General features: G+C 37.0%; 5 protein-coding genes across 8 annotated transcripts in view; 1 reads left to right on the top strand and 4 right to left on the bottom strand.

The window, feature by feature from the left end:
• The window catches only part of LOC145912171 (uncharacterized), a 5,954-nt gene extending 5,903 nt beyond the window's left edge, over window positions 1-51 (bottom strand). The window contains exon 1 of the mRNA XM_082999578.1: window positions 1-51. This exon is cut by the window's left edge and continues 42 nt beyond it. Coding sequence (XP_082855704.1) covers window positions 1-4 — 4 coding nt within the window. The 5' untranslated portion in view covers window positions 5-51.
• A 542-nt stretch (window positions 52-593) lies between these two features.
• LOC145911511 (uncharacterized) lies at window positions 594-36,188 on the bottom strand. Of its 4 annotated transcripts, none has more exons than XM_082998891.1 (14): window positions 36,051-36,154; window positions 8,437-8,600; window positions 8,002-8,158; window positions 7,708-7,901; window positions 7,325-7,472; window positions 7,123-7,171; window positions 6,663-6,828; window positions 6,128-6,303; window positions 5,890-6,061; window positions 5,614-5,678; window positions 5,277-5,463; window positions 5,073-5,174; window positions 1,394-1,496; window positions 594-1,002 (listed from the first exon to the last, which is right to left on the bottom strand). In XM_082998891.1, exons 1-14 carry the CDS (start codon window positions 36,100-36,102, stop codon window positions 860-862), a joined length of 1,878 nt encoding a protein of 625 aa, XP_082855017.1. In that variant the 5' UTR covers window positions 36,103-36,154; the 3' UTR covers window positions 594-859. The 4 variants fall into 4 exon arrangements, with proteins under 4 accessions (XP_082855017.1, XP_082855014.1, XP_082855016.1 ...); XM_082998888.1 differs by lacking the exons at window positions 594-1,002; window positions 1,394-1,496 and adding exons at window positions 3,745-4,105; window positions 4,697-4,799; XM_082998890.1 differs by lacking the exons at window positions 594-1,002; window positions 1,394-1,496; window positions 36,051-36,154 and adding exons at window positions 3,745-4,105; window positions 4,697-4,799; window positions 8,961-9,077.
• On the top strand, window positions 26,496-27,963 carry LOC145912311 (uncharacterized). Its single transcript, XM_082999734.1, has 6 exons — window positions 26,496-26,575; window positions 26,644-26,805; window positions 27,029-27,229; window positions 27,294-27,455; window positions 27,507-27,671; window positions 27,732-27,963. Exons 1-6 carry the CDS (start codon window positions 26,501-26,503, stop codon window positions 27,795-27,797), a joined length of 831 nt encoding a protein of 276 aa, XP_082855860.1. The 5' UTR covers window positions 26,496-26,500; the 3' UTR covers window positions 27,798-27,963.
• A 4,635-nt stretch (window positions 36,189-40,823) lies between the features above and the next one.
• LOC145911510 (uncharacterized) lies at window positions 40,824-46,925 on the bottom strand. Its single transcript, XM_082998887.1, has 11 exons — window positions 46,795-46,925; window positions 46,685-46,736; window positions 45,798-45,965; window positions 45,398-45,457; window positions 45,034-45,096; window positions 42,615-44,305; window positions 42,397-42,546; window positions 41,990-42,178; window positions 41,751-41,912; window positions 41,527-41,691; window positions 40,824-41,466 (listed from the first exon to the last, which is right to left on the bottom strand). The coding sequence occupies exons 1-11, from the start codon at window positions 46,813-46,815 to the stop codon at window positions 41,401-41,403; spliced, it is 2,787 nt and encodes a 928-aa protein (XP_082855013.1). The 5' UTR covers window positions 46,816-46,925; the 3' UTR covers window positions 40,824-41,400.
• An 833-nt stretch (window positions 46,926-47,758) lies between these two features.
• Window positions 47,759-53,403, bottom strand: LOC145912239 (uncharacterized). Its single transcript, XM_082999655.1, has 14 exons — window positions 53,288-53,403; window positions 52,779-52,942; window positions 52,290-52,446; window positions 51,997-52,190; window positions 51,618-51,765; window positions 51,401-51,467; window positions 50,957-51,122; window positions 50,417-50,592; window positions 50,173-50,344; window positions 49,896-49,960; window positions 49,530-49,716; window positions 49,326-49,427; window positions 48,691-48,793; window positions 47,759-47,997 (listed from the first exon to the last, which is right to left on the bottom strand). Exons 1-14 carry the CDS (start codon window positions 53,334-53,336, stop codon window positions 47,855-47,857), a joined length of 1,893 nt encoding a protein of 630 aa, XP_082855781.1. The 5' UTR covers window positions 53,337-53,403; the 3' UTR covers window positions 47,759-47,854.
• Window positions 53,404-72,089: the final 18,686 nt, after the last annotated feature.

The following is a 72,089-nucleotide window of genomic DNA, read 5'->3' as shown; positions in this document are numbered from 1 at the left end:
TCATCTTCAACAGGAAATGCAAGCGGCACTAATATGTTTCACTTGGATGCTAAATAAGAAATAGATGATTTTTCTGTGGTTGAATTAATATGAACTGAATTTATATTCACTGTGATGACGATAGTATCCGCATTAAAACCGATGAAGCCAAAATTTCGCATTTAACACGAAAAATGTGGCATCCAGATACACAACATCAATGCAAGTTCATTATCAGAAATCCCACGCACCGTCCACGCATGCAAATAAACGTGGCGCATTTGCGTGAACTGCGAAAACATTCGACCAATTTATTCAACCACGAAACTTCGCATACGCGAACTTTACTTCAAAGTCAGGTCGTTCTTAATATTGATCGTTTCCTGTATTTGCTGCGATGCAAAACACATTGTTGCGTCACTCCAGGCGGGTACACAAAATTGAAATATCTGTAATGCAAGTTTTCTTTAAATAAACGAAACAGTAACAACCCTGTCAAGCTTAATGCCATGATGATATAGAATGTGAAAATGTGTTTACCTTGAACAGTCATGCTGAACGTTTGGATACAGACTTATTGTTTACAAATAAAGTTAACCACCAGAGTTATCCAAATCAACAGGGTTGTGAACGTGGTCGTGTACTGTTTCTATTTCACTTAAAGATAAGCATAGAGTTAACATTTATTGAGTTTTATTGATGGAACGTACTTTTATTTACACTTTTTTTTGTATGAAACGTAAATTTACAAGCAGAAATTCATTATTGACAAACACAAATGAATGGTTACATGGTTATTTTTTATGACAACTGAGACTTTTGATTGAATATACGGATCCAAAGCATGTAGTTAGTAATTTTTGTTGGTATAGTAAGCATATTACTCGTTCTTGTTAAAACGACGCTTCAAACATTTAACAATAAAGCCCAACACAGCAATAAGCAGAACTGCAATGAATCCAACTGCAATGTAAACACCTTCCAAAGTCTGGAAACCTTCGCTTTGCAACACTTCCGCTACATCTGCAAGTGACATAATATGCTGATTTAGCGTTAAAATTTATTTTGTGGTTTCTGAAATCCACAACCTGATCACAATTTCAAGTGAAGATGTCGAAGATTGAAATAGTTTTATCCGAATTTTAATTAACCATTCGCACTGGAATTCTCAAGCATAATAATTTTACACGCTTTGAGTGTTGCTGAACAATTCCGTCAGCAATTTTGTTCCGCACCTTGTTTCAAAATGCTCCGTTGCTTTATTTTAATTTATAGATATTGAAAAGCATTTTGATGACATTTACATCGCTTATATTGAAAATGCGTTTGGTTTGCCACGTTGCCAACATATTTATGTCCATTGGTAAAACCTCTAACAATTATGGAATCAATGACTTAAATATTTTTTTCTTACCAATGCAGGTTTTCTTGTTTTTGTCAAGGTACCGACCTTCGAAACAATAGCAATGAACTTTCCCATTCATGACGTTGCAAAAGTCCGAGCATCCACCATTGTTCTAGATTAAAGTTCTTGTTTACAATTTTTCAATAACATATGTTGGGACTCTTTTGCCATGATTTTTTCGCTGCAATGCAAGAAAATCCAAGGGATGTTATCGCCTTGATTTCCTTTGATTTTAATTAAAGAGAATATTAAGTGGATATTTAAGTAAAGGTGGCGAGCAAATGGTAAATAGTTCTTTGATTCGAAACAACTGAACGTGATTTCTTTTAATTATGATTACATTATTTTAATAAATTATCTAGATTTTAAACTCACCTTTTCACACAGATTCGGAACCGAAACATAGAAAGGTCCAACTGATATGACTTCCTTTAAACCCGGTTCCACAGATTTGCGTCCACGTGAGCAATCCTGTGGGAAGAAAGCAAATCTATGTATCTATGTCTATGCGAATAACACATAAACTTTTAGTCACTGCTTGGTTGTAGAACATCTATCATGCCACCACGACTGTTGCGACCTATATGCCAAATATGAGTCTCAATCCAGTACTTAACAATATTATTTATGATCGATGGGAAATCCTATTTGATTAACGCATTTGACATTAGATCGCACGTGAGTTCAAATTGTTGTGTTTTCCTAACCTGACTTTAATTGAAACTTGATGCAAACATTCCAACAATATTTATTTAAAATGAACAATTTTGGATACGAAATTAACATGCGCAATTATACCAACGCCCAACTGAGTGAATTTACGTATTGCATATTGCACGTCTTTCACCTGACAACGCACTTTTTTACTCGTCTTTTTGACATTTCTTGAACTTTCTTGACGACATTATTGAGTTTTTTGTTTGTATTTGCACACAACACTTGCATCTGTAACTATTAGCTTGTACGTGCAATAAATACCTCTGAATCGTCTTTCTGAAACATGAAACTTCTTCCTTTTAACTAGTACGGGTTAGTTTACCGATTAGTACAGATTGTATTTGAAAAAACATCATGGTATCACAGGTTATGGGCACAATTAAACCTGGTTTATCATGCGAAATATCCAAAAGTTGTGATTTAGCGACAATATAAAATATTTTAGGTATTTGCAATGTTCAGGTAACTCACGATTGACGTTGGTTTATAGTTTTGAAAAACCGTCTCACTAAGCAACCGATCAAAGGCAACACAGCTATGACGAGAAGCACAATGAATCCAATTAGGAGTCCATGACTTTCCGACTTCGACGAACTTTGGTTTTTCACTTTACTTTTGTATTACGTTTGCTTTCGCTACAGCGAATAAAAGTATTGGAAAACTGCTGTTACTTATCTATAATTGTTTTCAATAATATTCGTAATGTTTCAGAAACCATGCAAACATTCACTAGACAGTTTTACCTTTCAAAACCCTGCAACTACCTACGTTTTCGTCCTAATCTGTAACCAATCAGCATTTGAGTGTGAAAACAGGAATAAAACCAAAAAAGAAATTGTTTATCGAAACTTTTGGCACATGTGAACTTTTTACTTTACAAGACAATTGTCTGTTCGAAAAAATGTTAAACGCAGAAGTTCTCGCGTATAACACGAAAACCAAATTACGCACCTTCGGTGAGACCTGTAAACCAAACTAAAACTTTAAAAACTTTACCGAGCAAGTGTTGTTTCCGAGTGTGTAGCGGTACATGTGTATTGTAGTAACACCACCAGAGCCTGCAACGAATGCCCTCTGATAACTTGTGCATGAGAATGGGATATCTGAGCCTGTACTATTAAATAAAGGTGCAAATCTTGTTTGTCAATACGGGAATGGCAGCAAAATATTCAAAACGATTTCAATCAAGTTATGAATGATCTAAATCTTCCACTTATAACTAACAAAAATTGCCGTGTATGTTACGTAAGCTGTACAAACAAAAAAAATGCAACTATTCATCTATACTGTACTGGGATTATAATTAGGTACTGTGGTACTCAATCTCACATAGTATGGCAATCATATAATTCTGTTCCATGATTTTCTGGTCACTAAGTTAAACTGCAATAGTAACCGAAGCCTTCATTTGCAATACGCATAATATAACTGCTACCAACCTGCTTAGTTTAACATAAATCGTGTGTATAAAAGTTTGTTGCTGCATTTTTTTATTTGTTTTTGAAAGTGGCATGACATATATTATATACAAAACAAATACGATGGGTTCGTTTGTTAGAACGTAACATTGCTTAGTACGTTTTACACATTCTGTTGGATGGGATTATAACTATTGTTACAAATTACACAATTTAAATCGAAAAGGAGTGATTATTAATTCAACCTATTTTTTAACATAAATCCAAAATATGCAAAGTTTATTTTTTTACTTCCTTGAATATTCTTTCAAATCAATGAAAGCAAGCGATTGTTTAGTTGTATGCACAATTAGGTTTAACTCGGCATTCAATATAAACTGTTGTGAACGATTGCTGTGTGGTCTTGAAGGCAGCTACTTTCCACACACATGTGCGCCCTGGCTAAACACTCCATTCCAAGGACGTGGTTTCAAACGCATTAATATCAACCCCAAAACCACAATAAGCAAAAGAACGATGGCTCCAACAGCAATGTAAAGAATTTCCATTTTCTGGAATCCTTTGCTTTCAAATGCTTGCTCCACTCCTACAATAAATTAAGAGCAAGTAGCATTACGACTGGGTGCAAAATATGTGGAGTTAATTACTTTGAATAGGAAATCCAAAGCTAATATGCAATTATTAATCATATTAATCAAGTAAAGTAGAGACGTTTCGAACACGAACTGCGTTCATCATTAGTACTATAATTGAATGAGCAACATGCTGCAGAGCACCGAGGTGGACATGAAAGTGAACAGACAGAAAAAAAAAACAACAACTCAAAGCAACAAGCCTGAGTCACATAACGTGACAGCACCAACAACTCGGAAGCGACGTCATCAGCATATCTTAATATGCTGCAGTGAAGACCTAAATGATGAACAGGTAGGGAGGTTTGGAGCTGTCGTCTATGTTCAATGATTTTTTACCCGTTCAGTTGCATGTCTACCTCGGTGCTCTGTTGCATGTTGTTTATAATACTGATGATGAACGCAGTTAGTGTTCGAAACTTTACTTAAGATGATTAATAGCTTATAGTTTTGGCTTTCCTATTCATAGCATTATGATTTTCTGCAACCATTCTTTATCTAATAATTAACCAACACTTATTAACTTAGGTTTCCTCCACATTTACCTATGCACGTTTTCTTGTCCTTGTCGAGGACGTGACCTTCAAAACATGAACATTTTACGATTCCGTTTATGACGTTGCAAGAGTCAGAGCAACCTCCATTTTCCTAAACAAGCATTAAATGTAATCCATATTCTAAGTGCAAAGATTCGGAAATAGTCGATTTGTGTGTCCAAATATTTCTGTTCCCAATACTCAACAAATGGAAAAAGAGGTTCCTCGATGGGTTCATAGTTTTAGATAGTAAGGTACAATGATAAACATGCATGAATCGCACGACTCAAGACAACTTATTCAGTTTAAGTAAGTTTCGTCTCTCCAGGAAAGTTGCCGCACTGATAAAACTTTGCTTACAGAGACTTTCTTCGTCCTAACTCACCTTTTCACACAGATCCGGAACCGAAACATAGAAAGGTCCAACTGATATGACTTCCTTTAAACCCGGAACCACAGATCGACGATTTCGTCCACGTGAGCAATCCTGTGGGAAGAAAGCAAAACTTTGTGGATGACGGCAACACGATGTGTGTATTTGCATTTATGGAATCATTAATTGCGCTCTAAATAGAAAAATGTATCTTACCGGTTGTGCACAGACGGTGTTGGTGTTGTCACATAATTGCACGTAGCAGTGAGCGTACAGGGACTGTTGGTTTACAGACACGTTCATCCAAACGAATGAACGAAACTTGAAGGTGGCGTAGATCGGTTGATAATTTCTCGTCACCACAATGGTGTCTTCAGTTTCAGTCTCGTGTTCAACTTTGCAGCTAAAAGAGAAAAAAAATTACTCTTGACACTGCGTTTGTTTGTTTTTGCTTATTTGTAACCGTCGTAGGCTGTTTTACGGTAATAAATCTCCCCAAAAATCCAAAACAAACGAAAGAAGGATGGTTTAAATATTTGCTCGGGGTAATCACCTTTCTCTGATGAGTTCATATCTTTCATTTCCTCCAACATCTCTTGTGATCCAACAACTTTTCAACTAAATTGAAACGCGATTAACAAAAAAGCAGTGCACCGCGATATCAGCCAGCACGAATATAAATAGTTTTATCTGTTTTCATAAGATAAAAGATGTTTTAGCTAACGTCCTTTGTTTGTTTTATGAAACGTTACCTTTGACATATATGCAAGGTGTGACCTCATAAGAAATACTTTAATGAAAAACTGAGCCTTTTCGAAAGGTTACTCACCAATAAATCTATTTTTTTGTAGGCCGAAATATCCAGTTTTGCGTAGATGTAATCAGGAACACTGACGATCGAATTTGATGTCAACGGGGTTCGCATTTGCTCGTCACCAAACAACACAAAGCTGACCGTAATGTTGCCAACCATACTTTGTGAAGAGACAAAGTTTTCTTTTCTGTTTAAAGAGTTTGAGGTTAACTTGAACTTGTGGTTGTAAAAAGTTTAAAACCCACCCACTTACACTAATTTGGTTAAAACAGAACCAGCGTCCACTTTAATATTTCTGTTCAACATTTCCGACTCGTTGTAGTCACAAGATATCTCCCAGTAAGGTCGGTAGGACATTCTACTAATTACGTGGCTGTTGTACTTGAAGTTGCGAACTTTGTAAACCAATCTTAGCATGTCGCTTGTTTTCTAAGAGGAACAAAACATTAATCTGATTTTGTAGAGTTTTTAAACAAACACCTCTTTCCCTTTGAAGCAAGGAACCACATTAGCACACACACATGTACACTTAAAGGAAACAACCCAATAGCGTTTAAAACTTTGGTTTAAATTTAAGGACAATTGGTATGTGTTGCATCCTATTGTTTGGCTAACATTCAGTTTGTCAGAAGCAGGGTCCGTGTCAGCGGTTTGTTGAACTTGTGATGAATGGTATTAGCAACAATAACCTACCAACAACAATTTGTTTTTGTGTTGAGTGGAAGACTATAGTGACTAACAGAACGAATATTGACAACCAATTTTAAAACAACGAACGGAAGAGAAACCTGCTTAGTTGGAGAACATTTGTTGAGATCGAATTGAAAAACTGGATTATTTGCTGGAGCTTTGCAACTCTCCGGAAGAGAATTAAGGTTGGTGGTCGTTTGATTAGAAATATACAAAATATCTTCTCCGCTTGCTCGAAGTAAGTTTAGTCCATGATTACTGACGCTAAAAACGCAACAGAATTTATTTTTCAGATGTAAGTTTGCAACTATCAGTAGGTTGAAATTAATTTGAAACCTAATATTGCAGATATCGTTTTACTTGTTTATTTGACAATTCGGTTTGATTGTTGTGTCAGAATTTCTTGATGTTTTAAAGCATGTTAGGTGATTTGGTTTAATTCTTTGAGGATTGAAAACGACATAAGATTTTTACAGCAAATTTTATTTTATTTTTCAAGTTTTAAAATCGTATTGGAGTGTTGCCATCGGTAAATAAAATTTTAACTTCAACGCTCACTTCAACTTGACGGAGTCGGTACATTCCATCGCATCAAACAACTTGCAATCTGCATAAGCCATAGAAACTACATTTTTTTCAATTTTTAGTCAAAACTCTCTTCGGGTTTGATTTTTTTGCAACAACAAATTTTCAGTAGGTGTTTATGTGAAAGTTATTCATAATTTCAAAGCTTTTATTGAATCAAAATTTAAATACAAACCTGAGTCGATGTGGATGATAGGAACATTTGTAGCCCAACAAGTGAATATTTGAACGTTGACTCTTCGTGCTTGAACTGTGGTGACTACTTCGTTAGTTTGTGATTGGGTTATTTTTGTCCCGAGATGGGAAGGATCATCTGACAAAATCTGAAAGAAATTTTGTTTTAAAATGTCAACCAATGTTGAACATAATTTTGCTAAATAAAATAATTTTGAATAAACAAAAAAACATGCCAGCCCTCTTGTACTTGAATGAAAAAATGTAAACCGTCGCATTACTGAAGAAGTTAACTGGCATGTTTTTTCCAATCGAAATTACCAAAAACTTTTGTCACCGAAAGGATCACTTATATCATCTTGTGGTAAAAACTTGTTAACTTACGAATATGTTGTCTGCTGTGGAACGAGTTAGTCCTGACGACACAGTAACTGTATAGTTGCACCTCACTGGAGTTGACACCGTGTAATTACAAGCCAAGAATCGTGGTAACTTCCCATTGCTGGAAGTTGGCAGAACGAGAGTTGTTGGAAGATCTTCCACGTTCAACTCCAAGTTGCACGAGGCTTCCTCGTTGACTATGGTACAACATGGGGTTATAAACTATTGATTTGTACCATGTAAGTTTTATTTGTAAATAAACAAATATTGTTTGTTGGCAAAAGGCATATTCCAGACCTTTAACAAACGCGAAGCCAACAGTTGAAGTAATTCCCCGTAAAGATGGGCAACTCAAATACATGGAACCGGTATTTGATTTCACAATTCCTGTCGCACTTCCATCACCAGTAAACGTTCCCAGCAAGACTCCGTTTTTGTTGCTTCCTTCGTAAACCTGGCGGTAATGAATACTTAAAACAACTTGTAAAATAAGCTTTCGACTGATTTCTTTAAATTTTATGTTTATTCATTGTCGCACCAAATGTTTTGCTGCATAATACAGTTTATTAAAACTTTAGTTTATGAAAAGGCAACTGTTAGTTGAAAAACCGAAAGAAAGTAGTTGCTTTGCATTTGTACGGACAAACTAATTCTTTTTACTGACGCAAACAATAATATTTGTCGGAAAAATTTCGCAGGCAAACGTGAAATATTATTCGAAAATTTTTGTACCGAACAAATGTTGTTGCCGAGTGTGTTTCTATACAAATGTATTGCAGCAGTTCCACCAGTGCCTGTGGCCAATGCATGTTCGTAACTTGTGCATGAAGATGAGATTTCAGAACCAGTATTGTGCCCACTGTAAGCCGAAGGTCGACAAGATGACGATTTTCCACCTGAATAAACTTTTATCTATTATCGATTTTATTTCTCTAAACACAAAATACGATACTTTAAGCACTTTAAGCACAAGTTTATTTGGTTTACTTGTGATGGCAACATTTTTTTACTACAATAAAACGTACCCAACGTGCAAAACACTCCTTTGGAATTTTTGCGTATGTCACGGAATGAAAAAGATTAACAAACGTGGCTCTTATTATTTATTTTTCAACACTCTATTTAGTATCCGATCTTGGTATGGAACGCATGTTTTCACTTGTGTGGTTGTACATGTGTGGTTCTACATATGTGTTAACTCTTGGTTGTTCTAACGTTTATTTGCCAAAGTTTTCGTACTAAAATGTTTTGTTTACCTGCAATTAATGTTGACAACAGACTCAACACCAAAAAAATAAAGTTCATCTTCAATAAGACTTTACAATACGAGCAGCACTGAAATGTTTTAGTTAGAGGTCGATACAAGGTAATTACACCCTAAAAGTCAAACAGAGCGTTAAGTGCAGCAAAGGAAGTAATTTGTTCTGAAATGAATAATTAAAACATCGATTAAAAACACATGATAATATCCGCTTATATACCAATGATGCGACAACGTAATATCGGTTCACCATGAACATGTTTCATGGAGCGTCCATGCTGGAAGCTAAACGTCACGACTACAGACGATACATTAAATAAGCTCTTTCTTTATTACTAACTTACTGCGCGATAATAAAAGATCACAAATCATTTTGTTCAAAACAACGTTTAAAAGCTGGCCAAAACTGTGGACAAACACAGCTTTCTCTGCAAAGTAAGGTCATATCTCAATATTGATTGTTTCCTGTATTTGCCAGAGAGAAAATGGATTGTTACGTCGCGCCAGGCTGAGTAAACAGAAATAAGATTCCAACAATTAATATTTTTGGTTGTGTTTAGCCCTGTTTGTTCATTCTCTCCCAAGGACATTGGCAATTGTAATCAACGTTATAGCAATCAGACACAGCTTTAAGATGTTGAAAGGATAATATTACGGGAAATTCCACTGCGCAGTCTAAAAATATTCTGGAAGACGCAAAAAAAGCCCCCAAACAGCAGACAGCTGTCGCTTTTCTTTCACGCATGAGTGAGCCAACAGGTAAGCTACATTTGAGAATCGACGTGACAAAAGTTTGGTGCCTGCTCTTATTGTTAGACGGTAAATTATCTCTTATTCAGCCACATTTTATTAGACATTCAGTACTACCGAAATTCAAAAAAAATTTAACTTGTAGCGACATAATATACTAATATGATGTTGCGGCGCGTGTACGCGCGCGCTGTCTTTACTTCGTCTGCATTGAAACAGAAGTCAGAGCCTTCTTTAAACACCATTTGGATTTAAAAAGTGCGTCACGCATATTAAAGACTTGTGTAATCTGTGTGTCAATCAGTAAATTGCAATTTTGTTTACCTACAAGACATATTTGTCATTAAAGGTTCACCGCGCGCAGCACAGGCAACTATTACAAGGACTTGTAGGCAACGGTCTTGTTATCAAACACGTTTTTCAAAAAATCGCAAATTGATTTTCTGGGACATGAAATCAAATGCATCGATGCTTTGCAGCTTCCTGTTTCACCCATTCAAAGTTTTCCGCCCCTTATATCGATTAAGGGTATACATGAGTTTGTTGGTACGTTTAGGTTTTCGGACCATTAGTTATTCCTGCGGTGTTAAGACCATGAAACCAATTTATGAAATAACATCTGGTAAAAATTTACAGCTAAATTGCACACCTTAACTAAATAGCTTGTTTGACAGCCCAAAAAACTGCCTCTTAATTTTGTACCGTTTGCAAACAGCGAATTCCACGGCATTAACAATCGATATGTCGCATAAAGCTGTTGGCGTGGATTTGGACCAGCAAACTTATGAAATTTGGAAGCTTTTGGCTTTATTTAGCGCTGCTTGTTGCTTATTAAAACCAAAAGGTACACGCATGCCGCACAGTGGTCACAAGGATCAGTTCGAACCTGGTTAACGCTCTTATGTAACATCATGACCACCGCGCTGCGCTACCAATCATCCACAAGCATGGCAACGTCGTGTATTTGACGTTGTTCACGGGAAGGCGTTTCCACCAAATTGAACCACACAGAAGCTTGTATCAAGTAAGTTTGTCCGCTGTTTATTGAATAAGCAAGTTTTCGCCTTTAGAGGATCGCAATGAACATCGCATCTGTACGAAATTGGTATAAGGCGTAACAGTTTTCTGTCCTCAGTAAAGTGGACTTAAGAAACGTTTTCAACGACACCTAAAATGTTCCACACACTTGATGATATTGCACAAAGCAATGACGAAGTAAGTACTGGTGAACCGCAAATATCAAGTTCAACAACATTCGCTTTCAGAGGAAATTAGGTCTGTGTAATAGTATTGGAAAAGCGACTAGCAATATATTTTAAATATTCCTTTTGATTATGCACACCGTTTTACACATACATATGTATAAAACATCTGTTGTTAGCAGACACCACATGCCTAAGTGGGAAGTTGAATCAGCGGGTTTTTCTATTTTGAATGTTAATCGGGTTCGTTAAGTGAGGGAAACGGTACGTAGGCAACAATTTGGTTGCTCTATGTAGGCAGAACTGGAGAGCCAAACAAAAAAAGCCGGAAAACATGAACACATCACAGCACTGCGTAGGTTTCAAAATGATGCACAATCAGCAAAGCGATGACAAAGCTTGTTGTAAATATTTTTATCATTACCTGCATCGCTTGAACATTAGGAATGAGATATCCTAGCTGATGTCACTTGCTTGTATTTCAACCAACAAATAAGGGTTTCAATACAACGATTTAAAAAATTTAACTTGTAGCGAATTTCTAAATTTAACATGTTATACTGCGACGAACGTACTCGCTAGCTGCCTTTTTCTCGCGATTTTCTCATGGATGATATAGGTGGACCAGTGGCGGCATCAAAAACATCTATTTTGAATGTTAATCGGGTTCGTTAAGTTGGGGAAACGCTACGTAGGCAACAGTTTGGTTGCTCCGTGTAGGCAGAACTGGAGAGCCAAAAAAAAAACCGGAAGCTGAAAAATATGATCACATCACACCACTGCGTGGGTTTCCAAATGATGCACAATCAGCAAAGTGATGGCAAGGCTTGTTGTAAATATTTTTATCAGTTCCTGCATCCCTCAAACATTGATAATGATATTTTACAGGTGACATCACTTTCTCGTATTTAAACTAACAAATAAGGGTTTGATTAAAAATAACCATTTGGAAATGAAGGTTACTTGCAACAGATTGAAGTAAGAAGGAATGAAGCAGTGAGTGCAATATTTTTGACGAATTACTTTGAAATTAGTTTCAAAGGCTTAACAGATAATGTCTCAAATGAGTGAAATCAAATTAGCCCAAGACCTCAAAAATCAGTGTGAAGTAAATGGAGTCGAAATCAATCCTAAAGAATCAGCTAAGATTTTGCATAAACTGGGACTTGTGTACAAAGAGAAGAGTCCTGATAAGATTAGCCTCATACAGAGTGTTGCTTTGATGACATCAGCTATTATACGTGAACCTGATAATGTTGAAGAAATTAAAAAGGATCTCACTGATTTATGTTTGCACATTTTAACTTTGGCCAACGCATCGAACAAAGATACTTATGTAGTTCATCGTGCAATAAGAGTAGTCAAACATGTGATTGCCAAACTACGAAAAGCAACGAAACAAAATCTGGACAGTCTGCAGCCAATCAGTGATGATTTAAAAGGAAATCGTCTTTCACAACAAAGGAAGCAAAGAGTTGAAACGATTAGAGAACTGCAGAATTATGTGACGGAACAATACAAACGGGCAATGAAGCTTATCGCTGAATACACATTAAAATTAATGGGTGAAATGCCATGCAAATATGCATTGGTTGGGATGGGATCTCTTGCTAAGGGTGAAGTGACTCCTTTTTCTGACTTCGAGCACATTATAATATTGGAGGATGGAATTCAGCATAAGTCAAATTACCAAGATATTCTGGAGAGGTTTAGGTGGTTTGCAACAGTCTTTCAAATGATTCTAGTTGGTTTGGGTGAAACTATTCTGAGATTTTTGGCAATTCCATGTTTAAATGATCCATTTAACATAGAAAACAACTGGTTCTACGATCAGTATACACCATGTGGCGTATGCCCTGATGGTTTTGCCCCTCAAGCTAGCAAGAATCCATTAGGAAGACAAACAGAAACAGAGAAGAAGCCATGGATCACTGAACTGATCAAACCAGTTAGTGAGATGGTTAAGTATTTACATACTGAAGAAGATATAAAGGAGGGATATCACTTGGCAGATATGTTAGGAAAAACTTGCTTTGTTTGTGGCGATAAAAGTGTACACACATGTTTTACACTGCGAGCAAAACAAAAAGAAACGAAACACGATTCTAACGAAAGAACTAAAAACCAGGCAAAGGAAGACTTGAGAAGATTTAGTTTGATAAATCCGGAAAATGTTGCAAATTCTCCTAAAATTGACATAAAACGACTTGTTTTTCGAAGTTCTTCACTTTTTGTTCTTTATCTTGGTTATTTTAAAAAGTGTTCAATGTTTAACACTTTCTCTATTGTCGACGATTTGAGGAAAAGGGAACTTATAAATGAGTTCAACCATCTCGCGCTGCAATTTTCTTTGGCCGTTACCTGTGAAATAAGATTAAGGGTTTACAGCACAGCATTTGCACAGGAAGATATTCGGTATCACCTCTTTGCTACAGGTTCTCCTTCTGTAGTTCAGGATATTGCGAACGAGATTGGAGGCAGAACAATTGTGGACAGCTTAATGGCAACCGCTTCATTACAGAGATATATTTTCTCTGATTGTTTGTTTCCAGAAACGTTTTTTTCCCAGTCTGATATCGAAATGTTGTTTGGTAAAGCAACTGCTAAAGCTGCATTTTTCACCCTAGATCAACCAACTTCTCAAAAAGTTTGCGCTCACCATGTGATTATGTCGCCAATACTCCCTGTAGCTTTTGCAAGTTCGTTGAATTTGCCCAGATTATGCATTAAATTGATTAAGGAGTTCAATGCATCCGATTACAAATTATCTCCTGTTTACCAAAGCTTAATGATGATAATGTATGCGGAAAACTCAACTGGTATTGAGGAGGACAGAGAGTGTGCAACTTTCATGGAAATGAACCTTCCCCTCTTTGAGCAACAACCATATTACTGCACTTTGCTCATGAAGTACGGTGAATGTCTGACACGTACGGGCCAACTTGAAAAGGCACTGGAGTGTTTTAAGATGGCAAGTGAGTTACCGAAGTCGAAGTGTCTAGCGACAGAAAAAGCATGGGTCAATTTTTGGTTAGGTAAAGGATACAAAAAACTTGGAAGAAATGAGGAAGCTTTACCACATTTAAGGCGAGCATATCGTGAAGTCATTTCAAACACCACAAAAGACACATCAAACAGGGATATACAAATACGTACTCATTATGGAATTTGCCTCAACAACTTGTGCAAATACGAGGAGGCACAAGTAGTGTTTGAAGAAGCCATAGCCGCAAGACGAAAAGTTTATTTGAGTAAACTTCCCGACCATCAGTTATGTCAACTCCACGGACAACTTTCAAATAGTTTTTGTGGCCAAGGAAAGCCTGAAGAAGCTTTAGTTCATTGCAATTTGTCAATTGAAAATAAAGAACCGCTGGTAGCACAATTTCCAGCAAAAGGAGTTTTGTATGATATTCGATCTGGGTTGCAAGCAATTGTTTCAATCACTGACGAAAACCAGAAAGCAGAATTGGCGAAGGAATTGCGACAAATTTTTTAACAGCCTGATAACACAACCTTGGAAGATTATGACTAACTTTCGTGTTTGCCATAAACAACCTTCTGTGCTTGTTGTACATAATTTTGTATTTTCACGCCATAAACTGCAAAATATTAAATGGTTTCAGATCAATGCTAAGTATACCTTGAAGTGTATATCCCCACAACAAAATCTTTATTAAAGATAAAGTGTAGACATTCTTGTTACGTGTTGACTTGGACAATGATTGGGGATTACGGTTGAATACGCTTGATTTAAAGTTTGACTGTAATTAGGATTGGCAGTTCATTTTTGGAACGTTTTCTTCTCAAATTTCTTGTCATGTTTTAGTGTAATTATGCCTTCATACTGAAACAACGTTTTCGTACTCAGATACCGTGAAATATTAATTGTAAATGCGAATTTTTAATCAGATTAATTTACCAACATAATTGCTTTGGAAAAGGTCTTTGTTTTCTTTAATTTGTGTTTTGCATGACTAATTTTCTCGTAAAGTGGTTCCCGTTCGCCACACCACGCATCCTGTGTAAATTTATTACGTGTCGCTTATTTGCGAATCGCATGACATAATTCTTGTTGACTGTTTATAGCGTGATGACGTAATTACTTGGCCTTTATAAAACTGTCGCTGGCAATGCGACCACCTGGCAGATGCAAGACAGCAGTGAATTGAATGTGACAATGTTCGTACCGATTATGTGATATTTGTATCACTTTGTTTCATAAAGTTAATTCCACATTATTCTTTGTTAATTGATCTCGATGTCATTTTGAAACGTCATAACTTGTGTTTTTCGATGTAACTTGGTTTGGAGCACTGTAAATACAAATAGATGGTGTAGTGACAAAATAATGTTGTAACAAAATAGTTTGTAAAACAGTTTAGTGAGGTTAGTTTGTGTGAAAGGAAGTTTTAGAATTATTCTTAGTTGGCTAAAAGCAAGCGAATAAGGAACCCACGAAAAGCGTGTCATAAACGAGTAACAATTCTTATTTGTGAAAATGTTTTAGTGTCAGCAGGTTCGGGCATATGCGCACTTTACTCAGATGCAGTTTTAATGCAGATGGGATAAAATAATATCGTTTTAAGCAAAGTTAACAATAATAAATGTGTTTACTGATATTTACTTTAGGCACTATGTGAATAAAAAACAGATCACCACCCGAAACATCCAATTCTTGGCATTATTTCTCGTCAGTAAAATGCCAGTAAAGCATACATTGACAACTGCAGTGTTTTGTTGCGACTGAAATTCCTATGTTGTAAAAGCCGAAGGACATGCTGGGTTTCTGGCACTTGCAATATCATGCACTATCCAGCAAATAACAAATCGAGATTTGATTTGTGCGGTTCGATACATTGCGACAATCTCTGATCCGCGATTGACGTCGGCCAACAGCACTTTGCTCTTTGTTATTTTGATTTGGTTCGTGTCGAATATAATAAACATTACGCAACATGCCTTGCGAGAGGGAAAAAGGGGTTTGGTGTTTGTAAGTTGTTACCATGACCACCAGTCGTTAAAGTTCTATTGTTACAAGTGAGGCTTTCTTTCGTTTCTATCGCCAGTGTTTATGGTCTTGGTATTTGCACACGTGGACAAATTTAGCGAAGTTTTATTGCATCGTGCAAACAGGGTTGGAACCCGGATAATGCATGGGGGTTTGGACTACTAAACCTCTTTGGTCGTAACTAAATGAGGTCGCTTGTCATTTAGACTGGTTTGCAAATGAATCCTCTCCCGCATTTAAATAAATGTACATATTGACATTTCTAGAACTGTATTTAAATAAAAATTTGAAGAACAACAACAAATTGTTAGTGGTATTGCGTTCTCTAACACAATTTTTTTGGTCAAGTTTGGTGTGGTCTGAATATTCAGGCGAATGATATTGATATCAATAATGTATAAACTGGTATTAGTCGCGCTCGAACATTTGAGACCTGTGATCACCAAACAAATACATCGTCTGTATTAAATGGAGCCGGGTGTCAAAAAGTTCCGGCAGCAATTACATGGATAAAACCATAGTAGATTCCTTAAGCGCGATTAACGTCGGCAAATGACGTAACAAACCAAAGACGAGACCTTGCCACATCGTAACGTCGTCAGCCTTAAGAGTGTCTACAAAACCGAACTGGGAACAACAAATCGAGATTTGATTCGGGCGGTTCGATACATTGCGACAATCTCTGACCCGCGATCGACATCGGCCAACCACCTTGACACATTGTAACGTCGGCAGCCTTAAAACCGTCTAGGAAACCGAACTGGGAACGATGCATTTCGATTGTCCTTCCAGATACAACCACAAAACAAACAAACAACAGCACTTTGCTCTTTGTCGTTTCGATGTCGTTTGAGTCGAAAATAACAAACATTACGCAACATGCCTAACGAGAGGGTAAAAGGGGTTTGGTGTTTGTAAGTTGTTACCATGACTACTAGTCGTTAAAGTTCCATTGTTACCAGTGAGACTTTCTTTCGTTTCTACCGCCAGTGTTTATGGTCTTGGTATTTACACACGAGGACAGATTTAGCGAAGGTTTATTGCATCAGGCATGGTTGGCGGATTCAAACATAGTTTTCTTGGAGTTAAATTGCTTATGACGCCTGCAGTAAAGTGCACAAAAACGGAAAAAAACGTCTGGGTCGTCTTGCCCATTAACTTCCATTCCAAAGGATTGGAAAAGTCGACTTTTTGATAATACTTTATTTCTAAGGGTTATTTATAGTCGGATTTTGTGCAACGACCAACATGTTTAGCTAAGCATAGTAAAGTAATATATTCTGGAACAAATAAACATCCATTAAAAACACATAATAATATCCGCTTATATACCAATGATGCTAAAACGTAATACCGGTTCAATATAAACATATTTCATGGAGCATCCATGCTGGAAGCTAAACGTGACGACTACAGACGATACATTAAATAAGCTCTTTCTTTATTATTAACTTACTGCGCGATAATAAAAGATCACAAATCATTTTGTTCAAAACAACGTTTAATAGCTGCCCAAAACTGTGGACAAACACAGCTTTCTCTGCAAAGTAAGGTCATATCTCAATATTGATTGTTTCCTGTATTTGCCAGAGAGAAAATGGATTGTTATGTCGCGCCAGGCTGAGAACACAGAAATAATATTCCAATAATTAATATTTTTGGTTTTGTTTAGCCCTGTTTTTTTCATTCTCTCCCAAGGACACTGGCAATTGTAATCAACGTTATAGCAATCAGACACAGCTTTAAGATGTTGAAAGGATAATATTACGGGAAATTCCACTGCGCAGTCTAAAAATATTCTGGAATAAGCAATAAACGCCCCAAACAGCAGACAGCTGTCACGTGTCTTTCACGCATGAGTGAGCCAACAAGGTAAGCTGCATTTGAGAATCGACGTGACAAAAGTTTGGTGCCTGCTCTTATTGTTAGACGGTAAATTATCTCTTATTCAGCCACATTTTTATTAGACATTCAGTACTACCAACATTTAAAAAAAATTTAACTTGTAGCGACATAATATACTAATATGATGTTGCGGCGCGTGCACGCGCGTGCTGTCTTTACTTCGTTGAAACAGAATTCAGAGTCTTCTTTAAACACCATTTGGATTTAAAAAGTGCGTCACGCTTTTTAAAGACTTGCGTAATCTGTTTGTCAATCAGTAAATTGCAATTTTGTTTACCTACAAGCATTTTTGTCATTAAAGGTTCACCGCGCGCAGCGCAGGCAACTATTACAAGGACTTGTAGGCAACGGTCTTGTTATCAAACACGTTTTTCAAAAAATCGCAAATTGATTTTCTGGGACATGAAATCAAATGCACCGATGCTTGGCCGCTTCCTGTTTAACCCATTCAAAGTTTTCCGCCCCTTATATCGATTAAGGCTATACAGGAGTTTGTTGGTACGTTTAGGTTTTCGGACCATTAGTTATTCCTGCGGTGTTAAGACCATGAAACCAATTTATGAAAAAACATCTGGTAACAATGTACAGCTAAATTGCTCACCTTAACTAAATAGCTTGTTTGACAGCCCAAAAAACTGCCTCTTAATTTTGTACAGTTTGCAAACAGCGAATTCCACGGCATTAACAATCGATATGTCGCATAAAGCTGTTGGCGTGGATTTGGACCAGCAAACTTATGAAATTTGGAGGCTTTGGCTTTATTTAGCGCTGCTTGTTGCTTCATAAAACCAAAAGGTACACGCATGCCGCACAGTGGTCACAAGGATCAGTTCGGACCTGGTTAACGCTCTTATGTAACATCATGACCACCGCGCTGCGCTACCAATCATCCACAAGCATGGCAACGTCGTGTATTTGACGTTGTTCACGGGAAGGCGCTTCCACCAAATTGAACCACACAGAAGCTTGTATCAAGTAAGTTTGTCCGCTGTGTATTGAATAAGCAAGTTTTCGCCTTTAGAGGATCGCAATGAACATCGCATCTGTACGAAATTGGTATAAGGCGTAACAGTTTTCTGTCCTCAGTAAAGTGGACTTAAGAAACGTTTTCAACGACACCTAAAATGTTCCACACACTTGATGATATTGCACAAAGCAATGACGAAGTAAGTACTGGTGAACCGCAAATATCAAGTTCAACAACATTCGCTTTCAGAGGAAATTAGGTCTGTGTAATAGTATTGGAAAAGCGACTAGCAATAACCTGTGCGCGCCGTTGGTATCAATATATTTTAAATATTCCTTTTGATTATGCACACCGTTTTACACATACATATGTATAAAACATCTGTTGTTAGCAAACACCACATGCCTAAGTGGGAAGTTGAATCAGCGGGTTTTTCTATTTTGAATGTTAATCGGGTTCGTTAAGTGAGGGAAACGGTACGTAGGCAACAATTTGGTTGCTCTGTGTAGGCAGAACTGGAGAGCCAAACAAAAAAAGCCGGAAAACATGAACACATCACAGCACTGCGTAGGTTTCAAAATGATGCACAATCAGCAAAGCGATGACAAAGCTTGTTGTAAATATTTTTATCATTACCTGCATCGCTTGAACATTAGGAATGAGATATCCTAGCTGATGTCACTTGCTTGTATTTCAACCAACAAATAAGGGTTTCAATACAACGATTTAAAAAATTTAACTTGTAGCGAATTTCTAAATTTAACATGTTATACTGCGGCGCGTGTACTCGCCAGCTGCCTTTTTCTCGCGATTTTCTCATGGATGATAAGTGGACCAGTGGCGGCATCAAAAACATGTTTGTTTTGTGTCGGATCGCATTTCACAAAATCGATGCTTCGTCAACACTGAAACACAAGTTAGCGTCTTTTTCACACATCATTTGGAATTAAGAAGTGCATCACGCTTATTGAGGACTTGTGTAATCTGTTTGTCAATCAGTAAATTACACTTTTGTTTACGAAGAAGACATATTTATTATTAAAGGTTTACCGCGCGCAGCGCAGGCAACTATCACAACGACTTTTCGACATGGCCATTACATCTTTTATCAATTCAACGTTTTCCGCCCCCTACATCGATTAAGGGTCAACAGAAGTTTGTTGGTACCATAAGGTTTTTGGTCAATCATTTATTTCTGCGGTGTTGACCCTAATTTATAACTTATATTAGTATATCGGCAAAAACTCGTTTAATCCTATTCGTATTAAGGATCTCAAACTTTCATAGGTGTGTTCTGAGGGAAAATGTAAGAAAATCTTGCACAAAGCAATGACGACGTACATATTGGTGAATCGTAAATACCAAGTTGAACAGCTTTCGCTTTCAATGAAAATTAGGTCTGTGTTTTATGAAATAGTGTTGGAAAAGTGACTATAGCAATAACTTGTGCGCGCTTTCGGTATCAATATATTTTAAATATTCCTTTAATTATGCACAACGTTTTTAACATACGTATGCATGATACATCTGTTGTTAGCAGACACCACATGCTTTAGTAGGAAGTTGAATCATCGGATTTTCCATTTTGAATGTTAATGGAGTTTGTTAAGTTGGGAAAACGGTACGTAGGCAACAGTTTGATTGCTCTGTGTAAGCATAACTGGAGAGCCAAACTGAAACAGAAATCAGCGCCTTCTTCACACACGATGTGGATTAAAGAAGTGCGTCATGCTTTTTAAAGACTTGTGTAATCTGTTTGTCAATCAGTAAATTACACCATGTTTACGTACAAGACATTTTTATCATAAAAGGTTCACCGCGCGCAGCGCAGGCAACTATTAAAAGGACTTGTAGACAACGGTCTTGTCATCAATCTGTTCAAACACGTTATAAAAAAATCCGAAAAAAAATGTTCCATTCTGAACTCTCCGAATTGGATAGATAAGTTGTTATGGGTGTGGCTGGGAATTTGGACCATAGCGAAAGATGACCTTCAGTCCTCTAGCGATGAGCTGGCATATGGCGATCCGATCGCTGTATCGGGTGATTACATTCCTAACATCACCACCGCTGTTGAACGTTTAGTAAGATAAACGCACAGGGGAACGACCAAAACGAGATCGCTTTAATGCACAAACAGGAAAATGCGTTCCTTAAGTCTGGCCAATTTTTGAAACGCTCCGTAGTTCCATATTACGTTGAAGTGATGCATCGTCTAGAGTTGTGATAATGTCTGCCTCTTTCTTGGAACGGTCTTACTCCTTTTGTGCAACGCCATGTGCTCGTCATTCGATTCATCACGAATCAAGAACAACCAGACCACAAACTTACAAATAGGCCACGGCTACGCCATTGATCGTATGATCTTATTCGTATAAAGGATCTCAAATTGTTACAGGTGTGTTTTAAAGATGAATGCAATAAAATCTTGCACAAAGCAATGACGAAGTAAGTACTGGTGAACCGCAAATATCAAGTTCAACATCATTCGCTTTCAGAGGAAATTAGGTCTGTGTAATAGTATTGGAAAAGCGACTAGCAATAACCTGTGCGCGCCTTTGGTATTAATATATTTTAAATATTCCTTTTAATTATGCACACCGTTTTACACATACATATGTATAAAACATCTGTTGTTAGCAGACACCACATGCTTTAGTGGGAAGTTGAATCCGCGGGTTTTTCTATTTTGAATGTTAATCGAGTTTGTTAAGTTGGGAAAACGCTACGTAGGAAACCAGTTGGTTGCTCTGTGTAGGCAGAACTGGAGAGCCAAACAAAAAAAGCCGGAAAATATGATCACATCACAGCACTGCGTAGGTTTCAAAATGATGCACAATCAGCAAAGTGATGGAAGAGCTTGTTGGAAGTGATGGAAGAGTTGAAAGTGTTTTTATCAGTTGCTGCATCCCTCAAACATTGATAATGATAATTTAACAGCTGACATCACTTTCTCGTATTTAAACTTACAAATAAGGGTTTGATTAAAATGATGCAAATCCTAACCATAAGCTGACATCCACGGTGATTCGTCTCTGTTGTTTGGTACTCAGTATAGGGCACCCAACGGATCGACGTTGACCGAAAGGTACCACAAAGTGGAAATCGTGTGCCCGCTAGTTTAAAAGCTAACACAGTGCCACTGTCAACAGCTGCACTGATGAGACCTCTTAAATCGAAACATATGCGTGTACACCCTCTCTGCAGCTCTCTAACCATAAGTTTATCGGCAGTTTTAGGAGGGAGGTCGGTTGTCATTTGTTGACTTATGTAAATATAATGTTATTTTTCCTGCATTCTCATTGGATTCTTCCATTTGTCAGTTTAAGTGAGTTGGTGCAATTAACGTGCGATATGTTAGGCAGCAATTTATCTTCTCAATTGTGTAGGCAGAAATGCAACGACAATAAACCAACACGTACCGGAAAACATTAAATACGTCACAACGCGCTGTAGGCTTTAGACTTTACTGTCTCTTAATTTCAGTTTACTATCTTGCCGCCCATCAGGTTTGATGCAGTTCAAATGTCATGTTTACAAAAACGCATTAGGCTTTGTATTTCTAAGCTTGCAATTCAAAGGAAGATTTTGTTGTTAAAATAATGGACCACCACCCAGTAAGTAAAGTAAGTGATACCATAATCTAACTGATTCTTTTCGTTTTCTTTAACTTGTTGAGCATTTTATTAGTCCTCAAGAGAGGAATATGGTGAATGTTCTTCGACAATTCAGTGTTCCTCAAGTACAGAGACGGATTTTGAATCAGGTAACACTCAAAAATTTGAACGAAATACAAACTAAAGATTGGGTAAAGAAATGATTAACATTGCAAATGGTTAAATGATTCAGGGCAAAATATAATGAAATTATTAACTTAACATGAAAACAGAGATTAGTAAAGCATGCAAACGATAGTAACATGAGCCTGACAAATAATGTTTTTATTCTTCAATTTTCAAATATAATATATCAAAAATCAACAACGATATTGTCCAAATTGTTTAGACATCCATGAAGTGATTAGGGTAATTCCTAACGGAAGCTGGAAAGAATTTGTTCGAGTGAAGCTCGGAGTTGACGACTATAACATTGTCAATATCGAAGCGGACTATAAGCGTCTCAGGGAGCAAAAATATCAAATGTTGCTAAAGACGATCAAAGGTAACAATTATCATGCAGTGCCCAGTTCTAAATGAATTTATTTTGTTATTTATTAAATCTTATGTTCTCAGGTGAAAGTACCAATCCACATCCTTCACAAAACCTGCATGAAACCAACGAATCAAGTCAAAGTAATAAACAACAATACTTATACGGCATTACATGTTTCACCTTATAAACAAACTACAACCTGCATGTAAAGAAATGTCTGATATTGTCGCAATTATTTTTATTATTTAGGACACAACTTAAGAGAAAGACTATAATAAAATTAATTTGCGACAATATCAGAAATTTCTTTACATGCAGGTTATTTTGATTATTAGGTGAAAAATGTAATGCGGTATAAAATATTATGAGTCTGACAAATAGTTTTAATGCTTTTGTTTCCAAGTAGAATATATCAGAAAAACAACAACAATATTACAGCTTTTAAATTAAACAAATGATATTGTCCAAATTAGGTAACAAGTTTTTGTTAAGTTATGTTTACTTTGATGATTGAAATTGTGCACGTGTAGATGCTGCTGAAAGATATAAAGTGATTGACGAAATTCCCGACGAAATTTGGAAACGATTTGTTCGAGTAAAACTCAAACTAAAGTCGAACGAAATCGTCGACATCGAAGCGGACCACAAGGGTCTGAGAGAGCAAAAATATCAAATGTTGCTAAAATATCAAATGTTGCTAAAAGCGACTCGAGGTAACTATTATTATGCGGTGATCGGTTATAGTTGCCTTGCTTTTGTGATTTGTAGCAACTAGATACAGCGTCATAGTGTTGAATAGTTTTTTTAAGTTTGTTGATTGTAGAACTACTTTCTTTGTGAAAATATAGTAGCATAAACGTTCGGTTTTGGTCAATAGATGATAAACCCAAATATGTAGATGAAAAACTGTAAACTATACTGGATCGGTGAACCAAGCCACCCAGCCAGATCGATTTTGCTGTAAATATGTAAATATGGCTGGGTGGCTTGGTTCACCGATTCACTAAATACGTAAATTTGTTTTGAAGTTATATTTCGATTTATATGCCAAAATATTTCTTACATAAGGTTTTACATTGGTGTTAAAGTTGTGCACGCGCAACATCTATAAGATTAACCAGGGACAAAAAAATCTTAAGGGTGGTTTAATAAAAAAAAATCATCTATAAACAGATTTCAGCCCGCCCAACATCTCAAAGCTGGCTGACAAGTTTATTGCAGGGAATAATAAAGGTAGATATTGGCATGTGTTGTTTTTTATTTGGTTTAACAGCATCAATTCCGCATTGTTTAAAAAGTTCAATGTTCACCTAACGTTCGGTTTTCGTCCATAGATGATAAACCCAAATTTGTTAACATATATTTAAAATTATTATTTGCTCAACATAATAAATAGCGGGAATAAATTATTTCTTACGGTTTTTCATTGATGGCAAAATTATACACGCGCATGCTTGATAAGATTACCCTCGACAAGGAAAGAGGGCGGTTTAAACTCAAAACATCTGTGTATTTGTAGGTGTCAATCCGTCCAACATCGTAAAGCTGGCTGAAGAGTTTATAAAAGAGTATAATACAGGTAGATATTGGGATGTGTGTGTTTCTTTATTTAATACAAGGGGATCTCACAATTGTTTAACGTTTAAAACTTTTGTTCGGTCAACTGTAGAACACACAACGATATAACTACACAACAAAACCCACATTGCTACCATGGCACATCACGACTTTTGTAAGAATAATTCGATTGGAGCAACAAAATTAAAAAGTAAATTGCTGTGGCCGCTCAACACATGCGCTGGTCGACTGCTTCCTACACTCACTTCGGATATTATCACGTTCTTTTATATAAAGTTAAACTATTTTTCTGATGTTGAAAAGATCGTTCACACAAAGACAAAAAAAAATAAATACCACTTTTTTTCCATACAGGTTGGAGCAACGATTCAAAAATCCTGGCGATGGAGGAAGCGGAAACCCGCACATTCAATTCTGATTTAGCAGAATGTGATATGTTTGGTCCCTGTGAGTATATTACCCGAAATTACTGCTTACAACACCACACAAATGATGGCCAAAAAAATGAGTTACGCCTGGAAGACCTTGTAACAAAAGCTGATGAAATTGCTAAAATAGATGCTGAAAGATATACAACCCTTCCGGAAGCAACGGATAAGTGGCATGTAACGGCAAAAAACAACATTTGGTTGTTTGGACCTGCGGGTTGTGGAAAAACTTGGTCGAGCAAACAGGTTGTCGAACTTGCAATAGAAGGAAGCTTTCCAAATAACAAAAGAAAGTTCGACTACATATTCTATTTTGGGTGCGAAAGTTTGGAAGTTGAAGCTTCATGCAGTTTAACAGAATTTATAACTCCTGCAGCACATAAAGTTTCCAAATCATTGCCTAATCTGATGATTAGTTTATTGGATAGCGATCAAGTTTTGTTTGTGTTCGACGCTGTAGATAAGATCAGTATAAGGAAACTTCTTTGCGCCGAACCTAACCGTGCAAAACCATGCGATGCACAGAGTGGTTATGCACATTTGCATAACATAATAGCTGGCAATGTGCTACAAAATGCTATGAAAATATGGACTTGCAATACTTACTCTTGTCAGTTAATAAAAGAAAGCCTACGACAGAGCGTCGTTTTTGAGGTTTTACCGTTCAATGATCAACAACATGAAGAGGTATTTTCTTCCAAACCATACAACAAGATGGAGGCTGTCCCCCCTGTAAAGGATCTTTGTCGCTCGCCTTTCTTCGCATCTATTTTCTGTTCAACTGTGGGGCAAAGTATTGACGTTGACGTTGAGCGGTGTTTGGTCAGCAACATGTTGTGCTTGGGCGTGGAAGACAATACTAACAGTCTATTAGAAAAACTCGGCACTACTGCTGTGCTTTACAGGCAATTAGCAATACTTTGTAAAATAGCGTGGATAAAAACATTAGAGAAGGATGGTAATAATAAGTGTTACAATTTGCTAACAAAATTGAAAGAGCAGGTGAGAAAGCGGTTTATGTCGCCTTCCAAAGGTAAAGGAAGTTCCAATTTCACCAACGATCTTTTTCAAGTATTTCTTGCCTCCGTGCACGCAATGACCGTGTTAGATTTTAAAGAATTCTTAAACTCGGTAAAAATGGAAACAATGGTTACTGATGAATACTCCACTATGGCACTTTGTCTTTTCGGTATGTGTGATTCTACCAAACAAAAGATATCTAAATTCATAAAACAGCAAAACACCGAAGTTAACAACAGAATCAAAACAAAAGAAACATACAACAAAAAATTTAAGCACTTAAAAGGAATTGCAGTTCGCGCGGCACACAAGGCGAGAGTAGCAAGCGGCTACGACGAGAGAATGCAGGCTCTCTTTCGAGTAGGAAGATGGATGCAGGAAGCTAATAGCGAAGAAATGAATTCTGCCGTCTCGAGTTATTTACCCCGAAAAGTTGCTCTGGCAGACAAAATTTATCCCCGTGATATTGGTGCCTTGTCTTATCTTGCCAAGTTTCACAAAATAGATTTAACTCTTGGAATCATGAGCGCACCACGGTTTCAAAATGATGCTGCCTTGTTGCTATGCAAATCAGCAGCGGAAGAGTATAATTTGAATGTAAGCAAACAATTGTTTTATATGAGGTTTAAACAATTTTGTAGTTGTGTAAAAATCACTGTTTATAGATATCTTCAATTGATTTAAGAGGCTGTGAGGTCAATCCTGATGTTGGAAATGAAATTGCCAAATGTATCTCTAGTGTTACCACGCTCAGACTTGATGGAGCAAAAATAGACGAAGATACTTTAAACAACATTATTGCACGTATTGCTTCTGATTACAGAAGTGTAAGCAACCAACTTCTCGTTTAATACCACCCTAACTAGTCAATAAGTAACAAAAACCTTATATTCCAGCGATATATTTTTCTTGCTGTCCATAGGTGACTTAGTCTAACCACCCACTAACCCAAAATTTACAATGTATTTTTACAATTTCCTGTCAAACAGAATTGAATTTTTGTCTCGTATTAAACCTGTGTGTTTTAAATATTGCAAACATTTTCCACAGCGGAGCCCGGAGAATTATGAGAACCCCGAGAACAAAATCAGACTGTGGATTGGCGATTGTCTCATGCCAATGAGCGAAAAGCTGACTCTATCTCTGACCCAGGCTGTAAAGAACCTACGGGAATTGACGCTCATTGTGGACGATGCTCCCTGTGATGAACTTTTAGGTTTGATCGACGCCGTATCTGAGCTCGACCACAAGGTAGAATATTTTACACAAACTTGAAGGAAAAGTTAATTTTGTTGATTGCTTTACTTTTGTTCAGTTGGAATTGCTGGATCTTGACATACCGAGTTTGGACAACAAAATAGCCATAAAGCTGGGCAAAAATTCAAACAAGTTCCGTTGTCTGCGTTTGAGGGGATGCGAAGTTGCTGAGAATTCTCTTTCGTCCATGATCGAACAATTCTGTTCATACGACCATAAAGTAAGTAAACGTTGTTTTCACAAACACAACAACTCACTTCCATTAAAATAGCTAAGAGGATTTTACTTGGACCACGTGAGAGTAACAGACCATGACATCAAAATTCTCAGCGAATGTTTGTGGAAATTTGAATGCTGGTTGGTGCTCATGTATTGTGATGTCACAAAAACAGGATACGAAATGTTGCATCATAGTCATGCCCAGTTATCCCAAAATGTAAGTTGCAAGAAATAACGAACTAATGTTTGCAAATAATTAAGACGCCTGATTTTACAGAGCTACCTCCAGATATTTCTTGGCGACGTTGATGGTGTCGGAGAAAGTGTGGTCATCGGTAAATAGTGACCATGAACTACATCCATGAACACAAGTTCGAAAGGAAAATTTGCAAACCTTTCTGACTACGCCATACTGCGTATGCGCACAACAGATTCATGTGGGACATTCATATGTGATAGCTCACATTTTGCAAATACTCATTTCGGAAAATTTTTGTACTTATGAAATTTGTCACCGATTATATTTTTATATTGCTTATATATATTTTTACATAACAGTTGAAGAAACACGTGTTTTGTTACATTTTTTTACTCTCCTCACTTTTGCATTAGCAGGTATCATACCCAGACAAACCATATGGTATTACGTAATGTTTTGTTTAAGTAGAGCCCTTTTAAATATAGAATAGGATGTTTCGCAATACCCGGCCAACTGTAAATATAACCCCATAAAGCGACTCAAATGATACACACATCGATTGTTATCGAGTTATGTGATTCTTTCAACATACTGTGTATCATATAAAATATTTTCAAAGGATACATCTTTATTTATAATAACCATTCAAATGCGTCCCAGATAGCACACGAGCGATCGCAGTCCGTGAATGTCCCACCAGAATGTGTCCAACAGTGATTCAAAGCCAATCACCTTTCCGTACATGTTAATCACCTATATCCTGTTTATACAGAATCTCGATGCCCCAGTTTACATCCTGCCCGTTCACATTCTGTAGTTATGTTCTTGTATTATATTGTTTCACACGATTCATATTACCACGCCCCATTACTGACCAATCAGCTCTCAGTAGGGGGAGTTTAAAAAGCCCAGTGTGCACCTGTAAATTCATGCTACTACTATTCTGCTAAGTTTTACTTGCTACTGCAATTCTCTCTGAACCTGGTAGAATCAACGTTCGTATTGCAGAGTTCGTAATATACCGTTTTGATGAATCAATTTTCTGATTTCAATACAACCATTATTCGGAGAATTATCCAAGGTCACGCGCTCACGCTATCGAGGCACTGTTATCTCTGAGACAATTAGAGTTATTTACAAGCACAAGTAAGTTTCAAACTGGTTGTAACACACAAAAGGGAATGCATGTAGAATAAACAGTGGCAATTTCTACTGAAACAAATCCAGTCTAGACTCTGTTATATTATGGTTTGCTATGAAGATAAACTATGTCAGGCAAACTCTGTCTCGCAAGCCGCATGCTGCTTTCCGAAATATTTTTCTGGCTCTTCTCCCTGAATAGTAATATCTCAAATTGGTAGAGAGTTGCCTTCTATTTTCAGTGTACTTCATTTGTGACGAAACAAGCGTAACTTTACAGACACCAGAGTGCGCATGAAAGCATATTATTATCAACATATTATGCATTTGTACACCACTAACCCTACTTAAACAAATTTATTTTGTGACTCGCTGTACTGGGCATTTTTTTTTAATAAACGGCGACGTATAAAATGCAACCATCAAGTTCACTTGGTGATTTTCCTTTTGAGTTCGGCCTTGTCAAACTTAATGACATAATGGTATATAGAGTCATCACATTCGAGAGTAAATGAACTAGTCTTGGAACATAACTGCTCAATCAAAGACAAATTGATTTACATTGGTTTATTGATGCAAATTAATTACACTTTTCTTGGTTAAAACGTAATTATACAAACAAGAGATCTCCTTATTAACAAACACAAATGATTGGTTACATGCTTTTTTTGTGACAACTTTACACATGGATGCAAAACATGCAGTTAGTATTTTTCGATGTTATAGTGAGCATATTATCCGTTCTTATTGAAACGATGTTTCAAACATCTAATGTTGAGGCCCAACACAACAATAAGCAGAAGAACGATGAATCCAACTGCAATGTAAACACCTTCCAAACCCTGGATACCTTCGCTTTGCCATGCTTCAGCTACGTCTGCAGGTGACATATTATGCTGAATTACCGTTTTCATATGTTAAATATTGATTATTTGTGTTTAATCCATAACCTAATCACAGTTTTAAAGAGTAAAACAGGTTCATCCCGAATTTCAATTAAGCAAACGCACTGAAATGAGATTTTTCTTTAGCATAATCATTTACTACACGTTGTTTTAAGATAATAAGTATAAAATAACGGATGTGGTGCTTTTTAAAGTGTTCTGTAAGTGTTGCTGAACAATTCCTTTAGCAATTTCATTCCTGGCCTAGTTTCAAAATGCGTCGTTGTTTCATTTTGTATTATAAATAATACAAAACAATTTTTGTGACATTTACATTATCCTAAATTAAAAGGCGTTTGGTTTGCCACGTTGCGTGCGTATTTTTGTCCATTGCAACTTCTCGCATAATGGAAACGTTAACTTAAATTTTTATTTTAATAATCTGTCCTTCTTAACTTTTATCGACCGAAGGTTCACCTGCTTTTTATCTAGGGTTTGTAAGGGTAATACCCTAGCTGAATAGCATGTGAAACGGCGGTCAATAGAAGTTACGTTTAATTGTAACAGAAGGACAGATTATTAAGATATAATACGTGTGGCAGCAACAGCAACATAATAACTCAAATGTTTCATGCTTACCAATGCATTTTTTATTGTTTTTGTCAAGGTAACGACCTTCGAAGCACGAGCAATGAACTATTCCGTTCAAGACGTTGCAAAAATCTGAGCATTCCCCATTATTCTAGACAAAAGTTCTTGTTTACAATGTTTCAATAACAAACTACTTCATTGATAAACCTCGTGTCAAACGCAATTTATTGCTAACACGTTTTGTCCCTAAAATATCATCAATTCTAAAACATAGATGAAAGATCGAACTACAACACAATTTGTTGTTGTCAACAAGCCAGCAACTTGCAGCTTGGTGTTTTTTACAGAAAGTAAATATATTTGTTCCTTCGCTGCCATACATGAGAATCTAGGTGATGTGGAATATTGGCATTGTCTTGCTTCCCTGGGTTTGATTAAAAGAGTTTGAGCTTGGGCAGAATTACTATTGGATATGTTGGTGATGCATAGTGGAGAGTAGGATTCATTGATCTGTCGATCCGGATAAACTTAAAGGGGGTCACGACCTCGGTACAACTGGACGTGTTTTGGTTTTAATACATTTTGTAGGTTCAAAACAATTTCCGCAGTTTAAACTCACCTTTTCACACAGATCCGGAACCGAAACATAGAAAGGTCCAACTGACATGACTTCCTTTAAACCCGGATCCACAGATCGACGTTTGCGTCCACGTGAGCAATCCTATGGGAAGAAAGCAAAACATGCATTGTTGTTATGTAAGCAAATATTTGTGGTCATGAACAATCTGATAAATAATCGGACATTGACTTCTTACCGGTTGTGCACATACGGTGTTGGTGTTGTCACATAATTGCACGTAGCAGTGAGCGTAGAGGGATTGTTGGTTTTCAGACACGTTGATCCAAACGAATGAACGAAACTTGAAGGTGGCGTAGATCGGTTGATAATTTCTCGTCACCACAATTGTGTCTTTAGTTTCAGTCTCGTGTTCAACTTTGCAGCTAAAAAAGAGAAAATTAACACCGTCTTTTGAACATGTTTTCTGACCTTCGTAGGCTGTTTTACGGTAATAAGTCTGTACACAAATCCAAAACAAAAATCAGAAACAAACGAATATTTGCATCCAAGTGAAGAAGATGGTTTGAGTATTTGCTCGGGATAATCACCTTTCTCTGATGAGTTCATATCTTTCATTTCCTCCAACATCTCTTGTGATCCAACAACTTTTCAACTAAATTGAAACGCGATAAACAAAAAGCAGTGCAGCACGAATATAAATAGTTTTGTGTAAGCTGCAGACAGATGGCCACTGTTTCGACCTAAAAAGTCTCATGGCCATCTGTCTGCAGCTTACACAATTCATTTTATTAGCTCCACTTTGCCTATCTTATAAATAGTTTTATCTGTGTTTATCAGATAAAAGATGTTTTTGACTACCATCCTTTGTTTGTTTTCTGAAACGTTATCTTTGATATATATGCAAGGTGTGACCCCATAAGAAACACTTGATTGGAAATATGGGCCGTTTTCAAAAGGTTACTCACCAATAAATCTATTTTTTTGTAGGCCGAAATATCCAGTTTTGCGTAGATGTAATCAGGAACACTGACGATCGAATTCGATGTAAGTGGGGTTCGCATTTGCTCGTCACCAAACAACACAAAGCTGATCGTAATGTTGCCAACCGTACTTTGTGAAGCGACAAAGTTTTCTTTTCTGTTTAAAAAGTTTTGAGGTTAACTTGAACTTGTGGTTGTAAATAAGGTTATTTAAAACCCACTCACTTACACTAATTTGGTTAAAACAGAACCAGCGTCCACTTTAATATTTCTGTTCAATATTTCTGACTCGTTGTAGTCACAAGATATCTCCCAGTAAGGTCGGTAGGACATTCTACTAATTACGTGGCTGTTGTACTTGAAGTTGCGAACTTTGTAAACCAATCTTAATATGTCGCTTGTTTTCTAAGAGGAAAGAAACAAGTAATCTGATTCAGTAGATTTTGAAACAAACATCCCTTTTTCGTTAAAGCAAGGAACCACAGAAACACGAACATTTTAAAAGAAACAACCCAAAAGCGTTGACACCTTGGGTTTAATTTAAGGACAACTGGTATGTGTTGATTCCTATTATTTGGCTAACATTGAGTTTGTCAGAAGCAGGGTTCGTGTCATTGGTTTGTTGAATTCCTCAGGTAATAAATGGTATTAGCAACAATAATTTAACAACAACAATTTGTTTTTGTGTTGAGTGGAAGACTATAGTGACTGACAGAACGAATATTGGTAACCAATACTAAAACAACGAACTGATACCTTCTTAGTTGGAGAACATTTGTTGAGATCGAATTGAAAAACTGGATTATTTGCTGGAGCTTTGCAACTCTCCGGAAGAGAATTAAGGTTGGTGGTCGTTTGATTAGAAATATACAAAATATCTTTTCCGCTTGCTCGAAGTAAGTTTAATCCACGAGAACTGACACTGAAAGAACAAACGTCTTTCTTTGAATTTCATAGTCCGACCTCCCGCGTGCAGAGTAAAACGTTTAGCTACTTTAAGCTTTTGCGACATTTTGATAAAATACTTACTTCAACTTGACGGAGTTGGTGCATTCCATTTCGTCATACAACTTGCAATCTGTCCGAAATAAAGTGTGCAATTCATTTCATGACCAGACAATTTTCAAACATTTAATTTTTTTTCGATCCTATTGAAGTATGGAAAGCGGCATATACTTTGTTCACATTATTCACTGATATTGAGAAAACCCACTTTGGGTGGATTTATTGCTGCTAATGGAAAATCCAATAAAGGCTGTAGAACTTGTTTTTGAATTTATATCTGTTAAATTGGGGTGATAGCAAGAATCACAAGCACGAAATAGTAAGGACTATCTGAAGGACTGATATGCAAGTTTATTGTGAGATGCATCTGACTGATTTAAATGCTTCTGTTTATTTAACCAAGCTTTGTGGAGACTAAATACCTAAGCGGCAAAGAACAGACATGTTAGTTTGCGACTCGTTTTGCTAGATTGTAGCTTTTAATAACAACATTACACACATTGAGCTAACGTTTTGATGACATAGTGAAATCACACAAACTTTGATTTGTGTTGTCATTCAAGTAAGGTTGCTAATTTTTGTTGTTGACACATAATATGAATACCTACGTACGTACCTGAGTCGATGTGAATGGTTGGAGAAGGTGAATTTGTGTAAGCAAATATTTGAACATTGATTCTTCGGGCTTGAACCGTTGTGACTGTTTCGTCAGTTTGCGTGGAGTTTATTCTGGAGCCAGGATGGGAAGGATCATCTGATAAAATCTTAAAGAAAATCTTGTGTAAGGTAAAATAAAATGGCATTGGTTCAATTTAAATGCGAAACTCATAATACATGACACAATCTGTTGCGAACGTTCTTTCGCTGTTTGTAATTTCAGGAAATTTTCCTTATACTGTTCATGTCTTCTCTGATTTTGTTTCATATAAACTATTGTGTGGTAACAACCAAACTTTCAAGAGATTTTGAATGTAGCATTTGTATGTTTAAAGAAAACACAATTGAGATAGATTTTGTTTCTATGAACCTCTTGCACAGAATATGAAATATAATTGTTGCTTTGCTGAAGAAATGAACTGCGTTATTTTCTTAATCTTTTCAAATCGGAATTTAAAGACATTAAAACAAAATGTCAATTTTTGCTATGTCTACTTACGAATATGTTGTCGCCTATGGAATTGGTAAGTCCTGACGAAACAGTGATTGTGAAATTGCATCTCTCTGGGCTTGTCACCGTATAATTGCAAGCCAGCTTCGCCAACAATCTTCCGTTGCTTGATGGCAGAACAAGAGTTGTTGGAAGATCGTCCACGTTCAACTCCGAGTTACACGAGGCCTCTTCGGTAACTAATTAACATACGCTTATATTTTCTTTAAATTAGGTGACTAGAGATAATCTTGCTGCATTTGGTGGTTTTATTATGTTTCAAATTCAACAAAAGTCCATTTAAATAAATCTCGACCTTTGATGAACGCAAAGTCCACTTTTGACGCAAGGCCTCGTAAATGTCCAATGTCCATGTTACGTGAACACGTGAACGTAACACCGCTTAATTATGAAACTAAACTGTTTTTTCGTTGTAACGAGCGATATAAGTTTGCCAGTTGTATAAAGTAATTTACCTTTTATAAACGCAAAGTATGGATTGTTGCCTCGTAACGTGGAACAACTCAAATACATGGAACCGGTATTTGATTTCACAATTCCTGTCGCACTTCCATCACCAGTAAACGTTCCAAGCAAGACTCCGTTTTTGTTGCTTCCCTCGTAAACCTGTCGTTGATGCATAAAAAACACAATCTGTAAAATAGGCTCTCGAGAAGTTTATCAAAACAAAATTTTAGATTTATCATGGAATGTTATGGATCTGCAGACAAGTTGGAATTTCATTTTATCCGTTGGTTACAAGAAAAACACAAGAAAAGACACCAATGCAGAGTTTCCCAAACTTTTTTGTTCGCGGAACATGGGTTGTTTAATTTGCCGACCGGACCAAAGGTCACATAAATGAAATCCTACCTATGTTGGCGACATTCAGGTTTTATACACATATGAAATTTAAAACAAATAATTTACAAATACGTCGGTCACAACATAAAACGAAACTTAACTTGTTATCAGAGTTTCTATAACGTATCTTGTAGCAATTAACAATAACCCGCATTCCATATTTCTGTTTTTCATACGCTTGTTTCAAAAATACTTATCAAACGTTTTCAACAGTTTTTACGAAAACTATATAGATAAAACAATTTAAGTTTCTATGGCATTCAACTTGAGATTCGTGGCATTTGTAATCATGCAGGTTCTCAGGCCAGTTTGTGATTATAAATCAAATCGACTGCTTCTTTTCACTTACGCAATGAAAAGAATAAAAAAATGTCCATTCAATCAAAGCGTAATGAACAGTAATATTGTGAGGATTATTTTGCAATGAAACACAGCAAGCAATTAGTAGAAAGTAGAAAGCAATTTCACATATGCGTAGATGATCTCCACCACCGTAATCAGCGTTGTTACAAAAAAGTGAAGCATTTTTACCAAACAAATGTTGTTGCCGAGTGTGTTTTGATACAAATGTATTGCAGCAGTTCCACCACTGCCTGTTGCCAATGCCCATTCGTAACTTGTGCACGAAGATTGGATATTGGAACCAGTATTGTGCCCACTATAAGCGGAAGGTCGACAAGATGACGATTTTCCACCTGAATGTAAATTTGTACCCAGGATCGTTATGTCTTTTTACCACACCGGGATTCGAACCCAGATGTCCTGGCCACGAATCCCGATCAGCTTTTCTATTTGGTACACAGATCGGGCGCTTGACCGATGTTGCCATACTTTCTATATTCCCCGAAATTTTTATTACTTTTAAGAAATGCTTGTATCGGCGTCTGTAATTCTGTTTGTGTAAAATTGGTATTATGGAGTTTCTCGTGCACCAAACTACAAAATCATTAAAAATATTCACAAATGTGGTTCCATACATGTCATAACGGAAAACACGCTGTTGTATAACTTATTGCAACACACTAGCATTAAAGCAATGCTTTTAGAAAAGCATGTCACTTGCTAAACCTGTTCATATATCTGTTGAAAAAAAAATCCGTTTTATATTTAAATTTAAATTCAAAAACATCACAAGTGTCCATTAATGATCAACTGTCAGATGTACATTCATGGAGGTATTGTTGTTTTTTGTGCAAACATTCTTACCTGCCACCAATGCCAATGATAGACCCAGAATAAAAACGAAGTTTATCTTCATAACTGATTAGAAGCAGTTTGGTTTTCTTACGCACAAAAAAGTTTAAAAGTGCATTAATTGCACGCTTTAGCAGTGAAAGAATCGACTTGTCCTAGAAAGTAAATATAATACAAATCAATCAAAAACTTCCTTTTGATACATTCCAACTGTATAATTAAACAAATTTGATGAAACCAAGACGAATTTTACACAACCTAGTATTACAATTCGACGTGATTGTACTGATTTACCTTCCATATATCATACACAGCGTGTATACTACAAACTCAATGAATCGTCAGTGTATAGAACAAACTCTCCTATGCTTAGTTTCAAAAACATGCGATAATATTAAATCAACCACTTGGTCCAAACCAACTTTGTAAAGCAATCCACACTTACACAAACCTTGTTTTCCTCTCCAAAGTCACTTCACACAGAAATGTTAATTGTTTCCTGTACGTGCTTCGGAGTCTTTTGCCGTCATTGTGAAAGTTTTGCTGTCATTGTTATCACGTATAACAACACAGGATGAAACTTTAAAACTATTGCAATAAACAAAGTGAAGCCAATAATATAAATTGTGTAAGCTGCAATTAGATGGCCATCAATAATATTATTGGCTCCACTTTGCTTGGGCCTGACGGCACTATTGTTTGAGCTTTGTTTGGCCATACGGTTTCCAAGTCGTCTGACAGTCATACCAGCTGCATTGATGAGACGTTGGCCATGTAGCTAATAAACAATTCATATTATTGGCTCTACTTTGCTTACCATATGATTATGGTGACACAGGGCCGGACGACACTATTGGTTGAGCTTTGATTGGACATAGTGTTTCCACCTTGTTTTCTCCGTATAGGGTTGCACCTAGTTTGGTGCCAAATGGATGACGGTGATTGCATAGTCACCACAAAGTGGAAGTCTTTGCTTGGCCGTTTGGTCAGCAAAGTCGTTTTATAGTCACACCAGCTGCACTGATGAGACCTTATAGGTCGAAATAGTGGCCATTTGTATGCAGCTTATACTATTGCAAGAAAATCAAGCACATTAAGGGAATTTCCTTAGAAAAGTTTCTTTTGATTGAAAATCTGATGTGGTTGACTTTTGAATGTAAAAATTTGTACATTCAAAAGTCAACTTTTGTTTGAGGTTTGTTCTACCTGTAGGGAGGAAGATGTAAGACATTGCTGGAACCATGTCCTTCCCGCTACCATGGCACCCACATAAACTGCAATGCCCACAAGGGTCAGAACTACCTCGAATTGTGGCTTGATCGTCTGAGAGTGCAGTTTGTTTTAAGTTTGTTAATATTCGTGAAAATGTTGGCGATCTTTTATAGACAATCATTACACTATGTTTAAGATTTCTTTCTTTTTCTGTGAGCTTGAGGAGTCTTGGAAACCTGGTCTCCCACACGCATGGATCGTCCCCTTTGTTGGCAGTACTGATATTTGTGTTGGTGTCATCATCTTTCCACTGTGATGCCTTCGCAATACTCCGTCTGACAACGTTTTGGGAGAAGTGTGATTTAATGCATTTTCCTTCCAATCGTTTAAGGCTATCGCGGAAATCCTCTTCGCGTTCATGAATCCTGCGAAGTCTGATTGCCTCTTCAGTTACTATCGCCCTGTAGACCGGCAAAGGGTGGTGTGAGGTCTTTCTTTCGCGAAAACTTCAAGTATGGGACAACTACAATTAGAAAATTTGGTGGCTTCATCAGAAACAAGCTAAACTGAGAAAGACGTTTCGCGCTACCGGATGTGAGAATAAGAACTGTGCTAAGCACTAAAAAGAAATCAAGACAGATATATTACACGCGCAAAAAGAACCGCAAGAGCAAAGTAGCTTACAATGACGCTGAAAATAACATACTCAAAAAATCCAGCCATCTGTTTGACATCAACGCGAACTTTCCCCTATCGCATGACTTGAACTTTGTACCAACCCCAAGATGGTGCAGCAAGACCAAAGGTTTAGAATGGATAAATCTGTAAAGAAGACATCAGAAACCTAGGTCTAATGTGTTCCAAAATAGTTCAGCCGACAAAAGTCACCTAAAATCACCTAGAATTACCAGCCAAACCAAAAACACCAAAATACTCACGACCCACCAAAGACCAGGTGGACGAAGAAACAATCGTCTACACAGAGCTCATAAGCTCGAAGCTTTGTAATTTGGACCAACATGTTAAGGACAACAAATACAACAACAACCACTCTATTCCCTTACGCCGTAGTTTACAACAACTGCAAAGGTTAGGTGGAACTACGAGCATAGTCATTTGTCGGTCTGATAAAGACAGAAATATCATTGTGGTTGATTACAAGGACTAAAACACTGTTATGACGGCTCAACGTGAAACATTTAAGAAATTAAATATGGACAAAACGGCTTTCCGCAATCACTGTATAGGACGATCCACACTACATGTGATCGGTACCTAAAGCAACTTCATGCTAATGCGGTCTTATCGGAAGAACTTCTCTTACAACTGCAGGCATCGAAGTCTGTGCGAACAATTACCGTATTTACTCGATTGTAAGCCGCGGCTTATAAAGTTTTTTAACTTACCGTCTGTGCGGCTTACAATCGAGGGCGGCTTATATTCGAGGGCGGCTTACATTATTTAATGTCACGCCGATATTTTGTCTGCGCTCTGTTTTTTAATGAAATTTACCATCAACTCGCTTCATCGTACCAATACGTTTTATCTCCCAAGATTGTCTGCGTATCTCACAATTTTAAACGACATATTTGTTGACAATTATTGTTGTAGGGCACCTAAGTTTGTCTTTAACATTAACGTGCGGCTTATATTCGAGGGCGGCTTATATTAATTTTTGAACACCTTCACATGCGGCTTACAATCGAGGGCGGCTTACATTCGAGGGCGACTTACAATCGAGTAAATACGGTACCACCATGTATCCGGCCCAAGTGCGAAGTTTGTAAATATTCCGGATCGACTTTTGCAAGCAGCAGGGCACACTTGTTCGTCTCGTGTTACAACAATACTGGAATATCAACTCTAACCCATCGCAGTAAACTATTGTAAGTCCCGCAGGTCAATGAACACTGCAGAGATAGTGCCAAATATGTACAAGAGGTACTAGAGTGGAAACGTAAAAACATCCACAGAGCACAACAACTAAAATCAAGACTGTACATAACAGCTGCAGATGTAGTTGCATTTTATCTGAGTTTACCTAGGGCTCTGTGAACACGGTTCAACGCCTAAGGCAGAAGGCAGTTGGTAAACCTCATAAGCCACACGATGGAAAATATCATCACGGAGTATGGAGTTATGTATGTTTTACACACAAGATAAAGGAATTACAACTGGAAATAACTACTCAGTGTCCGTAGCCAATATTGCCCTACACTATGTAATAAAAACCCTGGCAAGGTCGTCGAAAGGTACATAAACGGCATAATTTGGATAGCAGGTGGGAAGGCTTTCAACCGCAGTATTCAATCATCTGTGGGGAGAGCGATGGCCAAACATAATTTAAAACTAACCTTCCGCACCATTTGAACTGCGGACACAGGCGAAGAATTGGAGTTTTTAGATGTGAAGCATGTAGCAAGCACAGACAACCCTTTGGGTTTGTCATAAAAGACTTCACAAAGCCAAACATTGAAAGTTTCTCCATGGCACCTCACATCACCCTTTGATGGTTTACCGGGCGATCGTAAAGAGAGAGGCAATCAGACTATGCAGAATTAATGAACGAGACGAGGATTTCCGCGATGGCCTAAAAAGATTGGAAATGCATTAAATCATACTTTCCCCAAAACGTTGTCAGACTGAGTATTGCGAAGGCATTACAGTGGAAAGATACTGCACACAAAGGGGACGATCCATGCGTGTGGGAGACCAGGTTTGCAAGACTCCTCAAGCTCACAGGAAAAGAAAGAAAACTTAAGCATAGTGCAATGATTGACTATAAAAGACCACGGACACGCTCTTGCATGTCTTACATCTTCCTTCCAGCCAGCACATCAAACCTCCAACAAAGTTGAATTGCCAGAACTATGGCATATACGTAGCAGTGTGCACGCTGTGTGGAAGCAAATACGTGGGCCAAACTAAAAATAGTTTCGCCGTCAGATGAAGCGGCCACAGAGCAAAGTGGAAGATCTTTCTATTGACAAAGGTGACGACAACGTAGATCTGGTAAAGCACTACGCAACCCAGCACAAATCCACTTTTGCAAATCAACTGAACATTGCGGATTGTTTTTGTGTAATATTTGTAGAACAACAATCTTTCGGGATTTATACATGTGCGAGGCAAAGTGGCTTCACCTTAAGGTGCCAACATTAACATACAGAAAATAATATTGCCTAGGATGCGTTGATGCCTTTTAAGATCTTTTTTATCGTTTTTATGCTTTTCGTGTCTGTTGTTGAGGAGTTTTAACGCAGTTCGTCTTATCGACGTGATCCTTATCTCTACCCGCGTCTGATGCTGTTTTTCCACCGTGTGCGCCATTCTCTTACCTTCTCATGAGGTCAAAGGTTTTTTTTTATATCCCTAGCCCATTCTTTACTGTTGTTGTTTTTCAGACGTTTTATAAAATAAATTTGAAACATATATTCCTGATAAAAAAACAGACTGATCCTGTAGTAAAAACCTACTTTTTTGTATATTAATAATAATACGCTTTCATGCTTTTATACAAGTACTTTGAAGTTAAAAATATTGCATAAAATTCCTGAGATATAAACTGTACACTATAATGCTAGAATAAAGAAAAAAGTATAATGTTTTTGTTGCTGCCAGGCATATTGTAACTTAATAATCTGTTCTTCTGGCAAAGATAAAACGTAACTTTATTCACCGACGTTTCGCCTGTTATTCAACAAGGCTTCCTCAAGGTAATGGTACAGTGCAGCACACAACTAACGCCAAAAAACGTGCCAACACGAAAAAGGGGATAACGCTAACACCGCTTGTAAAATCATGTGATTTATAAAAAATGGGCGGGAAAACTACAGTTACAGTAAGTTGTTATAGTTGAATAACAGGCGAAACGTCGGTGAATAAAGTTACGTTTTATCTTTGCCAGAAGAACAGATTATTAAGTTAAAGAAAAAAGCTTTGCTAAAAAAGGGTAAAAATAGAAATGGCACATTGAAATTAGAAACATAAATTTCAGAATGAGTATTTACGAAATGTTAGTTATCACATATGACTGTCCCACATAAATATGAGACACTGTGGCGTCTTTGGAAAGGGTTTCGATGTTGTCAAATGGGCTGGTTTCGTGATTGTGCACAACTTGCGTATTCTTTAATGTAGTTCATGGTCACTATTTACCGATGACCACACTTTCTCCAACACCATCAACGTCGCCAAGAAATATCTGGAGGTAGCTCTGTAAAATCAGGCTTCTTAATTATTTGCAAACATTAGTTCGTTATTGCTTACAACTTACATTGTGGGTTGGCTGGGCATGACTATGATGTAACATTTCGTATCCTGTTTTTGTGACATCACAATACATGAGCACCAACCAGCATTCAAATTTCCACAAACAGTCGCTGAGCATTTTGATGTCATGGTCTGTTACTCTCACGTGGTCCAAGTAAAATCCTCTAAGCTATTTTAATGGAAATGGGTTAGTTTTGCAATAAAGATTTAAAGTGTTTGAACACTTACTTTATCGTCGTATGAACAGAATTGTTTGATCATGGACGAAAGAGAATTCTCAGCAACTTCACATCCCCTCAAACGCAGGCAACGGAACTTGTTTGAACTTTTGCCAAGCTTTATGGCAAATTCGTTGTCCAAACTCGGTATGCCAAGATCCAGCAATTCCAACTGAACAAACGTAAAGCAATCAATAAAGGAAACTTTTCTATCAAGTTTGTGTTTTTAGTTTGTGTAGAATATTCTACCTTGTGGTCGAGCTCAGATACGGCGTCGATCAAACCTAAAAGTCCATCAGGGGGAGCATCGTCCACAATAAGCGTCAGTTCCCAAAGGTTCTTTACAGCCTGGGCCAGGGATAAAGTCAGCTGTTTGCTCATGCGCATTAGACTATCGCCAATCCACAGTCTGATTTTTTTCTCTTTGCAGTAGTTTCGCTGTGAAAAACAGTAAAATATTTTGATCATCGCACGTTTAATACGAGCGAAAAATTAATTTCTGGAAATTGTAAAAATAAATTTTAAATTTTGGATGGTTAGAGTAAGTAAATTAGGGACAGCAAGAAAGAAGAAAAAGAAATAGCTGGAATTTAAGTTCTGAGTTTTGTTGCATATGGACTACTAAATCAGGTAATAAAAAAGTTTCAGTTGCTAACAGAGGCAATATGTGCAATAATGTTGTTTAAAGTGTCTTCGTCTATTTTTGCTCCATCAAGTCTTAGCGTGGTAACACTAGAGATGCATTTGGCCATTTCATTTCCAACATCGGGATTGACCTCACAGCCTCTCAAATCAATTGACGATATCTACAAACAGTGTCTTTAAAACAACTACAAAATTGTTTAAACCTCATATCAAACAGTTGTTTGCTTACATTTAAATTATCCTCTTCCGCTGCTAATTTGCATAGCAACAACGCAGCATCATTTTGAAAGCGTGGTGCGCTCATGACACCTAGAGTTAAATGTATTGTGTGAAACTTGGCAAGATAAGACAAGGCACCAATGTCACGGGGATAAATTTTGTCCGCCAGAGCTACTTTTCGAGGTAAATGATCCAAGACAGCCAAATTCATTTCTTCACTATTAGCTTCCTGCATCCATCTTCCCACCAGAAAGAGAGCCTGCATTCTCTCGTCGTAGCCGTTTGCAACTCTCGCCTCGCGTGCCATGCGAACTGCAATTTCCATCAAGTGCTCAATTTTTTGTTCATAGTATTTTTCTTCTACCGTTTCATTGTTATCTCTTTTTGGGTTTTGTTGTTGGATGAATAATGATATTTCTTGTTTGGTAGAATCACACATACCGAAGAGACAAAGTGCAAAGGTGGACCAATCATCAGTGGCCATTTTTTTCATAGTAACTGAGTTTGAAAAGTCTTCAAAATCCAACACGGTCATTGCGTGCACGGAGGCAAGAAATATTTGAAGGAGACTGTGGGTAAAATTTGAACTTCCTTGGCGTTTGGTCGGCTCCATAAACAGCTGTTTTACACAATTGCTTAATTTATTTTGCAAATTGTGGAACCTATTATTTTCTTTACAAGTTAACCTACGCCACGCAATTTCACAAAGTAATGCTAATTGCTTGAATGAGTTACAACTGCCGAGCTTCTCTATTAGACGTTTGATATTGCATTCCAGTACCAAGCACAACATGTTGCTGACAAAACACCTCGCAATATCAGTGTCTAACTCCTCAGTTGAATAGAAAATGGTTGCGAAAAAGGGCGAGCGGCAAAGATCTTTAACAAGCGGGTCACCCTGAAGCATGTTGAATCGATCCTCCTTTAAGGAAAAAAACTCTTTTTGTTGTTGATCATTGAACGGTAAAACCTCAAACACGACACTTTGTCTTAGGCTTTCTCTTATTAACTGACAAGAGTGAGTGTTGCAAGTCCATATTTTTATAGCCCTTTGAAAGACATTGCCAGCTAATAAGTTACGCAAATGTGCATAACCGCTTTGTGGATTGCATGGTTTAGTGATGTTAGGTTTGGTGTAAAGAAGCATCTTCACATCAATCTCATCTACAGCGTCAAACACAAACAAAACTCGACCGCTGTACAATAAACTATTCATCAGTTTATTCAATGCTTTGTAAACTTCATGTGCAGGACTTATAAAATCCTCTAAACTGCATAAAGCTTTAACTCGTAAATTTTCGCACCCAAAGTAAAATACGTAGTCGAAATTTCTACCGTTCTTTACGAACATTCCTTCTGTTGCAAGGGTGACAATCTGTTTGCTCGACCAAGTTTTTCCACAACCCGCAGGCCCAACTAACCAAATATTGTTTTTTGCCGTTTCGTGCCATTTACGCTGTGCTTCCTTGTTGTTTGTATTGGACCTATTTTCAGCATCTATTGCAGAGATTTCATCGGCTTTTGTAACAAGGTCTTCCAGGCGCAATGTTTGGAACTCATTTGGTTGGTTAGGTGTTGCAACACGGTAATTTCGGGAAATATACTCACTGGGACCAGGCATACCACAGTTTGTAAAAGCGGAACTGAATGCCAAAGTTCCAGCTTCCTCCCTCGCTAGCCTTTTTAAATCGATGCTCAAACCTGTATGTAATAAAGCGGTATTCGATTTTTTTTATTTCTGTGAGAAGGATCTTTTCACCATCAGAAAAATAGTTTAACTTGATATGAAAGGATCTGATAATATCCGAAGAATGTGTTATAAGTAGTCGACCAGCGCATGTGTTGTCGCAGTTTATTGAACTTGCTTACAGCTGCATTGTTATCAAGGCACCACAGTAGTTTAATTGATCATTTCTACAAAGATCGTGATGTACGACATCTAACGTGGTTGCTTTGCGCCTTTTCGGGCTGAAATTTTTCTTGCAATTTTTATTTTTTTTCGATGCTCCAATCGAATTATTATCACAAAAGTCGTGATGTGTTATGACACCAACATGGTTTCAGCACTGACGTAACAGCTAATGCATCAAACATTACTGTGTGTGACCAACGATAATTGCTTAAAACAAACATTCTTGGATAATATGGCACTTTGCCACATCCAAACATGTATCTGAAAAATCCAATAGGTCAACCTGATTTTATCATGTTTTTACCAACCGCAACTTCAGCAAACGCTTGATAAATCTAATTTACAGCTGAAGTGAACAGAAAAGTGGTTTTGTAAATTCCGTATGGAGGCTCCTTGTTGCATACTAACGGTGCAACAATTTTCAATCGACGTTTCAGTAAATAAATGTTTTACGATTTTGCGTGTCAGCTTCTTTGCTTTTAAAATACATAAATGTAAAACAAATAATGTTTATTACTTGTAAGGCTTGATTCGCTGATTTCAAGTAGGTTTTGTGAAGGATGTGGATTGGTAGTTTCACCTGAAAACATAAGGTTTGATGTAATCAAAAAGACCTGACCGTTTGGAGAACATTGAACAATTGTCAGATCCTGTTATTCTAAATAAAAAATACAACATACATCCCAATTTTATTGCAGAAACTGATGATGTCGGCGAAATCGATTTTTCATATTTCAAAAATAAACCGACTGACGGTAATCAGAAACACTTGGTTTCAAACTTTTGCTATCCGCTAATTGCTGTCGCTGGTTTTAAGACAGTGCCACATCAGGGGCTAGATTCTGTCTACTTTAGAGATTACATTACATCCCAATATATACCTTTATTATGCTGTGTATTAAACTCTTCAGCCAGCTTTAAGATGTTGGACAGATTGACACCTATACATACGCAGATGTTTGTGTTTAAACCACCCTCAAGATATTTCAGTCAAGGGTAATCTAATGGATGTTGCGTGTGTATAATCTTAACACCAATGTAAAACCTATTGTAGAAATAATTTATTCCTAGGCTATTAATTCTGATGTAAAAAACGAAATTTGGGTCACTCAGCTAGTGACCAAAACCGAACGTTTATCCAATTTTATTTGCACAAAGAAAGAAGTTGTACTATCAACAAAACAAAAAAGGTTTAGAACACAATGACGCTGTGTCTAGTTGCCACTAACCAACATAAAGAATGAAATTCATTTAAACTGGTTGATGCATGCCGACTGTTACCTCGAGTCGCCTTTAGCAACATTTGATATTTTTGCTCATTGTTGTTATTCCTATGGTCCGCTTCGATGTCGATGATTTCATTTTCTTTAAGATCAAGTTTTACTCGAACAAATTCTTTCCAACGTTTGTCGGGAATTTTGTCAATCACTTGATATAATTCAGCAGCATCTAAACGTGCATCACGTCTATTACTAAAGTGAACAAAACTCAACAAAAACAACATGGCTGTCCAATTCGGACAATAATTATTTGAATGTTTATATTATTGTTGTAAGCATTAATTGGCATTGTTTGCCAGGCGCATCTTACTTTCATTTGCATGTTTTGCTAGTGTTATAATTGTTTTGGTAAATTTGTATTAAATAATCTCTCTGTAATCTGCAAAAAGATGGCTACTGTTTCGACCTAAAAGGTCTCATCAGTGCATCTTGTGTGACTTTCAGACGACTTTGCTAACCAAAACGGCGAAGCAAAACAGCTTATACAATTCATATTATTGGCTCCACTTTGCTTATCATATGATTATTGTGACACGGGGCCTGACGGCACTATTGGTTGAGCTTTGCTTGGCCATAGTGTTTCCACCTTGTTTTTTCCGTAAGGTTGCACCTAGTTTGGTGCCGAACGGATGACGGTGATTGTATAGTCACCACAAAGTGGAAGTCTTTGTTTGGTCAGCAAAGTCGTCTGAAAGTCACACCAGCTGCACTGATGAGACCTTTTAGGTCAAAACAGTGGCCATTTTTTTGCAGCTTACACAATTTATTATATTTTTCCTTGAATCATTTAGTCATTTGCGACGATATCACATATTTCTTTACCTGATCTGCAGTTTGCATTTTGTTTATGAGGTGAAACGCATGTTGATTTAACATATGTCTATTTACCTGGGGAACGCTGAATTGTAGAAGAACATTCACCATATACGTCTCCTGGGGACTGACAAAATGTTTTACTAGATAAAGAACACGAAAATAATAAAGTAGGTTATGCTTACTTTTTCTGCTGGGAGGTCCATTATTTCAACAAAAAATGCGTTTCTCAATAGCAAGCTTAGAAGACGTTTTTATAAACGTTACAATTAAACTACATCGTACCTGATAGGTGGCAAGGTAGCAACCTGAAACTAAGAGATATTTAAATCTAAAGCCTACAGCCATGACCTCTTTATGTGGTTACTCTTACATCATAATAAACTACATTAGGATCCTTGTTCAATACATTGCAACTGTACACCTCGCGCAACATAAGCCTGGTTACGAAAAAGTTGAAATCTAAAAACGGCTGCCACGCACTCTAACTGTAATAAACTGTTTCAACGGAGACAAAGCTACAATGCCTATGTCGCGCGAGGTGTACAGTTGCGTTGTTGCAACAAAGGAAAGACAGAAATGAAAGTCACATATACAACTCTTTAACGGAGACAAAGCTATCATGTCATCCGTTCAGCGTTTCTATTTTTGCCCTGTCATTGTGCCTTTCCTTTGTTGAACCGTAGGAACTAAACACTCGCGACTTGGGTAGACTACAAATGAATTGAGATCAAGTTACGCTGGTGCCACCCCACTCCGATAAACATTCATTCAACGATGTCCCAATCCTCTTTGTGTTTTGTCCAATATATTATCACCAAGAAAGAATAACATGTTTTGGAAAGTAATGCACTTTTGATCCGCATCAAATACATGTAGCAATTAACCTTGAGGTGTAAACAGACTCTATGTTTACGCTAGTTGCGACAGATTTTCCAACGAAGATTTGAACCAACAGGTTGTTTACTGTCGCAGTTAATGACATGATGGTTTGTGAAGTTTCCACAGTCGAGAGTAAATGAACTAGTCTTGGAACATGACTGCTCAATCAAAGACAAATTGATTTACATTGGTTTATTGATGCAAATTAATTACACTTTTCTTGGTTAAAACGTAAATATAGAAACAAGAAATCTCCTCATCAACAAACACAAATGATTGGTTACATGCTTTTTTTGTGACAACTTCGTTTAAACACGGATGAAAAACATGCAGTTAGTATTTTTCGAAGTTATAGTGAGCATATTATTCGTTTTTATTAAAACGACGTCTCAAACATCTAATGGTGAACCCCAACAAAACAACAAGCAGAAGAACGATGAATCCAACTGCAATGTAAACACCTTCCAAACTCTGGAAACCTTCGCTTTGCAACACTTCCGCTACGTCTGCAAGTGACATATTATGCTGGCTTACCGTTTTCATGTGTTAATTGTTGAATGTTTGTTTGTATGGTCCACAACCTGATCACAATTTATGAAAAGTAAAACAGGTTCTGAGTATAAAGAGACTGGTCCATATTCTTATTAACACTGTCATGTTAAAATAAGACGTTTCGACAAAAACTTATGTCATCATCGGTTTGACTGACGCGATTAGTGATGATGACATGAGTTTTTGTCGAAACGTCTTATTTTAACATGACAGTGTTAATAACAATATAGGCCAGTCTCTTTATTCTCAGAATTATGGGAAAACCCGTGAGTTGTGTTCCTGAAACAGGTTAATCACGAATTTTAACCAAACAAGTTGAAATCAGATTTTTTCTTCAGCATAATCATTTATTACACGCTATTCGTTTTAAGATAACAAGTTTAAAATAACGGATGTGGTCCTTTACGAGATGTTTTGTAAATATTCATAAAAAATTCCTTTTGCATTTTTTTCCACCCTTATTGCAAAATGCTGCGTTGTTTTTTTTATGTTTTTATAAACATAAAGGAAAAAAAATTGTTACATTTGCAATGCCGCATATTAAAGGGCGTTTGGTTTGCCGTTTAATTGTCACAGAAGGACAGATTATTAAAATATAATATGCCTGGCAGCACCAGCAACATAATAACTCAATGTTTCATGCTTACCAATGCATTTTTTATTGTTTTTGTCAAGGTAGCGACCTTCGAAGCACGAGCAATGGATTTTTCCGTTCATTAGGTTGCAAAAATCTGAGCATTCCCCATTATTCTAGACAAATGTTCTTGTTTACAATGTTTCAATAACAAACTACTTGTTTGATAAACCTCGTGTCAAACGCAATTTATTGCAAAAACGCTTTGTTCCTAAAATATCATCAATTCTAAAAGATAGATGAAAGACCAGCCTACAAGTTGTTGTCGTCAAGAAGCTAGGAACTTGCACATTGGTGCTTTTAACAATACTTGTCTTTTCCGTTTGATTTTACAAATGATGGGGCGTTTTAATGAACAAGTAAAACTTTGTTGCTGCAATACATTTTGTTCCTTTGCTATGCACGAGAATGTAAGGGGTGTGGAATATTGGCATCGCCATGTTTCCCTTGGTTTTGATTAGGGGAGTTTGAACTTGGGCAGAATTACTATTGGATATTGCAAAGTTGGTGATGCATAGTGGAGAGTATAGTTCATTAGTCTGTTGATCCGGATTTGCTTAAAAGGGGTCACGACCTCGATAAAACTAGACGTGTTTGGGTTTAACTACGTTTAGTTTGTTCAAAAACATATCCACATTTTAAACTCACCTTTTCACACAGATCCGGAACCGAAACATAGAAAGGTCCAACTGATATGACTTCCTTTAAACCCGAATCCACAGATCGACGTTTACGTCCACGTGAGCAATCCTGTGGGAAGAACGCAAAACTTTCTGGATGACGGCAACAAGATGTGTGTATTTGTACTTATATAATCGTTAGTTACGCTCTAAATAGAAAAATGTATCTTACAGGTTGTGCACAGACGGTGTTGATGTTGTCACATAATTGCACGTAGCAGTGAGCGTACAGGAACTGTTGGTTTTCAGACACGTTGATCCAAACGAATGAACGAAACTTGAAGGTGGCGTAGATCGGTTGATAATTTCTCGTCACCACAATGGTGTCTTCAGTTTCAGTCTCGTGTTCAACTTTGCAACTAAAAAAGCGGAAATTATCCTTAACAACGTATTATGAACGTTTTTTGTTTATTTGTAACCTTCATAGGCTTTATTAGCGGTAATAAGTCTGTACAAAAATCCAAAACAAGGCAGGATCAAACGAATGTTTGCATCCAAATAAAGAAGGATGGTTTGAATATTTTCTCGGGGTAATCACCTTTCTCTGATGAGTTCATATCTTTTATTTCCTCCAACATCTCTTGTGATCCAACAACTTTTCAACTAAATTGAAACCCGATAAATGAAGAAACAGCACAACGCGATATCAGCCAGCACGAATACAAATAGTTTTATCTGTTTTCATCAGATAAAAGATGCTTTTGGCTACTTTCCTATGTTTGTTTATGAAACGTTATCTTTGACATACATGCAAGGTGTGACCCTATAAGAAACACTCAAATGAGAATATGGGTCGTTTTTAAAAGATTACTCACCAATAAATCTATTTTTTTGTAGGCCGAAATATCCAGTTTTGCGTAGATGTAATCAGGAACACTGACGATCGAATTTGATGTCAACGGGGTTCGCATTTGCTCGTCACCAAACAACACAAAGCTGACCGTAATGTTGCCAACCGTACTTTGTGAAGCGACAGAGTTTTCTTTTCTGTTCAAAGAGTTTTGAGGTTAACTTGAACTTGCGGTTGTGAAAAGTGTTATTTAAAACCCACTCACTTACACTAATTTGGTTAAAACAGGCCCAGCGTCCACTTTAATATTTCTGTTCAACATTTCCGACTCGTTGTAGTCACAAGATATCTCCCAGTAAGGTCGGTAGGACATTCTACTAATTACGTGGCTGTTGTACTTGAAGTTGCGAACTTTGTAAACCAATCTTAACATGTCGCTTGTTTTCTAAGAGGAACAAAACAGTAATCTGATTTTGTAGAGTTTTGAAACAAACACCTCTTTCCCTTTAAAGCAAGGAACCACATTAGCACACACACATGTACACTTAAAGGAAACAACCCAATAGCGTTTAAAACTTTGGTTTAAATTTAGGGACAATTGGTATGTGTTGCATCCTATTGTTTGGCTAACATTCAGTTTGTCAGAAGCAGGGTCCGTGTCAGCGGTTTGTTGAACTTGTCAGGTAATAAATGGTATTAGCAACAATAACCTACCAACAACAATTTCTTTTTGTGTTAAGTGGAAGACTATAGTGACTGACAGAACGAATATTGACAACCAATTTTAAAACAACGAACGGAAGAGAAACCTTCTTAGTTGGAGAACATTCGTTGAGATCGAATTGAAAAACTGGATTATTTGCAGGAGCTTTGCAACTCTCCGGAAGAGAATTAAGGTTGGTGGTCGTTTGATTAGAAATATACAAAATATCTTCTCCGCTTGCTCGAAGTAAGTTTAACCCGCGAGAACTGACGCTAAAAACGCAACAGAATTTCTTTTTCAGGTGTTAGTTTTCAACTATTATTAGGTTGAAATTAATTTGAAATTAAAACCCACAATATTGCAGATATCGTGTTACTTGTTTATATAACAATTCGGTACATGTTTTGAAGTATGATTGGTTATTTGGTTTAATTCTTTGAGGATTGAAAACGACACAAGAATTTTATGTCAAATCGGCTTTTATTTTTACATTTCAAAATCTTGATAGAGTTTTGCTATTGGTATATAAAATTGTAGCTTCAATGCTCACTTCAACTTGACGGAGTCGGTACATTCCATCGCATCAAACAACTTGCAATCTGCATAAGCCAAAGAACCTACAATTTTTTCAGTTTTTAGTCAATGACATACAATGGCCAAACTCGCTTCGGGTTCGATTTTTATGCAACATAAAATTGTCAGTAGGTGTTTATGTGAAAGTTATTCATAATTCAAAGCTTTTATAGAATCAAAGTTTACATACAAACCTGAGTCGATGTGGATGATAGGAACATTTGCAGCATAATAAGTGAATATTTGAACGTTAACTCTTCGTGCTTGAACCGTTGTGACTACTTCGTTAGTTTGTGATTGGGTTATTTTTGTCCCGAGATGGGAAGGATCATCTGATAAAATCTGAAAGAAAAATTTTGTTTCAAAATGTCAACCTAAGTTGAACATTCTTTTGCGAAATAAAATCAATAATTTCGTAGCGCCCTCTTGTACATGGATGAAAAAGGTAAACCGTCGCATTACTGAAGAAGTTAACTGGCATGTTTTTTTAAATCATTTACCAAAATTACCAAAAAAATTTTGTCACCGAAAGGATCACTTATATCATCTTGTGGCAAAAACTTGATAACTTACTAATATGTTGTTTGCGTCGGAACGAGTTAGTCCTGACGACACAGTAACTGTAAAGTTGCACCTCACTGGAGTTGACACCGTGTAATTACAAGCCAAAAATCGTGGTAACTTCCCATCGCTGGAAGTTGGCAGAACGAGAGTTGTTGGAAGGTCGTCAACGTTCAACTCCAAGTTGCACGAAGCTTCCTCGTTGACTATGGTATAACATGGGGATAAAAACTATTGATTTGTACTATGTAAGTTTTATTTGTAAATAAACAAATATTGTTTGTTGGCAAAGGCATATTCCAGACCTTTAACAAACGCGAATTTAACAGATGTAGTAATTTCCTGTATTGTTGGACAACTCAAATACATGGAACCGGTATTTGATTTCACAATTCCTGTCGCACTTCCATCACCAGTAAACGTTCCCAGTAAGACTCCGTTTTTGTTGCTTCCTTCGTAAACCTGGCGGTAATAAATAATTAAAACAACTTTTGAAATAAGCTTTCGACTAATTTCCTCAAATTTAATGGTTTTCATAATGGCACATTTAATATTTCGCGCCTTCGTATTTTTCCCCGTTATTCAAAGACTGATTTGGGGAATACCCTAATGCATAATACAGTTTATTGAAACTTTAGTTCATGATATGGCAACTGTTAGTTGAAGAACCGAAAAAAAGTATTTTCAATGCATTTGTACAGACAAACTAATTGATTTTTCTGACGCAAACAGTAATGATTGTCGGAAATAGTTCGCAGGCAAACGTGAAGTATTATTTCAATATATTTTTATACCGAACAAATGTTGTTGCCGAGAGTGTTTGCATACAAATGTATTGCAGCAGTTCCACCACTGCCTGTGGCCAATGCACGTTCGTAACTTGTACACGAAGATTGGATATTGGAACCAGTATAGCGCCCACTGTAAGCCGAAGGTCGACAAGATGACGATTTTCCACCTGAATAAACTTTTATCTATTATCGATTTTATTTCTCTAAACACAAAATACGATACTTCCACACTTTAAGCACAAGTTTATTTGGTTTACTTGTGATGGCAACATTTTTTACTACAATAAAACGTACCCAACGTGCAAAACACTCCTTTGGAATTTTTGCGTATGTCACGGAATGAAAAATATAAACAAACGTGACTCTTAATATTTATTTTTCAACTCTCCTTTTTATACCCGATCTTGGTATGAAACGCATGTTTTCACTTGTGTGGTTGTACATGTGTGGTTCTACATGGTTGTTTTAACGTTTATTTGTCAAAGTTTCCGTACTAAAATGTTTTTTTTTACCTGCAATTAATGTTGACAACAGAGTCAACAACAAAAAAATAAAGTTCATCTTCAATAAGACTTTACAATACAAGCAGCACTGAAATATTCTAGTTAGAGGTCGATACAAGGTTATTACAACCTAAAGGCCAAACAGAGCGTAAAGTGCAGCAAAGAAAGTAATATATTCTGGAACAAATAAACATCCATTAAAAACACATGATAATATCTGCTTATATACCAATGATGCGAAAACGTAATACCGGTTCAAAATAAACATATTTCATGGAGCGTCCATGCTGGAAGCTAAGCGTGACGACTACAGACGATACATTAAATAAGCTCTTTCTTTATTACTAACTTGCTGCGCGATAATAAAAGATCACAAATCATTTTGTTCAAAACAACGTTTAAAAGCTGCCCAAAACTGTGGACAAACACAGCTTTCTCTGCAAAGTAAGGTCATATCTCAATATTGATTGTTTCCTGTATTTGCCAGAGAGAAAATGGATTGTTATGACGCGCCAGGCTGAGAACACAGAAATAAGATTCCAACAATTAATATTTTTGGTTATGTTTAGCCCTGTTTGTTCATTCTCTCCCAAGGACATTGGCAATTGTAATCAACGTTATAGCAATCAGACACAGCTTTAAGATGTTGAAAGGATAATATCACGGGAAATTCCACTGCGCAGTCTAAAAATATTCTGGAAGACGCAAAAAAAGCCCCCAAACAGCAGACAGCTGTCACTTTTCTTTCACGCATGAGGGTGCCAACAGGTAAGCTACATTTCAAAATCGACGTGACAAAAGTTTGGTGTCTGCTCTTATTGTTAGACGGTAAATTATCTCTTATTCAGCCACATTTTATTAGACATTCAGTACTACCAAAATTCAAAAAAAATGTAAATTGTAGCGACATAATATACTAATATGATGTTGCGGCGCGTGTACGCGCGTGCTGTCTTTACTTCGTTGAAACAGAAGTCAGAGTCTTCTTTACACACCATTTGGATTTTTAAAAAAAAGTGCGTCACGCATTTTAAAGACTTGTGTAATCTGTGTGTCAATCTTGTGTAACTTGTGTAAATTTTGTTTACCTACAAGACATTTTTGTCATTAAAGGTTCACCGCGCGCAGCGCAGGCAACTATTACAAGGACTTGTAGGCAACGGTCTTGTTATCAAACACGTGTTTCAAAAAATCGCAAATTGATTTCCGGGACATGAAATCAAATGCACCGATGCTTGGCCGCTTCCTGTTTCACCCATTCAAAGTTTTCCGCCCCTTATATCGATTAAGGGTATACAGGAGTTTGTTGGTACGTTTAGGTTTTCGGACCATTAGTTATTCCTGCGGTGTTAAGACCATGAAACCAATTTATGAAATAACATCTGGTAAAAATTTACAGCTAAATTGCACACCTTAACTAAATAGCTTGTTTGACCGCCCAAAAAACTGCCTCTTAATTTTGTACCGTTTGCAAACAGCGAATTCCACGGCATTAACAATCGATATGTCGCATGAAGCTGTTGGCGTGGATTTGGAGCAGCAAACTTATGAAATTTGGAAGCTTTTGGCTTTATTTAGCGCTGCTTAACAAAACCAAAAGGTACAAGCATGCCGCACAGCAGTCACAAAGTTCAGTTCGAACCTGGTTAACGCTCTTATGTGACATCATGACCAACGCGCTCCGCTACCAATCATCCACAAGCATGGCAACGTCGTGCATTTGACGTTGTTCGTGGGGAGGCGCTTCCACCAAATTGAACCACACAGAAGTTTGTGTCAATTAAGTTTGTCTGGCGTGTAATGAACAAGCAAGTTTTCTCCGATAGAGGTTCGCAACATACATCGCATCTGTACGTCATTGGTATAAGGCGTAGCAGCTTTGCGTTCTCAGACAAGTGGACTTAAGAAACGTTTTCAACGACACCTAAAATGTTCCACACTTGATGACCTTCAGTCCTGTAGATCCGATCGCTGTATCGGGTGATTGCATTCCTCGCATCACCAACGCTGTTGAACGTTTAATAAGATAAACGCACAGGGAACGACCAAAACGAGATCGCTTGGATGCACAAACAGGAAAATGCGTTCCTTTAGTCTGGCCAATTTTTGAAACACTTCGTAGTTCCATATTACGTTGCAGTGATGCACCGTCTAGAGCTGTGTTAATTTCTGCATCTTTCTTGGAACGGTCTTACTCCTTTTGTGTCACGCCATGTGCTCGTCATTCGATTCATCACGAATCAAGAACAACCAGACCACAAACTTACAAATAGGCCACGGCTACGCCAATATCGTATGATCTTATTCGTAAAGAGGATCTCAAATTGTTACAGGTGTGTTCTGAGATGAATGCAATAAAATATTGCACAATGCAAATGAAGTAGGCTAAGTACTGGTGAACCCCAAATACCAAGTTTAACAGCATTCGCTTTCAGAGGAAATTAGGTCTGTGTTTTAAAATAGTATTGGAAAAGCGACCAGCAATAACCTGTGTGCGCCTTTGGTATCAATATATTTTAAATATTCCTTTTAATTATGCACACCGTTTTACTCATACATATGTATGATACATCTGTTGTTAGCAGACACCACATGCTTTAGTGGGAAGTTGAATCCGCGGATTTTTTATTTTGAATGTTAATCGGGTTCGTTAAGTGAGGGAAACGCTACGTAGGCAACAATTTGGTTGCTCTGTGTAGGCAGAACTGGAGAGCCAAACAAACAAAAAAAGCCGGAAAATATGATCACATCACAGCACTGCGTAGGTTTCAAAATGATGCACAATCAGCAAAGCGATGACAAAACTTGTTGTAAATATTTTTATCATTACCTGCATCGTTTGAACATTAGGAATGAGATATCCTAGCTGATGTCACTTGCTTGTATTTCAACCAACAAATAAGGGTTTCAATACAACGATTTAAAAAATTTAACTTGTAGCGAATTTCTAAATTTAACATGTTATACTGCGACGAGCGTACTCGCCAGCTCCTTTTTCTCGCGATTTTCTCATGGATGATAGGTGGACCAGTGGCGGCATCAAAAATTTCACAAAATCGATGCTTCGTCAACACTGAAACAGAAGTTAGCGTCTTTTTCACACATCATTTGGATTTAAGAAGTGCATCACGCTTATTGAGGACTTGTGTAATCTGTTTGTAAATCAGTAAATTACACTTTTGTTTACAAAAAAGACATATTTATTATTAAAGGTTTACCGCGCGCAGCGCAGGCAATTATTATGAGGACTTTTCGACATGGCCATTACCTGTTTTATCAATGCAACGTTTTCCGCCCCCTGTATCGATTAAGGGTCAACAGGAGTTTGTTGGTACAATAAGGTTTTTGGTCAATCATTTATTTCTGCGGTGTTGACCCTAATTTATAACTTATATTAGTATATCGGCAAAAACTCGTATAATCCTATTCGTATAAAGGATCTCAAACTTTCATAGTTGTGTTCTTAGATAAAATGCAATAACATATTGCACAAAGCAATGACGACGAAGTAAGTACTGGTGAACCGCAAATACCATGTTTAACATTTATGAAATAGTGTTGGAAAAGTGACTATAGCAATAACTTGTGCGCGCTTTCGGTATCAATATATTTTAAATATTCCTTTAATTATGCACAACGTTTTTAACATACGTATGTATGATACATCTGTTGTTATTGTTAGCACGTACCACACGCTTTAGCAGGAAGTTGAATCATCGGATTTTTTCCATTTTGAATGTTAATCGAGTTTGTTAAGTTGGGAAATCGGTACGTAGGCAACAGTTTGATTGCTCTGTGTAAGCATAACTGGAGAGCTAAACTGAAACAGAAGTCAGCGTTTTCTTCACACACGATTTGAATTCAAGAAGTGCGTCATGCTTTTTAAAGCCTTGTGTAATCTGTTTGTCAATCAGTAAATTACACCATGTTTAACAAGACATTTTTATCATTAAAGGTTCACCGCGCGCAGCGCAGGCAACTATTACAAGGACTTGTAGGCAACGGTCTTGTCATCAATCTGTTCAAACACGTTTTTAAAAAATCCGAAAAAAAAAGTTCCATTCTGAACTCTCCGCATTGAATAGATAAGTTGATATGGGTGTGGCTGGGAATTAGGACCATAGCGAAAGATGACCTTCAGCCCCCCAGCGCTGAGCTGGCATATGGCGATCCGATCGCTGTATCGGGTGATTGCATTCCTCGCATCACCACCGCTGTTGAACGTTTAATAAGGTAAACGCACAGGGGAACGACCAAAACGAGATCGCTTAAATGCACAAACAGGAAAATGCGTTCCTTTAGTCTGGCCAATTTTTGAAACGCTTCGTAGTTCCATATTACGTTGAAGTGATGCACCGTCTAGAGTTGTCATAATGTCTGCTTTTTCTTGGAACGCTTTTGCGCCTTTTGTGTCACGTCATGTGCTCGTCATTCGATTCATCACGAATCAAGAACAACCAGACCACAAACTTACAAATAGGCCACGGCTACGCCATTGATCGTATGATCTTATTCGTATAAAGGATCTCAAATTGTTACAGGTGTGTTTTAAAGATGAATGCAATAAAATCTTGCACAAAGCAATGACGAAGTAAGTACTGGTGAACCGCAAATATCAAGTTCAACATCATTCGCTTTCAGAGGAAATTAGGTCTGTGTAATAGTATTGGAAAAGCGACTAGCAATCACCTGTGCGCACCTTTGGTATTAATATATTTTAAATATTCCTTTTAATTATGCACACCGTTTTACACATACATATGTATAAAACATCTGTTGTTAGCAGACACCACATGCTTTAGTGGGAAGTTGAATCAGCGGGTTTTTCTATTTTGAATGTTAATCGAGTTTGTTAAGTTGGGAAAACGCTACGTAGGCAACAGTTTGGTTGCTCTGTGTAGGCAGAACTGGAGAGCCAAACAAACAAAAAAAGCCGGAAAATATGATCACATCACACCACTGCGTGGGTTTCCAAATGATGCACAATCAGCAAAGTGATGGAAGAGCTTGTTGAAAGTGTTTTTATCAGTTCCTGCATCCCTCAAACATTGATAATGATAATTTAACAGCTGACATCACTTTCTCGTATTTAAACTAACAAAGAAGGGTTTGATTAAAATGATGCAAAACCTAACCATAAGCTGACATCCACGGTGATTCGTTTCTGTTGTTTGGTACTCAGTATAGGGCACCCAACGGATCGACGTTGACCGAAAGGTACCACAAAGTGGAAATCGTGTGCCCGCTATTTTAAAAGCTATCACAGTACCACTGTCAACAGCTGCACTAATGAGACCTCTCAGATCGAAACATATGCGTGTACACCCTCTCTGCAGCTCTCTAACCATAAGTTTATCGGCAGTTTTAGGAGGAAGGTCGGTTGTCATTTGTTGACTTATGTAAATATAATGTTATTTTTCCTACATTCTCATTGGATTCTTCCATTTGTCAGTTTAAGTGAGTTGGTGCAATGAACGTGCAATATGTTAGGCAGCAATTTATCTTCTCAATTGTGTAGGCAGAAATGCAACGACAATAAACCAACACGTACCGGAAAACATTAAATACGTCACAACGTGCTGTAGGCTTTAGACTAAAATGTCTCTTAATTTCAGTTTGCTACCTTGCCGCCTGTCAGGTTTGATGCAGTTCAATTGTCACGTTTACAAAAACGAGTTAGTCTTTGTATTTCCAAGCTTGCAATTCAGAGGAAGATTTTGTTGTTGAAATAATGGACCACCCAGTAAGTAAAGTAAGCGATACAATAAACTAACTGATTCTTTTCGTTTTCTTTAACTTGTTGAGCATTTTTTTAGTCCTCAAGAGAGGAATATGGTGAATGTTCTTCGACAATTCAGTGTTCCTCAAGTACAGAGACGGATTTTGAATCAGGTAACACTCAAAAATTTTGAACGAAATACAAACTAAAGATTGGGTGAAGAAATGATTAACATTGCAAATGGTTAAATGATTCAGGGCAAAATATAATGAAATTATTAACTTCACATGAAGACAGAGATTAGTAAAGCATGTAAATGATAACAACATGAGCCTGACAAATAATGTTTTTATTCTTCAATTTTCAAATATAATATGTCAAAAATCAACAACGATATTGTCCAAATTGTTTAGACATCCATGAAGTGATTAGGGTAATTCCTAACGGAAGCTGGAAAGAATTTGTTCGAGTGAAGCTCGGAGTTGACGACTATAACATTGTCAATATCGAAGCGGACTATAAGGGTCTCAGGGAGCAAAAATATCAAATGTTGCTAAAGACGATCAAAGGTAACAATTATCATGCAGTGCCCAGTTCTAAATGAATTTATTTTGTTATTTATTAAATCTTATGTTCTCAGGTGAAAGTACCAATCCGCATCCTTCACAAAACCTGCATGAAACCAACGAATCAAGTCAAAGTAATAAACAATAATATTTTACACCGCATTACATTTTTCACCTAATAAACAAAATACAAACTGCATGTAAAGAAATGTCTGATATTGTAGCAAATTATTTTTATTATTTAGGGCACAGCTTAAGAGAAAGACTTTTGCGACAATATCAGAAATTTCTTTACATGCAGTTTGTATTTTGTTTATTAGGTGAAAAATGTAATGCGGTGTAAAATATTATGAGTCTGACAAATAGTTTTAATGGTTTTGTTTCCAAGTAGAATATATCAGAAAAACAACAACAACAACAATATTACAGCTTTTAAATTAAACAACTGATATTGTCCAAATTAGGTAACAAGTTTTTGTTAAGTTATGTTTACTTTGATGATTGAAATTGTGCACGTGTAGATGCTGCTGAAAGATATAAAGTGATTGACGAAGTTCCCGACGAAATTTGGAAACGATTTGTTCGAGTAAAACTCAAACTAAAGTCGAACGAAATCGTCGACATCGAAGCGGACCACAAGGGTCTGAGAGAACAAAAATATCAAATGTTGCTAAAATATCAAATGTCGCTAAAGGCGACTCGAGGTAACTATTATCATGCGGTGCTCGGTTATAGTTGCCTTGCTTTTGTGATTTGTAGCAACTAGATACAGCGTCATAGTGTTGAATAGTTTTTTTAAGTTTGTTGATTGTACTACAAAGCTCTTTGTGCAAATATAGTAGCATAAACGTTCGGTTTTGGTCAATAGATGATAAACCCAAATATGTAGATGAAAAACTGTAAACTATACTGGATCGGTGAACCAAGCCACCCAGCCAGGTCGATTTTGCTGTAAATATGTAAATATGGCTGGGTGGCTTGGTTCACCGATTCACTAAATACGTAAATTCGTTTTGAAGTTATATTTCGATTTATATGCCAAAATATTTCTTACATAAGGTTTTACATTGGTGTTAAAGTTGTGCACTCGCAACATCTATAAGATTACCCGGGACAAAAAAATCTTAAGGGTGGTTTAATAAAAAAAAAACATCTATAAACAGATTTCAGCCCGCCCAACATCTTAAAGCTGGCTGACGAGTTTATTGCAGGGAATAATAAAGGTAGATATTGGCATGTGTTGTTTTTTATTTGGTTTAATAGCATCAATTCCGCAATGTTTAAAAAGTTCAACGTTCACCTAACGTTCGCTTTTCGTCCATAGATGATAAACCCAAATTTGTTAACATATATTTAAAATTATTATTTGCTCAACATAATAAATAGCGGGAATAAATTATTTCTTACGGTATTTCATTGGTGGCAAAATTATACACGCGCATGATTGATAAGATTACCCTTGACAAGGAAAGAGGGCGGTTTAAACTCAAAACATCTATGTATATGTAGGTGTCAATCCGTCCAACATCGTAAAGCTAGCTGAAGAGTTTATAACAGAGTATAATAAAGGTAGATATTGGGATGTGTGTGTTTCTTTATTTAATACAAGAGGATCTGACAATTGTTTAATGTTTAAAACGTTTAATGTTCATCTACGGGTCAAGACTGTTTGCTGGCATTAAATGTTATGTTCTCAAGGTAACCATCAACATCCTTCACAAACCCTGCTAAAAACCAACAAAATAAGCCTTAAAATTATTTAACATTAATATTATTTGCATACTTACGTGAAAAGCAAAGAAAATGTCTATTATAATAACATGCTAAATCGTCTGACACCGGATATACAAAATCGTAAAACATTCGTTTATTGTTTCAACGTTAGTATGCAACAAGGTGCGCCCATACGGCATACACAAAACCACTTTCCTGCTCGCTGTAAATTATTAATCAATTTATCAAGCGTTAGCTGAAGTTATGTTGGCAATTAAATATTAGAACCAGGTTGACCTGGATTGGATTTTTCACACAAATTTTTGGATTAGGCAAAGTGCCGTATTAGCCAAGAATGCTTCTTTTAAGCAATTATCGTTAGTCACACAGAGCGCACTGATTTCAGTATTGAAACTGTTATTCTTGAGCCACGAACAGTTCGAATGTGTTCATACAAAAGGATGCGCAGGTTTTATAGCCAAAGTAAACACGCAATTAACGCCAGGAACACAATTATTAGCCACTGAGGTGCGCAGTAAATCCACAGGCGTAAGTCGCATTGCAACACACGTTGATTACACGGCGAATCTAAAACGCCCTTTTGTTCGGTCAACTGTAGGACACAGAACGATGTAATTACACAACAAAACCCACATTGCTACCATGGCACATCACGACTTTTGTAAGAATAATTCGATTGGAGCAACAAAATTAAAAAGTAAATTACTGTGGCCGCTCAACACATGCGCTGGTCAACTGCTTCCTACACTCACTTCGGATATTATCACGTTCTTTTATATCAAGTTAAACTATTTTTCTGATGTTGAAAAGATCGTTCTCACAGAAACAAAAAATAATTAAATACCACTTTTTTTCCATACAGGTTGGAGCAACGATTCAAAAAGGCTGGCGAGGGAGGAAGCGGAAACCCGCACATTCAATTCCGATTTAGCACAATGTGATATGTTTGGTCCCTGTGAGTATATTACCCGAAATTACTGCTTACAACACCACACAAATGATGGCCAAAAAAATGAGTTACGCTTGGAAGACCTTGTTACAAAAGCTGATGAAATTGCTAAAATAGATGCTGAAAGATATACAACCCTTCCGGAACCAACGGATAAGTGGCATGTAACGGCAAAAAACAACATTTGGTTGTTTGGACCTGCGGGTTGTGGAAAAACTTGGTCGAGCAAACAGGTTGTCGAACTTGCAATAGAAGGAAGCTTTCCAAATAACGAAAGAAAGTTCGACTACGTATTCTATTTTGGGTGCGAAAGTTTGGAAGTTGAAGCTTCATGCAGTTTAACAGAATTTATAACTCCTGCAGCACATAAAGTTTCCAAATCATTACCTAATCTGATGATTAGTTTATTGGATAGCGATCAAGTTTTGTTTGTGTTCGACGCTATAGATAAGATCAGTATAAGGAAACTTCTTTGCGCCGAACCTAACCGTGCAAAACCATGCGATGCACAGAGTGGTTATGCACATTTGCATAACATAATAGCTGGCATAGTCCTACAAAATGCTATGAAAATATGGACTTGCGATACTCACTCTTGTCAGTTAATAAGAGAAAGCCTACGACAGAGCGTCGTTTTTGAGGTTTTACCGTTCAATGATCAACAACATGAAGAGGTATTTTCTTCCAAACCATACAACAAGCTGGAGGCTGCCCCCCCTGTAAAGGATCTTTGTCGCTCGCCTTTCTTCGCATCTATTTTCTGTTCAACTGTGGGGCAAAGTATTGACGTTGACGTTGAGCGGTGTTTCGTCAGCAACATGTTGTGCTTGGGTGTGGAAGACAGTACTAACAGTCTGTTAGAAAAACTCGGCACTACTGCTGTGCTTTACAGGCAATTAGCAATACTTTGTAAAATAGCGTGGATAAAAACATTCGAGAAGGATGGTAATAATAAGTGTTACAATTTGCTAACAAAATTGAAAGAGCAGGTGAGAAAGCGGTTTATGTCGCCTTCCAAAGGTAAAGGAAGTTCCAATTTCACCAACGATCTTTTTCAAGTATTTCTTGCCTCCGTGCACGCAATGACCGTGTTAGATTTTAAAGAATTCTTAAACTCGGTAAAAATGGAAACAATGGTTACTGATGAATACTCCACTATGGCACTTTGTCTTTTCGGTATGTGTGATTCTACCAAACAAAAGATATCTAAATTCATAAAACTGCAAAACACTGAAGTTAACAATAGAATTAAAACAAAAGAAACATACAACAAAAAATTTAAGCACTTAAAAGAAATTGCAGTTCGCGCGGCACACAAGGCGAGAGTTGCAAACGGCTACGACGAGAGAATACAGGCTCTCTTTCGAGTAGGAAGATGGATGCAGGAAGCTAATAGCGAAGAAATGAATTCTGCCGTCTCGAGTTATTTACCTCGAAAAGTTGCTCTGGCAGACAAAATTTATCCCCGTGATATTGGTGCCTTATCTTATCTTGCCAAGTTTCACAAAATAGATTTAACTCTTGGAATCATGAGCGCACCACGGTTTCAAAATGATGCTGCCTTGTTGCTATTTAAATCAGTAGCGGAAGAGGATAATTTGAATGTAAGCAAACAACCGTTTTAGATGAGGTTTAAACAATTTTGTAGTTGCGTCATAATCACTGTTTATAGATATCTTCAATTGATTTAAGAGTCTTTGAGGTCAATCCCGATGTTGGAAATGAAATGGCCAAATGTATCTCCAGTGTTACCACGCTCAGACTTAATGGAGCAAAAATAGACGAAGATACTTTAAACAACATTATTGAACGAATTGCTTCTGATTACAGAAGTGTAAGCAACCAACTTCTCTTTTAATACCTCCTTTACTAGTTTATCAGTAACAAAACTCAAACCTTATATTACATTTATATATGTTTCTTGCTGTCCCTAGGTGACTTAGTCTAACCACTCATAAACCCAACATTTCTTGTCAAAAAGAATTGAATTTTTGTCTCGTATTAAACCTGTGTGGTTTAAATATTCGATCATTTTCCACAGCGAAACCCCGAGAACTATGAGAACCCCGAGAACAAAATCAGACTGTGGATTGGCCATAGTCTCATGCCAATGAGTAAAAAGCTGACTGTATCTCTGACCCAGGCTGTAAAGAACCTTCGGGAACTGACGCTCATTGTGGACGATGCTCCCCCTGATGGACTTTTAGGTTTGATCGACGCCGTATCTGAGCTCGACCACAAGGTATAATATTTTACACAAACTAAAAACACAAACTTGATGGAAAAGTTACTTTTGTTGATTGCTTTACGTTTGTTCAGTTGGAATTGCTGGATCTTGGAATACCGAGTTTGGACAACAAACTAGCCATTAAGCTTGGCAAAAGTTCAAACAAGTTCCGTTGTCTGTGTTTGAGAGGATGCGAAGTTGCTGAGAATTCTCTTTCGTCCATGATCGAACAATTCTGTTCATACGACCATAAAGTAAGTGTCTTCACAAACACCTCACTGTGAAACTTACTCACTTCCAATAAAATAGCTTAGAGGATTTTCCTTGGACCACGTGAGAGTAACAGACCATGACATCAAAATTCTCAGCGAATGTTTGTGGAAATTTGAATGCTGGTTGGTGCTCATGTATTGTGATGTCACAAAAACAGGATACGAAATGTTGCATCATAGTCATGCCCAGTTATCCCAAAATGTAAGTTGCAAGAAATAACGAACTAATGTTTGCAAATAATTAAAAAGCCTGATTTTACAGAGATACCTCCAGATATTTCTTGGCGACGTTGATGGTGTCGGAGAAAGTGTGGTCATTGGTAAATAGTGACCATGAACTACATCCATGAACACAAGGAGTTCAGAAACGAACGTTTCTAAAAAATTGGCAACCCTTTCTGACTACGCCATACTGCGTATGCGCACAGCAGATTCATGTGGGAAAGTCATATGTGATAGCTCACATTTTCCAAATACTCATTTCGGAAAATTTTTGTACTTATTGAATTTGTCACCAAATATATTTTTATATTGCTTATATATATTTTATAACAGTTGAAGAAACACGTGTTTTGTTACATTTTTTTACTCTCCCTCTTTTGTATTAGCATGTATCATACCCAGACAAACCATATGGTATTACGTAATGTTTTGTTTAAGTAGAGCCCTTTTAAATATAGAATAGGATGTTTCGCAATACCCGGCCAACTGTAAATATAACCCCATAAAGCGACTCAAATGATACACACATCGATTGTTATCGAGTTATGTGATTATAAAATATTTTCAAAGGATACATCTTTATTTATAATAAACCATTCAAATGCGTCCCATATAGCACACAGGCGATCGTCGTCCGTTAATATCCCACCAGAATGTGTCCAACAGTGATTCAAAGCCAATCACCTTTCCGTACATGTGAATCACCTATATCCTGTTTATACAGAATCTCGATGCCCCAGTTTACATCCTGCCCGTTCACATTCTGTAGTTATGTTCTTGTATTATATTGTTTCACACGATTCATATTACCACGCCCCATTACTGACCAATCAGCTCTCAGTAGGGGGAGTTTAAAAAGCCCAGTGTGCACCTGTAAATTCATGCTACTACTATTCTGCTAAGTTTTACTTGCTACTGCAATTCTCTCTGAACCTGGTAGAATCAACGTTCGTATTGCAGAGTTCGTAATATACCGTTTTGATGAATCAATTTTCTGATTTCAATACAACCATTATTCGGAGAATTATCCAAGGTCACGCGCTCACGCTATCGAGGCACTGTTATCTCTGAGACAATTAGAGTTATTTACAAGCACAAGTAAGTTTCAAACTGGTTGTAACACACAAAAGGGAATGCATGTAGAACAAACAGTGGCAATTTCTACTGAAACAAATCCAGTCTAGACTCTGTTATACTATGGTTTGCTATGAAGATAAACTATGCCAGGCAAACTCTGTCTCGCAAGCCGCATGCTGCTTTCCGAAATATTTTTCTGGCTCTTCTCCCTGAATAGTAATATCTCAAATTGGTAGAGAGTTGCCTTCTATTTTCAGTGTACTTCATTTGTGACGAAACAAGCGTAACTTTACAGACACCAGACTGCGCATGAAAGCATATTATTATCAATATATTATGCATTTGTACACCACTAACCCTACTTAAACAAATTTATTTTGTGACTCGCTGTACTGGGCATTTTTTTTAATAAACGGCGACGTATAAAATGCAACCATCAAGTTCACTTGGTGATTTTCCTTTTGAGTTCGGCCTTGTCAAACTTAATGACATAATGGTATATAGAGTCATCACATTCGAGAGTAAATGAACTAGTCTTGGAACATAACTGCTTAATCAAAGACAAATTGATTTACATTGGTTTATTGATGCAAATTAATTACACTTTTCTTGGTTAAAACGTAATTATACAAACAAGAGATCTCCTCATCAACAAACACAAATGATTGGTTACATGCTTTTTTTGTGACAACTTTACACATGGATGCAAAACATGCAGTTAGTATTTTTCGATGTTATAGTGAGCATATTATCCGTTCTTATTGAAACGATGTTTCAAACATCTAATGTTGAGGCCCAACACAACAATAAGCAGAAGAACGATGAATCCAACTGCAATGTAAACACCTTCCAAACCCTGGATACCTTCGCTTTGCCATGCTTCAGCTACGTCTGCAGGTGACATATTATGCTGAATTACCGTTTTCATATGTTAAATATTGATTATTTGTTTTTAATCCATAACCTAATCACAGTTTTAAGGAGTAAAACAGGTTCATCCCGAATTTCAATTAAGCAAACGCACTGAAATGAGATTTTTCTTTAGCATAATCATTTACTACACGTTGTTTTAAGATAATAAGTATAAAATAACGGATGTGGTGCTTTTTAAAGTGTTCTGTAAGTGTTGCTGAACAATTCCTTTAGCAATTTCATTCCTGGCCTAGTTTCAAAATGCGTCGTTGTTTCATTTTGTATTATAAATAATACAAAACAATTTTTGTGACATTTACATTATCCTAAATTAAAAGGCGTTTGGTTTGTCACGTTGCGTGCGTATTTTTGTCCATTGCAACTTCTCGCATAATGGAAACGTTAACTTAAATTTTTATTTTAATAATCTGTCCTTCTTAACTTTTATCGACCGAAGGTTCACCTGCTTTTTATCTAGGGTTTGTAAGGGTAATACCCTAGCTGAATAGCATTTGAAACGGCGGTCAATAGAAGTTACGTTTAATTGTAACAGAAGGACAGATTATTAAGATATAATATGCCTGGCAGCAACAGCAACATAATAACTCAAATGTTTCATGCTTACCAATGCATTTTTTATTGTTTTTGTCGAGGTAGCGACTTTCGAAGCACGAGCAATGAATTATTCCGTTCAAGACGTTGCAAAAATCTGAGCATTCCCCATTATTCTAGACAAATGTTATTGTTTACAATGTATCAATAACAAACTACTTGTTTGATAAACCTCGTGTCAAACGCAATTTATTGCAAACACGTTTTGACCCTAAAATATCATCAATTAAAACATAGATGAAAGACCAGCCTACAACACAATTTGTTGTTGTCAACAAGCCAGCAACTTGCAGCTTGGTGGTTTTTACAAAAAGTAAATATATTTGTTCCTTCGCTGTCATACATGAGAATCTAGGTGATGTGGAATATTGGCATTTTCTTGCTTCCCTGGGTTTGATTAAAAGAGTTTGAGCTTGGGCAGAATTACTATTGGATATTGCAAAGTTGGTGATGTATAGTGGAGAGTAGGATTCATTGATCTGTCGATCCGGATAAACTTAAAGGGGGTCACGACCTCGGTACAACTGGACGTGTTTTGGTTTTAATACATTTTGTAGGTTCAAAAAAATTTCTTCATTTTGAACTCACCTTTTCACACAGATCCGGAACCGAAACATAGAAAGGTCCAACTGATATGACTTCCTTTAAACCCGGATCCACAGATCGACGTTTGCGTCCACGTGAGCAATCCTATGGGAAGAAAGCAAAACATGCATTGTTGTTATGTAAGCTAATATTTGTGGTCATGAACAATCTGATAAATAACCGGACATTGACTTCTTACCGGTTATGCACATACGGTGTTGGTGTTGTCACATAATTGCACGTAGCAGTGAGCGTACAGGGATTGTTGGTTTTCAGATACGTTCATCCAAACGAATGAACGAAACTTGAAGGTGGCGTAGATCGGTTGATAATTTCTCGTCACCACAATCGTGTCTTCAGTTTCAGTCTCGAGTTCAACTTTGCAGCTAAAAAAGAGAAAATTAACACCGTCTTTTGAACATGTTTTTTGCTGATTTCTGACCTTCGTAGGCTGTTTTACGGTAATAAGTCTGTACACAAATCCAAAACAAAATCAGAAACAAACGAATATTTGCATCCAAGCGAAGAAGATGGTTTGAGTATTTGCTCGAGATAATCACCTTTCTCTGATGAGTTCATATCTTTCATTTCCTCCAACATCTCTTGTGATCCAACAACTTTTCAACTAAATTGAAACGCGATAAACAAAAAGCAGTGCAGCACGAATATATATAGTTTTGTGTAAGCTGCAGACAGATGGCCACTGTTTCGACCTAAAAGGTCTCATGGCCATCTGTCTGCAGCTTACACAATTCATTTTATTAGCTCCACTTTGCCTATCTTATAAATAGTTTTATCTGTGTTTATCAGATAAAAGATGTTTATGACTACCATCCTTTGTTTGTTTTATGAAACGTTATCTTTGATATATATGCAAGGTGTGACCCCATAAGAAACACTTGATTGAAAATATGGGCCGTTTTCAAAAGGTTACTCACCAATAAATCTATTTTTTTGTAGGCCGAAATATCCAGTTTTGCGTAGATGTAATCAGGAACACTGACGATCGAATTTGATGTAAGTGGGGTTTGCATTTGCTCGTCACCAAACAACACAAAGCTGATCGTAATGTTGCCAAGTGTACTTTGTGAAGCGACAAAGTTTTCTTTTCTGTTTAAAAAGTTTTGAGGTTAACTTGAACTTGTGGTTGTAAATAAGGTTATTTAAAACCCACTCACTTACACTAATTTGGTTAAAACAGAACCAGCGTCCACTTTAATATTTCTGTTCAATATTTTCGACTCGTTGTAGTCACAAGATATCTCCCAGTAAGGTCGGTAGGACATTCTACTAAATACGTGGCTGTTGTACTTGAAGTTGCGAACTTTGTAAACCAATCTTAATATGTCGCTTGTTTTCTAAGAGGAAAGAAACAAGTAATCTGATTCAGTAGATTTTAAAACAAACACCCCTTTCTCGTTAAAGCAAGGAACCACAGAAACACGAACATTTTAAAAGAAACAACCCAAAAGCGTTGACACCTTTGGTTTAATTTAAGGACAACTGGTATGTGTTGATTCCTATTATTTGGCTAACATTGAGTTTGTCAGAAGCAGGGTCCGTGTCACTGGTTTGCTGAATATTTCAGGTAATAAATGGTATTAGCAACCATAATTACCAACAACAATTTGTTTTTGTGTTGAGTGGAAGACTATAGTGACTAACAGAACGAATATTGACAACCAATTTTAAAACAACGAACGGAAGAGAAACCTTCTTAGTTGGAGAACATTTGTTGAGATCGAATTGAAAAACTGGATTATTTGCTGGAGCTTTGCAACTCTCCGGAAGAGAATTAACGTTAGTGGTCGATTGATTAGAAATATACAAAATATCTTCTCCGCTTGCTCGAAGTAAGTTTAACCCGCGAGAACTGACGCTAAAAACGCAACAGAATTTCTTTTTCAGGTGTTAGTTTTCAACTATTATTAGGTTGAAATTAATTTGAAATTAAAACCCACAATATTGCAGATATCGTGTTACTTGTTTATACAACAATTCTGTTTTATTGTTGTGTTAGAATTTCGACATGTTTTAAAGTATGATTGGTTATTTGGTTTAATTCTTTGAGGATTGAAAACGACACAAGAATTTTATGTCAAATCGGCTTTTATTTTTACATTTTAAAATCTTGATAGAGTTTTGCTATTGGTATATAAAATTGTAGCTTCAATGCTCACTTAAACTTGACGGAGTCGGTACATTCCATCGCATCAAACAACTTGCAATCTGCATAAGCCAAAGAAACTACAATTTTTTCAATTTTTAGTCAATGACATACAATGGCCAAACTCGCTTCCGGTTCGATTTTTAGGCAACAAAAAATTTTCAGTAGGTCTTTATGTAAAAGTTATTCACAATTTCAAAGCTTTTGTTGACTAAAAATTTACATACAAACCTGAGTCGATGTGAATGATGGGAACATTTGTAGCATAATAAGTGAATATTTGAACGTTGACTCTTCGTGCTTGAACTGTGGTGACTACTTCGTTAGTTTGTGATTGGGTTATTTTTGTCCCGAGATGGGAAGGATCATCTGATAAAATCTGAAAGAAATTTTGTTTTAAAATGTCAACCTAAGTTGAACATTCTTTTGCTAAATAAAATCAATAATTTCGTAGCGCCCTTTTGCACATGGATGAAAAAGGCAAACCGTCGCATTACTGAAGAAGTTAACTGGCATGTTTTTTTAAATCATTTACCAAAATTACCAAAAAAATTTTGTCACCGAAAGGATCACTTATATCATCTTGTGGCAAAAACATGATAACTTACGAATATGTTGTCTGCTGCGGAATGCGTTAGTCCTGACGACACAGTAACTGTATAGTTGCACCTCACTGGAGTTGACACCGTGTAATTACAAGCCAAGAATCGTGGTAACTTCCCATCGCTGGAAGTTGGAAGAACGAGAGTTGTTGGAAGATCTTCCACGTTCAACTCCAAGTTGCACGAGGCTTCCTCGTTGACTATGGTACAACATGGGTTTATAAACTATTGATTTGTACCATGTAAGTTTTATTTGTAAATAAACAAATATTGTTTGTTGGCAAAGGCATATTCCAGACCTTTAACAAACACGAAGTTAACAGATGTAGTAATTTCCTGTATAGTTGGACAACTCAAATACATGGAACCGGTATTTGACTTTACAATTCCTGTCGCACTTCCATCACCAGTAAACGTTCCAAGTAAGACTCCGTTTTTGTTGTTTCCTTCGTAAACCTGGAGGTAATAAATAATTAAAACAACTTTAAAATAAGCTTTCGACTGATTATAATTAAAGTTTATTCAATGTCCCACCACTTGTTTTGCGCATTCGCATTTTCCCCGTTATTTACAAACTGATTTAAGGAATACCCTAATGTATACTGAATCTTTAATTCTTAAAATGGCAACTGTTAGTTAAAGAACCGAAAGAAAGTAGTTGCTTTACTTTTGTGCAGACAAACTAACCCTTTTCACTGACACAAACAGTAATATTTGCCGAAAAAAATTCGTAGGCAAGCTTGAAATATTCTACTGTTTTTTACCGAGCAATTGTTGTTGCCGAGTGTGTTTTGATACAAATGTATTGCAGCAGTTCCACCACTGCCTGTGGCCAATGCCCATTCGTAACTTGTGCACGAAGATTGGATATTGGAACCAGTATTGTGCCCTCTATAAGCGGAAGGTCGACAAGATGACGATTTTCCACCTGAATGTAAATTTGTATCCAGGATCGTTTCATGTTTTTTTACCACACCGGGATTCGAACTCAGGTTGTCCTGGCCACGAATCCCGTTCAGATTTTCTATTTGGTACACAGATCGGGCGCTTGACCTATGTTGCCGTAATTTCTGCATTCCCCAAAAAAATATCGGCGTCTGTAATTCTGTTTGTGTAAAATGGCTACTATGGTGTTTCTCGTACACCAAACAACTAAATCACAAAGAA

Source organism: Ascidia mentula, chromosome 8, assembly GCF_947561715.1.
Source record: "Ascidia mentula chromosome 8, kaAscMent1.1, whole genome shotgun sequence".
NCBI classification, from domain to species: domain Eukaryota; kingdom Metazoa; phylum Chordata; class Ascidiacea; order Phlebobranchia; family Ascidiidae; genus Ascidia; species Ascidia mentula.
Note: the sequence above shows the minus strand (reverse complement) of the source record. Positions and strands in the feature narration are given on the sequence as shown.

Excerpts from the sequence above, each read along its gene's own strand:
- LOC145912311 (XM_082999734.1), top strand. The coding sequence starts at position 26,501 with ATGAGCGCACCACGGTTTCAAAATGATGCTGCCTTGTTGCTATGCAAA. Across the intron at positions 26,576-26,643 it reads CGGAAGAGTATAATTTGAAT|ATATCTTCAATTGATTTAAG; the intron begins GTAAGCAAACAA and ends CACTGTTTATAG. Across the intron at positions 27,672-27,731 it reads ATGCCCAGTTATCCCAAAAT|AGCTACCTCCAGATATTTCT; the intron begins GTAAGTTGCAAG and ends CTGATTTTACAG.
- LOC145911511 (XM_082998888.1), bottom strand. The coding sequence starts at position 36,102 with ATGAAGATAAACTTCGTTTTTATTCTGGGTCTATCATTGGCATTGGTG. Across the intron at positions 7,473-7,707 it reads CCACAGCAGACAACATATTC|ATTTTGTCAGATGATCCTTC; the intron begins GTAAGTTAACAA and ends AATTTCTTTCAG. Across the intron at positions 6,062-6,127 it reads TCTGTTTTAACCAAATTAGT|AAAAGAAAACTTTGTCTCTT; the intron begins GTAAGTGGGTGG and ends CTCTTTAAACAG.
- LOC145911510 (XM_082998887.1), bottom strand. The coding sequence starts at position 46,815 with ATGGACCTCCCAGCAGAAAAA. Across the intron at positions 45,097-45,397 it reads TAATACACAGCATAATAAAG|GTGAAACTACCAATCCACAT; the intron begins GTATATATTGGG and ends TTATGTTTTCAG. Across the intron at positions 41,913-41,989 it reads TATCTGAGCTCGACCACAAG|TTGGAATTGCTGGATCTTGG; the intron begins GTAGAATATTCT and ends ACGTTTGTTCAG.
- LOC145912239 (XM_082999655.1), bottom strand. The coding sequence starts at position 53,336 with ATGAACTTTATTTTTTTGTTGTTGACTCTGTTGTCAACATTAATTGCA. Across the intron at positions 51,766-51,996 it reads CCGACGCAAACAACATATTA|ATTTTATCAGATGATCCTTC; the intron begins GTAAGTTATCAA and ends TTTTTCTTTCAG. Across the intron at positions 49,717-49,895 it reads TATGAACTCATCAGAGAAAG|TTGCAAAGTTGAACACGAGA; the intron begins GTGATTACCCCG and ends CCGCTTTTTTAG.